The sequence below is a fragment of the Falco biarmicus genome, chromosome Z (genome assembly GCF_023638135.1).
Source record: "Falco biarmicus isolate bFalBia1 chromosome Z, bFalBia1.pri, whole genome shotgun sequence".
Lineage (NCBI taxonomy): Eukaryota > Metazoa > Chordata > Aves > Falconiformes > Falconidae > Falco > Falco biarmicus.
Window position 1 is genome coordinate 9,735,769 of NC_079311.1, and position 72,089 is coordinate 9,807,857.

The following is a 72,089-nucleotide window of genomic DNA, read 5'->3' on the forward strand; positions in this document are numbered from 1 at the left end:
TGGAGGGTTCAATTGGTTGTCTGTAGCTGTCCCATGTTTGTCATCAGACACTCAGTTTTCTGGCTACTTGTACTACAATGATCTGTCAAATAACATTATCATTCAGTGTACAAGGAGAAGGAACTGATGGTCAAAACCAAAGATCAGTGTTCTCAGTAGCAACTGAACCATGTCTTTATTTGAATATCTGAGATGCTACTGGGATTTATTAATTTTGAAAATTCATTGTAATTGGCTTTACCAGCCCAGACAGGGGCCACAAATGGCGTTTTTGTTGGGTTGTTGATATTCTGGGTTGGTGTCTGTTCAGCTTTGAATAGACAAGTTGGGAAGTTGTTCTCTGTTCTTCACAGCAAAGTAGCTTCAACTTCATGGGCAGAATCTCAGCCAAAGTTTTAGCCCTTTACTGGTGACTTCAGTCAAAATGTGCAAGAATGGCCCTCAACAGCACAAAGAGGATGAGTTTAAACAGAGTGGCAAAGATCTCATTTAATTGGGTGTGTGAGTGTGGGTGTGTGTGAATGAGAATACACAAAAGTGTTGTTGGTTCCTATTGTACAATCACATATTGAATTGTGTGTCCAGTTCTAGTCTTCCATCTCAGAAAAGGTACAGAAAACCTGTAAAATTTATGAAAAATCATAGCAAAGAATGTCAAGTGATGATTTCTGTTAAAGGAAACAGTAGATTAATCTCTTCAGCCTGGAGGAGGATCAGCTGATATGGGATATGTGAGGAGCTATCATGGAGAAGGTGAATGAGAAGGGTTGTTTACTACAATAATAAGAAGAAGAACAAAAACAACACAGGAGACTCAAAACAAACCAAAGGACATATATAATCACTGTATAAGTAGCTAATTGGTAAATGTGGTTTGAGTCAAGGAGGTTTCTCATCAGCATGCAGATCCATTTTCTTTTTGAAATAAAACCAAAGCTGTTACACCTCTGTCTGTATTCCCTGCTTTTTTAGCCTGAACTGAACAGCAGATTTTCTTCTGATACCAATAGGGCCAGATTATAGTTTTGTATTCCTTAGATAAATTTCCAGGAATTATCTCAGTTCTGTTGATGCTAGCAGAAGTGTGCTAATTAACAGCAGCTGAGGAGTGGTGTCTCTGTTTTCTTGTTGTTAATTTTACTCTGATGTCTGGGTTGCCTTTGCTAATATGGCTGGTTGAACTCTGACATATTTCAATAAAGGTAAAAACTGAGTCTCAAACTCTCAAGTATTCATCGATATGAAATAACCTAGTCTTGATTAAAGTGTCACAAAATTGGATTTATCCAAGACACATGAGAAGTGGCAGTTGAATAATAAGCTCATCCTTTATTTTTCTTTAGATTTACTAGGACTTCTTTTTTTTTCATGATGCAATGAGCTTTTCTGCACACTGCTAGAATGAAAGATCAAGTAGGTCAATGAATTAGATACTGGTCGAGAGTATATTTGTTTCTGAGAGTAGGTAATACAAAATTTTCATTTCAAACAATCAAGCCAGAGGTCTTTCATTGACGTAACTTGACTGAAAGTGGTTTAGGACAGAAGCTGTGCTTCCATTACCAGAGCAGAAATCTGCACTCAGCATAAATGATCAAATTTGGAGAAGTGTATGATGGTATAGTTATACTGCCTCAGAAAATCTTCAATAGCTGTCCTCTCCATCTCATTACAACATTATAGCTTTGGTGTTATGGGGGCACTGATTTATATTCTTGGGGGAAGGCTGAAGCCAGAAACTCTGGCTAAATACATTTAACACAAGGCCTAAAAGGCATTATGAGAATGACCATTTCCTCCCGACTTAAAGAGAGATGTTATAACTCATGTCTTCTAGCTCACTGGTTTTTATGCAGCGATGTTCTATGTACCCTCCTTATTTCTAGGATTATCAGGTTTATTATTTCCTTATCTGGAAATACAGCATTTTTACTCCTTAGGTACTACATATATCTAATTTAATACCAATAATTCTTTCTGAAGTCTGCTATTAGTTTAGGCAGAGTAACGAGATAACCTTTGCTACTGAAAGAGTATAAACCAAGGGAAAGGGCCTTTGTAGTTGAAAAGACTCAGAAACTAACATATAGAACTAGATTTTCCAAAAACCTCAGCTGCTCTTTTTCCACATTTACTGCTTGTCAGCCTTACTGTCTCATGAATCTGGAAAGTGATGCACTCTATGTGTCTAGATAATACATTGTGCTGATAACAAAATTTTTCTTCCTTTCTCCCCTCCTTTCCCATCTTCTTCACCAGAGGGGATGAAATTCAAACGTGAATTGTGACTGACAGATTTTAGTAATATCACTTAATGTATAATAAAATACATAGGGAGAGATTAATTTACCTAATTTTATTGCCTACAAAAAAGGACAGATAGGTCTGAGCTGCTTACGCACATTCTCCTCACAGGCAGTGGAGAGCTAACTTTCAGAATCAGTTGAGGACTGGATGCAATTCATTTCATGCTGAAGTACAAGTCTGCATATGATCAGAAAATACCCTTTCCAAACTTTATGGTCCAGATCTCTATTGAGTCTGATTAGCTTGAATATAGGTACTTTGGGGCTAGATGACAACCAACTGTAGGCTCCATGGCATGGAAGGAGCATTGGAACCTGCCTGGACAGCAGTACTCAAAAAAAGAATGGCATCTCTGGAATGATCAAGAAGCTGTTTTTCCAGTATATGATTCCATGCAGGATCCTGTTTAACTGCTTTGGATCAACCACTGAAGAGGCATATCCTTTTCCATCGACTAGACAGTGACTCAAAGAAGGTGGGCTAAGATAGGTATCTGCAGGTAGACAGCTACATAAATCTTTATATGCTCATATTTCTCTCAGTGATATGTTACTCTCTTTAAAGAACAAGTGTTCACTTCAGTGTCAGTGCAAAACTGGTTTTAAAAAGGTCCCACCAAATATCCTTTATATGCTGCTTCCGGAAGACTATAATGTTGCCATAGTGCCATAATGCACCACAGCCCACAAAAAGGAATCTTGTCTGTCTCCACATATTATGTGATAGTAGTCCAAGGGCACTTGAGATGGACTCCTGCAGCATACTTTTCTAATAAAAACAGAACAGTCAATTAATGCTTGAAGTAATACAGTACCAAGTTCAGTTCTAAGCATATGTCTTCTGCTTTGTGTATGAAAAATATTTTTTCTTAGCTTTTCTTTTTCTGGAATTGTAGTGCAGAAACATATTAAAGAGGAGAGAGGCAAATTTTGAGTCTTTAGATCTAAGGTAAAGTTTTCAGCTGACAATGTCAGGCAGATCTTCAAACTAAACTTGAAGAAAACTTAGCCTGGCATCATCTTTCCAATTAGAACCACAGAGTCAACCACACACTGAAACCAACCTTATTCCTGGAGGAGAGGAAGATTCAGACATGAAATCATTTGGGGGTTTTACTTTTATGCTCTTCCCCAGGTGACAGAATAGGGAAAAGCAGACGAATTACTAATGAGGGTCCTGTTACTAATGTTCCTGTAAGATTGTGCATATAAAACTGTGCTTTGTGTGGCAAGAAGACAACATCAAAGTCATGAACAGTATTGAGTTGTCTGGGGCATGACGTATGCCTGCTGGATTAGTCTTGCAAGATAGCTGATGATATTGTGTGCTTGCTAAAACAAAAAAGCCAGCTGTGTGATCCCTACATATGTTTCTTCTCAGTATCAACATGGGATACAGAGGCCAGTGTCCACTTGAGGATCTTTCTTGAGTATCGGCCAGACTCTTAGTCTTTTAAATGGCTTCATATCCTTTTGTGTAGAAAACGATATAATGAAAACTTAAGAATGAAGGATAACTACAGCTTGTTTTAAAAGTTTTGGAACCCTGTTATACTTCACAAAAACACTGAATGAGGTGTAATTCAACAGGCTTATCACTTCTGGTATATTTTGCTCTTGGCTTTAGTAGAGGTACTCAGGGTCTTGATCAGTTTCTAGGAGGTTTTGGTCAGAACTGTGCCTACACACCTTTTACTACTTCCTGTAATGGAGCAAAACTTTTGTCTACACAACTAATTCTCTTATCTTTCATGTTCTTTCAGTTCAGCTGACATGCTCTCTGAGCATTACCAACCCTACAGCCAATTTTGCTTAGTTTTTTAAAATGGGAAAGAATTGTGGAAGAATGTGTTAGATACTGCCTACAATGAACCACATTTCCATGATACATTACCTCTAAGCTGTTTCAGGTTGCAATTACCCCTGAGAAATCTTTCAGTGTTAAAGTCTAGTTGCTGAGAGAAACTACGGACTAAAAGTTCTGGAGCATCAACATAATTGTCTATAAATATATATACGCACACACAAACACACATATATACATGTATTTGAGGGAGGTTGTGGAGTTTCCCACCTTGAAGATATTCAAAAGCCATGTGGACATGGTTGTGGATGACTGGCTCTAGGTGTTTCTGCTTGAGCAGCAAGGTTGGAGCAAATGGGCTCCAGAGGTCCCTTCTAACCTTGACCATAGACAACAACATAGACAACGGTAGATAATGTGTATAGGAATGTATGACCCATCTGTGACTAAAAACCCCTTTAGAATGCACCAGATAGGAAATTTGAATTATAATGGTTATTCCAGCTAGAAAGCAAAGCCATAATGAGCTGCATTCAACTAGTAGATTTTGGCACCAGTTCAGAGTAATTTCATCCAATTATATTTAGATGAAGTTTTCTTTTTGAAATGCAGTGCTTAATCTAAACCAAAATTAGATTACCTATTTAAAACTGGCCATTTGTCTTTTAAATAGCTAGTAAGAGCAACACAGTTCAGTGGGCTGATTTTCTAATAGGCTTTTATGGAACAGAATTAATTTCTCACTGTTAGGGAATTTGAATTGAGATATGTCTTTCAGTGTCATGATGGTGGTGATGGCAGCCTCTAAGTGAACTAGTTGAATGTTTATACAGGAATAGCAGCTATATAAATAAAGCAAAACTTCAAAATCACTTCCCATCTGAATGTTCTGTGAGCTTGTGTTAGAAAGATTATGATAATGAGATCCTGTAGCTGGAGACAAACTTTATGAAATTCAGGTATAGATCTCTTAAGAATTCTTTTTGAACAGTTTCAGGCAAGTCTGGATTTAAGGTTCAAGCTGGGATCCGTCCCATGGAAGAAATATTGAATAGGCTATTTTACTGATGGATAACTTCTGCAGAAATAATAACCAAAATGGTGTGATATTGGGGTCAAGCTTGATTTTCTAAGTTTGGATCTTTGAAGAGAGAAGTATGCTACATCATAAAAGAAAGACGCTATCTGTTGTACAAAATGCTACTAATACAGCTGCAAAAACTACCTTGTAGTAAAATGAAGCTTTCAATTGCCATGATTAGGTGAGAGGAGAAATTGGTGAAAAATATTTTCAGAGTATTGAAGGGTTAGAATTATTGATGATTGTTTTCCAGGAGATACAAGAAACTTGACACATTTTTGGATGTGACTTTACAGAATATCTTTCTTATTCTTACTGATTCTCACTGAAGCCAACATATACAACATATAGGAGCAATCAATCTTTGTGGAAGCTGTTTTTTTTCCTCCTGTAGTACATTTCAAGCCCAGGGCCTCTGACTGTTATTTATAACGTAATTCAGAAAATTATTTTGTAAAGGATTCCTAATTAATTTATTTTTAAAAATATTAAATCTGAGGCTAATATTATGTAATCAGATTTTAGAACAATACCCCCACTCAGCACTTATATAGAGTACTAGTGTCTGAAATCAGATCTTCATAGCTTAAATATAATTCTCTAGGACCCTGATTCAGTGGTTTACCCTGTCAAGCAGTGACTTAACCAGCTGAAGAGCTTCAGACATATACGTATTCACAACCTGCTGAGTCCAATGAGCATAAGCAATCACTTAGAAGTTGAATTCTCAGTTGACTGTGTGTTTTAACACGTACTTGGAACTCGTTTCAGCAAAAAAGCATGAAACGGTAGTTTAGAGTCCTAAGATAATAGGTGAAGATCACCTGGGAATACAGATTAGAATTTTCTTAATTCACTGAAGTGCAAGTTAGAAATAATTCCATATCTAGTAATTTCAATTTCAATTACACATAAATAGCCTTCAAGAATGAAAAATTCTGCCTCTGAAATAGAATGCTTCATGTTACAGCACTAGCTGTAGTTTCGCTGTGTACCATGTTTCTCTGGGTCTGTGAACACAAAGGGTTTAGCACTTTTCTTTTCCCAGATGAGGGGCAGGTTTCTGTCACTCTGATGTCTAGGTTATTCACCATTCTTTGATCCCAGTTCTCCTTTTGTCAGCTCACAAGTCTTGCTGGGTTTCTGGCCTTTGTATATCTTCTCCCCTTGGAGAGGAAGAACAAGACAGTGATGGTTTACACCTTCTGCAGTGTTTCCTATGATCTGGCAATTGGGTGTTAAAAGGCACAAATGTACATATAAGCAACCTGCCTAGCTCTCATACATAACCTGGTGTATACTCCGTATTAAATGAAATACAGGCTTTTCTGTTTAGCAAAGGAGCAGGACAGTAGCAGCATTCATTCCTCTAGCCAAAGCAAGCCCCAGTAACTGTCTGATACTCAATAATGTCACAGACTGAAATTGCATTTCATCCAGGGAAGTGCGGACAAGCTGTTGGGTCCTTAGATAGGCTTGTCATGCCACAGCAAAGCACTTGTTTGGTATGAAAGGAAAACACTGGCAGAAAGATTATGACTCAGCCGAAGGTTTATTAGGTGGATTTGCTGTTCCGGGGTGGTGGAGAGAAACCCTGTTTACTGCTCAGGCCTTTGGCTGGGTGGCCTTTGTGGACTTCCATAGACAATTTGGGGGGAAGGAGGAGTAGCAAGTAGTTTGGTATAAAACCCACTGTGTTTGCTTTGTGATTTGATGTCGTGTTCCTCCTGTTTCTAACCTGGGATATTCTTGCTTTTAATAAGGTTAGTATAACATCCATTAAAACCTTCTTGCTCTTCTTCCATTTTGCTTGTCGTCTGGCTGGAACTCCTCTAGCTGGTCATTTCCTTGAAAGAAATTTCACATCTTAAATGGATTGCCATAGAGGAAGAAATACAAGATGCCATAATAAAAACTTCTTGAAAAACTTAAAGGAAAAGAAATTATTACCATCAGGAAATAGGCTGCAGCAAAAGTCTTCTGACATCTTGTGAAAATCCAGGTATAGCCTCTGATATGGCTGCTAGTACAGTTTCTGGGCTTTTCACAGCATATTTTGATTATGTGTATGAACATGTACCTCACCGCCTAAAGCGAATCATAGAATCATAGAATCATAGACTTATAGAATGGTTTGGATTGGAAGGGACTTTTAAAGGTCTTCTACTTCTAAATCCCCTGTCATGGGCAGGGACACCTTCCACTGGACCAGGTTGCTCAAAGCCATGTCCAACCTGATCTTGAATGTTTTTAGGAGTGGGGCATCTACCACCTCTCTGGGCAACCTGTGCCAGTGTCTCACCAGCCTCACAGTAATTTCTTCCCAGTATCTAATCTAAATCTACACTCTTTTAGTTTAAAACCACTATCTCTTGTCCTATTGCTACAGGCCCTACTAAGAGTCTGTCCCCATCTTTCTTATAAGCTCCCTTTAAGTATTGAAAAGCCATTATAAGGTCTTCCTTCCAGGCTGAACACTGCCAACTCCCTCAGCCTGCCTTCATAGGAGAGGTGTTCCAGCCCTCTGATCATCCTTGTGGCCCTCCTCTGAACTCACTCCAACATATCTTTCTTATGTTGGGACCTCTAGAGCTGTACACAGTGCTTCAGGTAGGGTCATATGAGGCTGAGTAGAGGGGAAAGATCACCACCTTCAAATGCCTAAGACTGTTAACTGATGTCTTTTCTGATTCTTCCTTGCTTCTGTTGTATTTTGCTGTTTTTTTAGAAAAAAAGCTTTTGCAAAATAAGTTTCTTCTAAATGCTTGGAATGTGCTGTTGCCTATTTTTCTCCAAAACATTGATGTTCTTTTCAGTCTGAACTGAATCACACAAACAGCTTCACAGTTCTTTTTGTACTGGGATTGTTTTCAGGAAGGGATGCACATGATGGTGATGTGGCTTGAAGCAGCAAAGATCATCTTGCCTTCAGTACATACTGCATTTACAAGTGGAGAGCTCTGCCCCTGGCATTTGACTAATGGGTTTTCTTTATGTGTGAAAGAAGGTGCCAGTTTCTGTCCTCTCTTGTGCTCTGCAAGCTTAACTTTCCTTTGTGGATATCAGTGCATGAAGATGGTTGCATTCTCCTTGGCAACAGGTGGAGAGCAACCAGCATACAGATACAGCTGTACAGAGAAGATAATCAAATAAACATATTCAAATAAATTCTGTCTTAAAAAGCACTTAATGGTCTAATTCTCTGTACAAGGCTTCCTGTTAGCATTATATCTGCCATAAAAATCCTTCAGCAGGGGTTCTGTGGGCAAAACAGGAAGACGAATGTTGTGAAAGCTACATATTCAAATGTACTCTACTCTAGTTTGCATTCCAGGAACTTCATCCAGTTTCAGGTCAGTGAAAGAAGCTGTGCACCCTCTTGGCTTCTGTTTTGACTTTGATGATTTCTGGCTGGAAGGATGCTTTTGTTTATTTCGCCATTTAAAGTGTTTGTTCTCTTTGTTATTTTTTTGTGATGTTAATGCAGAAATAAACTTCTGATGTGCTCTGATTGAAGTTGTATGTGACTCAAAACCTTTTGCTGAGCATGTTCACACATCATGTTGTATATCTTTGATTTGGTTTATAATAAAAAATACTTCTACAGAAACCATTTCCAGATAGTCTGGATGACAGTGAAGTTATGTGCCCAGGAGGCCAGTCTCCCTTTTTCTCCATCTTCCCTCTTCCACCTCACCCCTCAAAACAGTAGACCCATCAAATGTCTGAAATTGAGGTGACAGACTCTTTGCTTGGATGTGTCCCATACTCAAGGCCTGAGAGGAAAGCAAATGTCTGGGATACATTAATGCTTATGCCAGACAAAACATCTTACAGCCCTGGAAAAAAGTAACCTGTCCGAGGCATTGGCTACATAAAAGTGCGTGACTGGAGCTCTGAACAATGCAACACTCTGTATTTGGAGGTACATTGCAGTGGTCAGTGTCCAGTGCTACAATTTACTCTCCTTAAGAGGAAGGGGGAAATAAGAGAGCACAACAATTGGAAGTTTACCTTTCTTTTTCCTTTTGCTGACCAAAGGAACAGTTCTGACCAGCAGGTAAAACACTGTTATTTTTCTGTTGAGATGACTCAGCAGTACCCACCAGATTTAACTGCATCTCTTTGACTTCCTGTTCAGAAAATTGTGAAGAGGAACTTGTCACTGATGCTGAAGGAGAGGACATCACTAACCTTACCCAAAGCTTTTAAAGTCTTTGTATGTTGAACTCCTTTTAACCAACTAGCCATCTAATGCTTCCAAACAAAGTGTTGACACTATTAATTAAGCGAAAGAGACAGTGAGCTGAGCTTCCTACACTGGGTAGAGATAACACCACCACTTCAACTTCATTCCTTTGATCCAGGCCACATAAACTTTTTCTCATGTTTGAAAAAATAGCAGAAATCATTGTGGTATAAAACTTGGTATAAGGTCTCTTGGGTGATACTAATTATTTTTAATGGGTTTGAACATTCCCCCGCCCCCCGCCCCCCCCCTTTTTATTCCTAATGACAACAGGAATAGTCTTGCCTTTTCCCTTTCCCTTTCCTTTCCCTACCCTTCACTTGCCTTGTCTCCACCTCCCCTTCCCCTTCCCCTTCCCCTTCCCCTTCCCCTTCCCCTTCCCCTTCCCCTTCCCCTTCCCCTTCCCCTTCCCCTTCCCCTTCCCCTTCCCTTCCCCTTCCCCTTCCCCTTCCCCTCTCTTCCTTCTCTTTTTCTTTTCTTTTACTTTTTTAACTGTGGGAATAAAGGGCAAAAATTTTATTTGTACAGATTAACTATACCACTGTAACCTAAGGTGAACTTCTTCACAACAAAAGCCCATCACAGATTCTAGAGTCTTGAAGCTTTAGGAGGTTTGATATGTACATTTTTAATTATGTTGTAGAATAGTTTTACTTCTTAGAGACTTACATGTTGAGAAAAAAATAACATAAAATGAAGCATTGTTGAAAAAAAGGAGGAGGAAAGGAGAGACAAGCTGTCAATATTTTGAAAAACAAGCTGTTATAAATAGCAAGTCTGTCTGTAGTGATAGCAGTGTACTTATATCTTGCAGATGGGTATTTAATGCAGAAAGCTCTGTGCCTCCTTCCTCCTCCATGTTTTACTGCCCCCCACCCCCTTGTAGGAGCTAAAAAGCATTGAATGAAGGGACAGAAAATATTACTTTTGCCATGAACGTAAGGTTAAGGAATGGTAGTAGGAGAAAGCAGAGCATGCTGCAGCTTTTGGTTCCCCTTGTGGCCTGTGACTCCCTCTTACAGAAAGGCATTTTAATAGCACGGTAACATTTCAAGGACTGAAAATATAGATGTGATGATGATAATAAAAAACCCTTAGTGGCCAACTCTACCTGTAAGGAAGTTAAATTCCTTCTAGCACGTGTATGTAGCGAGTTATCATTAGTGCTTAAATTACAAAAATAAACAACATCCACCAGGAGACAAGAAGTTATTCCCAGTTTTGAGATGAAGGGAACTAGTCAAAGAAATAACATAACATTAATATTCATACTTAGGACTATGTGCCACCTTGTAGTCCACATTGCCTCTTGGATGCTTCTTTTGATGATTTACATGTTAAAGTCAAGAAATAGGACGCAGTGGACGATTCACAGGGGCTTTAGAAACATGGAACTGTTTTTGTGCATTTAACAGAATGTCCATGCAGCTCACTGTCTGCTCAGTGTTTTATACACTGATGATTGCTAAGCCTGTTTAGCAATAGAAGACAAAAAAACCCCAACCACTCCCCGCCCAACAAAACAACAACAAAAAGCCCCACCCACCCCCATAAACAACCAACCAAACAAAAACAACCAACCAAACCTAAAAATCTTTTACTATTACTGAGAAGCTTCTGGCATGGGTTAGCAGTCCCATCGTTGTCCTCACCATCTCCTCCTCTACTATTTATTGTTTCAAAGAGCATGAATATAGGAAAGCAAAGTTACAGAGATTATTTTAATTGTGTTTTTATGGAAATGAACCAGCAGTCTATCTACCAGACCTTCAGACAGACGCTGCTGTGGGAATCCATGAGACAGTGCACTAGGAAGAGAGAATGGGCTGGAAAAGCCAAGATATTGCAAGGGAAACCATCAGTTTGCTGCAAAGATTTTAAGTACACAACCAATATTTCACGTTGAAAAATCTCTTGGCTGATTATTTTGAATTGTGAAGCAGAGGTGGCGTTACAGTAAGTGTATACAATGGGTCACTGTTACAGGATTACATCCACTTTGCATCCTCATAACAGGACTTCTGTTTTCAATTGCTCTAACTGTATTAGTCAGGAAGTCCAAGCATAATCAGGGAACTCATTATACTGGGGGCTGACTTGATTTTTAATCTGAGTTTCAAAACTGTTCCTCAGTATGCTGATGTGTTTAATACTGACTGCTTCAAGCAGGCAGGTCTCAGGTGGGAGAGAGTAATTCCATTCGACTGTCCATGTCTGCTGGAGTTATTTCTATCTCTCTATTAAAAATGGTGATTTTCTCACTGCTGCTTTTCAAAGGGAGAAGTGTGTGACATGTGAATCAATTTGAATTAGGCCCAGGGGGTGCCTGCACAAAGGCATGGCTTTCACTTACTACAGTGTCACACAAATATAGCTTCGTTACAGCATATACTCACTTGGAGACAGAGAAGAACAAAATACGCTTGTTTGGCTCCAGGGAGTGCTAGACCACTCCTGAAACCAGCAGCATCAAAAGAATAGCATTTGCTTCTGTGGTCCTATGTATCATCTTGGCTGGTTTAGGGGAATATATGATTCAAGAGGCTTAAAGAAAAAGCCCATGATCCTGCATTTTCTGCACTTTTTTCCTCATTGCAATACTTTATTTCCCTCTACTGTAGAAGACTTGTGAGCTTCCTCACCCAGAAGACTAGAGTTTCATATGATTGTTACCTATGCAGCGTAAACAAAGTTGGTCTAGTTTTTACCTTTCCAGCTGCTGTCAGCGATCTATACTTTCAAGAAATTGCAGGTCTTCCTTTCGCTTTGCTTTCACTTAAAAGCAGATCATAGTCTGTTACCCTCTTTCCTCCACCATTTTAACCTTTTGTATCACTTCTTAATTCAAATACACAAGAGATTCTCAAGTTCACATGCTCTAGAATTTTTTTATGCAAACCTGCATCCCTTCCAGAAACACCAGCTGCCAGAGGCATACAAAGCAACTTAGCTGGAAAGAGGGAAATATTTGCTGTTATCTCATGATGTTGACTTATAAACTGTAAGATACTATATTGTCCAGCCAGCCTTTACTTACACTTTACTTTGGCTGCTTGATATCTGAACGAGGAAAGCAAAATACTGAAATAAAGCAGCTGTGTCAGATGTAGTTGTAAGTCTATGGTCCTCTGCTGCTATCCTGAATGGCTTGGCCTTTTCTAAATTAGAAGGTCCCTGAAGGAAATGAAGGATAAGAGGATGAGCAAATGGACTTTCCCCTCTGTAGAAGCTGATATGTATAAGCATCAGCAACAGTAAGGAAGAGAAATTACTTTCATAACTTCCTCTCATAATTAAATTGCTCAGCTATTTATAGATGTCCTTCCAGGGTCACCACCCTTTGGATCTGTCTGCTGCACTGATCTAGCCACCAGCAGATAGAGTTCATGCAGCCTGGTCTGTGGAGAAATTTGTGGAAAACACTACTGCTTGTCATGATTTCAGCTGATCTCCTCTGCTTAGTCCATCAGAGTAGTTCTCTGCACTCAGAGTAGCTCCAGGAGCTGAGTCTCCATGTTAGCAAAAGTCCACTCCTCAGCACTGACTTTTTTCCAGCCTCGAGTAAATTGTACCTTGTGCTTCATCCAAAGGAATAAATCCTGCTCCACCGAGTCCATGTGTTACCAGAGCTAAAGGCAAAAGAAAAACAGCTCTGATACCATACGTTTGGAGAGCCTGTGCCAGGTGTGAGTGTCACCCCAATTCGTCCCCATGTATGGGGTCCTGACTGCCCAGAACAGACCCAGGAGCAGTGCAGGATGGCAGTGAAGCACATAAGTGGTTGTTCTCTCTGCAGTCTTACCTCACAGCTTGCCCAGCACCACAGAAACATACACCATTGCAAAAGGACATGGTGAAAAGTAGTCTGTTGTTTTCCAGGACAGCTTAAAGGACAAGACTCCTTCCTCCTCAGCCTGGAGGGCCACCATGGGACATGGCATTGTCACTGCAGCTGCAGCCCTCCTGTGAAGAGAACCAAGCACCGAGCAGCTCATCACTGGCAGTTGCTGACTACTGCAGATACTGAATAAAGAAAAACACCACCAGATGTACCTATGAAACATAACAGTTAAAGCGTCTGGAGGTTTTGCACTCTTCCTCTCTTTTCCCCTTTTCTCCCCTTCATTCAGCTGGTTTAATCAGACTCTATATTAGGAAGATATATTCCAGCCCACAGGACACAACTTTCATTGAGGGTTTTCATCTCACTCACTCTGTAAAACTATTCCTGCATTTTCAAGTAAATAAGAAACCCAGTGTCCCTGTCTCTGTTTCTATGTGCTCAGCATGCTTTTATTTTTTTACTCTTAAACTTTTTGTGCATTAGTTGAAGCCATAATGATGTCTCTTATGAAGGTGTCTGTAAGAATGAAAATGCTACAATGCTACAAGGGAAATGCATCCTTATTTTAATAATACCAGATGATGGAAGATTATAAATCACAGAAGGGATTTCTGACTCCACAGACTAGGAAAACAGTCTGCAGGATCAATGTGCACTATGAATGCAGCTGTGACCTCTAAAAGTAATTGCTGAATCCTGAAGAGCTGCTGCTGTGACAAGGTTTCTCTGTAAGGAGGCACAAGTTGGTGAAGCTCCTTCTGGGTTTTTAACCCTCACTTATAAATAACTCAGGAATAGCACCTAAAATGCTGGATTGAGCCTGGGAACTTCCTTCTTTTCAAGACAAATTTTTAAGTGTGAAAACACATCACTGAAAGTAATTAGCAGGTTTGGGTTGGTTTTTTTTGGTTTTGGTTTGTTTGGGTTTTTTTGTTGTTTTTTTTTCTGAAAGATGCTGCGTTCCTTAACTGCTATGTGACAAATGCATGTCTCTTCATCTGTGTGTGAGACACTATACCTCACAAACTAGAGTGAAGGTTTGTGTCTGTATCTTTCTAGATCAAGGTCTTGAGTGTAACTTCTTGCAGACTGATTGCTTTGTGTCCTGAGTTAAAAAAGACAGCTGGTATTATCTCTTGTGTGTTTGAACTCTGAATTCTCAACGTAAAAACTATTTTTTGTGTCTTTGTAATGTATTTTGGCTTGCTTGGGTTTTCTGTGTGCTGATGTATCATAAATGGTAATAACTGGAGAACAAGGAGGAAAGTTTTTTGAGATGAAGTCCAGTTTACTTATTTCAACCTATGAGGCGTCTTCTTCATTGGAGCTCTTCAATCCTTGTAGACCAGAAGTAAATGGTAACTTCAGCTCACACAGGTGTTGTTTTTTGGAAGCAGCTGACTTGAGAACAGGAATATTTTTATAAAAGGACTTGTGCCTTAGGCTAGATGTGCTGATAACAGTGAGGGAATCCACAATGGACTGTCTGAATCCATTGTGCTGCAGTGAAGGTTCATCACTGATTTGTCAACTGCAACAGAGACTGTGTCCAGATAGACGGGATAATTCACAGTTGTTGTCTGATGTAATAACTCCTGTGCTGTATTCAGGTCACCTCAGATGCTCTTTTGAGGCTGAGACATTAGCAAAAGTAACAAAAGGTGTGAATGATGTCACCTGTATTAATAAAAAGCCTGTGTAAAATAGCTGGGAAGTTCTGGAGGAGTAACCAAACTGCAGCTTCATGAGTGTCTGTATTAATAGCAATAGTGTGTTATGTTTTTTATTGATCAACAGCAAAACTTTTTCTAAAAACTTGTAATTTGCTATGAAGGGTATGAGACAAGTGGGAAGTCTGTTTTCCTAACTATGGGATGTATTGACAAAATGAGCACTGGTTTGGGATTTCTGTCTACATTTCCACTCCCCCCACCTATTTTTTATCCAGAACTTTGTGTATTATAGTTAAGTTTGAGGCCTGGTATTCTGACCTAATGATGAGGAAACTTGGCTGACTGATGTTCAGCCCTAAAATCTGGCTGTGAGGGGGCAGTAGTGTGAAGAGAAGTGCACTTATATGGGAATTGCCTTGAGTCAGACAAATTAGGATCCTGGAATCAGTGTGAAAACTAGAAACACAAAAAAAATCTGCTATAAAAAGTGTAATTATGTTCTATTGAAAAAGCAGTACATTTTTATTGCATTGTTTATAAATAGAAGAGGCAAAGTAATCTAGCTAAAACCACCAGTGTTAAAGACATACTACGTTTTATACTGCATTCCCGTTCTCCCACCTTCCCATACACACACACACACACAGAGAACTTGCGAGCAAGATGAAATTATCTGAATTTCCAAATAAACTTAAAGTCTCAGCTGGATATGCAGAAATCCTAGAGGATATGTAGTATGTGCTCCGCCTTGATCTAGAGGCTGATTCTTGCAAAAAGATTTGAAACTACTGGGCTAAACTCTACTGTCAAATATGGGTACCTAGTTATAAAGCATTTCATAGAAATATTCTGTTGTGCATGAAATAGTGGATCTTAATACAGTCTCCTGGAAGACGGTATTAGCTTCATGAGCTAAAGGGGTAGGTTTCACTTGCAACATTTAATCGTAATATAACTAGTAACCAATGGACTTGTAGTAATTTGTTTACCATATTCTCTTCATGTGGCTTAGAACAAAATAATTTGTCTGATACATATATTTCTACAAGAAGAGATCTGATTTTAAATGTTGGTGCTTAGGATGGATCTTGGGGATTTTCTATGTGAATATTATAAATATGCTTTTAAAATGCATCCAGATTTGAACTATGTACTTACTTTTTTTTAATCAGTACCACAGTTTATATCCCTCCACCTTCCCTTGCTCACTGTCCAAGAAAAAACTTACTGACACTTTCTTGCAGTTCTATAAGTGAATATACGCCCCCATTTCATATTAGCACTCATAGCAAATACTTGGCTAAGTAACATAAAATGGCTGGTTTATTTCTTTTTCATAGGTGGCTAAATGGCCTTCTCACTGGATATCTGGATGGCTTTCACATGTGTGATGTTAATCTACTGCAAATTATGTCTAAAAGACAAACTCTTCATCTGCAAAATATTCTGAGAACACTCCCTAGCTCTGCAACACTATCTGCTAAAACCCTTGTTAATGCCGTTTCTTCCAGTACCAGAAAAGTGATAATATTTTACAACCTAATTACTAGGGGTATGAACATTATATGAAATAATTGTATTCCATTGTATCCCTTATTGTATTCCATCCTTCCACCCTAGTGTTTTGATGTATTCATCATGAGGTGGTGCTCAAGTCCCAGATAATTCTCATTTGGTTCTCATGAATTTTTGGCTTGCTGCCTTGCAAGTTGGATCTGATTTGATGAGTATTGTAATCCCAGTTTTGTAGCACCTTTGTGCCTTAAAACCAGCCTTATTGATTGATGTATGGAGCAAAGAGGGTTCAAAGTGCTAAGTTCACTGGGCCGCCCATGGCTTCTACAGAAAATCTGGGCAGAATATGAAGCATACAACGCATTTTGGGTGCTGCTGAAAAGTATTAGCTGTTGTACCACATTGTCTACAGGCTGTATTTCCTAACAGTGTTGATAATGTGAGGAGCAAAGAAACTTTACAATTTTATTTCTTTTTCCAAGATAGGGGCTTGTCTTTTTTTGAGAATTAGAGTTGTTTGGGTTTTTTTGGGGGGAAGCGGAAATGGTGGTTGTTTGCTTGTTTATTGGATTGTTTCAGTAAGGACAACATGTATCTTTAGACATAAACCCAAACTAACCAAAATAATCTTTCTTCATAACAGCAAAAGCCCACTGTGGGTATGGACTCTACCTAGTAAATAATTGTGGCACTCTAAGTTATCACATATAATTAACAAAGAATTACTTTTCTGCTGCTTCCATGCAATGCATGGAGGTTCTCCTCAAATAACCCACTGGTTATCCTTGGCATCCTGCTAGGAAGTGGAGCTTCAGGATTGCAACTCCAACCACCATTATCACATAGATTCTGCGTCCTGCAAAGTACTCTTTATGTTGCATATTACACTTTAGTAGATGTTTAATGTGCAGATAGTGAGAGCAGTCTATTTTTAGTTTGGTTGTCAGCAAAAGCTTGCCTCAGCTGTCTACTTTGCCAAAACATTCTTCAGGCATACATGTGAATGTAGTACTAAATTATCTTCCTGTCCTGAACAGCTTGGAACTAGGTCCTGAACTATAGCTTTAGTATACCTCACATAAAATAAGAATTGTTTGGGATTTAGAGCTGCAGTGTATTTTTCTATTGTTAAGCCAACTACAAAAAATATTTTTAAATTCTTTGCCTAAAAAGTGTAACAGCACTGCAGAAGTATGGACAGTAGTTGCATAGAGTGCAGAAGTTTTATGCTACAAAAAGTAAAGCTCTTGACCATACTTGTACTTAAAGCATGGAGCAGTAGCTATAAAAAATTAGTGGTTTCTGGCCTGCAGTTCTGTGTGATAAAACAGGGATAATTGAGTCTTACAAGGCAAAGGCACATGGGATATCACAAAAGCACTTGGGACAGGGAGTCTGTGCACACAGGAGGCTCTTGATCCGTTGTTCCTGCTGAAGCAGTCAAAATCATAACACAGAGGCAGAAGCAATGGTCCTACATCTTGAATGATGTGTCAGCCCAGCATTGTGAGGGGAGATGTTTGTAGAGGTTTGTTACGAACAAAGGAAATCCACTTACCCTTTCCTTTTCCTTTTGTTTTAATCTGTGTTGTCAGGATCAAGGTGACACAGTGGGCTTCAGTGCTACTGGTTTTTATCTTCTGCATGATATACATCAAGCTGGGTACAAGCACGGGTATAGGTCTTACTTCAGATGGATCTCTTTACTTTTATGTTGCTGTCGGTGGGATAAGGTTCAAGCATGCTTTTGCCTTGACAGAATTATTTCAAGGCCCAGCAATTAGTGCCTCGTAACTGCATGGAATACCTTACCCATTCCAGAAAACACATGGGAAGAAGGGAAAATCGTGTAGCTGAAATTAAAGTACTGCTGTTCTTCAGGCCAAAGTGACTGCATTATGTGACAATGATTGATAGCTTCAGTAACATTTTTACAGCCTTATCATACAAAATGTGCTTTCTTCCCATTTTGCTTCCTTGGACTGGTGTAATAATTTTTCATTGAGAGGCCAGAGGAAAAGTACACAGAATATTTGTCAAATTCACCAGAACACTTCTTTCCAAATGAGCCTGTTCACAGTTTATCTGGGCTTTGCATCCCCTCTAAAAGTGATCCACTTAGAAAGGCCTTGAGAAGGATTTGAATTCATCTTTCTTTCACCTCAGCTTAAGCCTAGGCTTTTTAATTCCATTATATACCTTTGCCTGACAACAATGATAACTTTTGGGAACATAAAGTAGAGGTAGTAAACTTTTATGGATCTAATCAACATTTTCCTTTCCTTCCCCCACCCCCACCCCCCCCAACCCCATCTCTTATGGGAGCCTGCAGGAGATTTAACAAATTTCAGAAGTGCAGGGAGTAAAGCTGATGTAAAAACATTTACTGCAGAAACAAGGTATGATCCATTAATTACCTGATGAATTATTGTAAGAAGCAGTTATTGGTTCATGGAAATAAATGCTACCCAACCAAAATGGGGAATAACTGACACCTTTCCCTGCATGGTTACAAATAATTTACTAAAGTGAAGGATAGAAAACAGAAAAGAAATTATATTTATTGACTGTAATGCTTAAATGAGACTCTGTGAAGGATGTTTCCTTCAGATTTCCTGCATAAATCATCATCACTGTAAGAGTTAGTGATTTTTAACAGTCTTCTCCCGAAAGCAGAAAAAGAAGACAGGGAGAAACTCTGGCAATAAAATACTTTTAGAACCAGAAGTAGTCATCTGATTAGCAAGGTCGTGGGGATGCTCTGTTAAGACTTCATTTGTACTGAAGGTAGTAATAAGTGTATGGGTTTTTCTGGCTTAGTTACAATGAAACTTCCCCACCACCTTAAAAGAGCAATTCGGTATAATATCAGTTGTATTTTGCTAGAAGGGCATGATTTCTAACATCTAGAATGCTAGCTGATGTTAAGAATGTTGAGGATGACTACCCACAAGGTGTTGGAGAAATGGCCACTGTGCCAATTACACCATTCTATTCTTATTATACAGCTCAGTTATGCCTGACACCAATTTGCTCCTTCCAAAACTAGCAGAAAGGAGTGTTTAGTAATGACAATCATTTGTCCATAGCAAAAGCAGGTGAGCACAGATCATATTGCTGCTTATAGAAATACATGCACATGTAGAAGATGCTTGTCTGATACTCGTCAAAGAATCATTAGTGTGAGGGATGGGGAATAACAACAAGGGTGCACTTCATTTTGCAGGTTCTAAGGACACCATCTATCACTGTTAGCACAGATAAAGTAGCATAGGAATGGCAGATTTAATCAGTAACATTCCTTTAATGGTCATAAAAATTATTTATTATATTTTACATAATTATAATGGATGTGTAACTTTAAAAATAACGGAAACCACAAACATAATTCATGTTCGAAGTAAGTAGGAGTCTTGGATGTGCCACTTCTCTGTGAAATCCTGCATTTAATTAAAATGTGGAATTTCAGACTCTGCAGGTGTTGGATTATTGTAAAGATAACGTTTCTCTTTATACACAATTAATGGTGATGAAATGACCAACGTTTGAACTTCTTTTAGCTCCTGTTAATGTTTGGAGTAGCATGTATGCACCAAATGAAGATGATGACTTTAAGTGTTTGTTCTCCAAGGATATCTCTAGGGAAATGTCTACTTCTGTAGCTGCTGTTAGTCTTTAAAAAATGACAGAATTAATTTGAGCGACAAGCACTACTGTTTCAGAATTTCTAAAAATGCATTTACATTGCAGGAATTGTTTCTAACACCGTCTGAAAGACAATAGATGTTAACTTTAAGTATTTCTCCAAGGACTTTCCCCCTACACCTATTCTTCTGACATATTGTAGGTCATTGTTTGCAACAGTATGCTGAATGTCAATTTATGACTTTTGTCATAACCCAATGACATCTAACAGCTACACACAGAAAGCCTCACCCTGGATGAGACACAGATTGAACTGCCCTCTACTCTGACTTGAAGCAGAGCTGTGTTTATGAGTTGTGTTTTTTTCTGGAAAACATTTATTTTCAAATGCTTGTGCTGCTCAGTACACTCCTGTTCTGACTGGCAGAAGGCATGTAAAATAAATACTAGAAAAATTATACTAGATTTATCTAGTTAAGAAAGCACTGCAATATCAATGAAATCACTTCAAGCAACATTCTTCAAGACTGTATGTCTTAATGCAGAATGGTCAAGGTCTACAAGAAACATCATGGCCAGCATGCTGGATTCCTATTACGATGTCACTACACAGCACAGGAAAGATTTAGAAATGTCTTAAATACGTTTGCCCCATGTTTCATCTCAAACAATATCTCACAGCCAAAAGATTTTTCATGTATCTTGTACAGAATCCCTTTCATAAGCAGTAGTTGTTCCATTTACATTGTGATGAAGTACTTTGAAGCAGCTTGTGTATTAATTTGGGTTCTGCTTCCATAGGTCAACTTATACTTACTGATATAAATAACACTAACAGAAGGAGATGGAGGCTACACAATAGATTTAACTTCTTTTATGAGACTGGAGATTGCCTAAATTCTACTTGTCTTTTTTACAACCACATTTTCAAACCCTGTAAGAAGCTGACTGCCCAAACACTCATATTTAGACTGGAATAAAATCACACAGAAATTTGATGTCCTTGTAGGGAAAGGCAGTTCTTTCGCTGAAATTTTTCAGTTAATTAACTGTAATAAGCAGTTGTCTGGAGTCATTCATCACAGTCAGTTAGAAATGTAGTCTTACAACACCTACGTAATGTAAATTTTTTAATTTTCCCTCTACTTTTGACTTGATCACCATTTGCTTGAATCTGAGCAGTGTTTGTTGATGGGATTTAAACAAGTCCCAGGAAACATTCTGCAGTGTTTCGTTAGCTGATGGCAACAAGAGTAGTGTAAATATGTCCACAGTAAACTTAGTTTCTTTTCTCTTTTTTTTTTGTTTTTAATTTTTATTTTGTTTTTTTAACTGGAAAGAATGAGCAGCACCCCATTTTTTCAAAAGTTACTCCAACATGGTTCTCAAATATTATTCCAGCCAAGGAAGGCACTAAGGAAAGTTCAGAATCACTAAGAACACTTAGAAATGCCTACTAAATCGAATCATTAGGTTATTTCCATAAACTGTAAATTCAAATATCTGAATTACAATAAAACAAGCTGGTTATTGTTCAGATTTTGAATGTTTGCTTTCCCATACGCTTAGCTTAAAGTTCAAAATTAAATACAGTCCTAAAACTAAAAGCTTTTTTTTTTTTTTTTAGTGGCAATACATTTCCAATAACAACAGATCCTTAAAAAAAAACAGAAAGAAAAAAACTACCTACAGTTGTCCTATCTGTGGCTTCTTTTCCTTTTTCCTTTTTTCTTTTTTTAAAATTCTTTTCTTTTTTTCCCCCCCTTTTTTCTATGCACATTAGATCTTTTAATATCCTACAGGTAAAGAACATACCCAGGGTAATCTGAATTTTTAAAGCTGTCACAAGAAAATTTAAATAAAAGGAAATGTTAATTTACTTGGAAAGAAGATGTATCATAATGCTATTTTTTTGATAATGTCAAAAACCTGCTGCAGGCTGGAGACTCTTATTTTGGCATTGAATGAATCCACATTATCAACATATGGCATTTGAACACATGGCAGTAATGTGACATAATTGTGAGTAAGTGGGAAGTTCAGGTTGCTTTAAGATGCATATTCACCTTCTTTAATGACACAACTGTTTTCAAGCCCCATTTTAGGAAATAGTGAACAACATTAAACACCATGGAATACTGTAGAAATCTAAAATATAATGGTTTCGCATTAGTAAGATGTTTCTACTGACAGTACAATCTAGGTACTGTTAACAAGATTGACAGGACAGCTGCAGAGTAGGACTGTGAGCATCACCTTAGAAGTCAAGTGATATAAGATATTGTCTTGCTTGTTCTAGTAAAGTGAAGATTCAGAGGTGATTTTGGTGCTTATTTGAGTTCTATCAGCATAGTAAATGTTAAAAGGGGAAAATTTGCTAAGTAAAGTTGGCCCAAAAGCTCATATATAAAAGTTGTCTATCAGTAAACAAACACTGGAGATTAGGCAAACATCCGTAAGTTGCCGTAGGGCAACCAGGTTCTGCAAAAGTATTCCCTTCAAAGCAAGAGCATGAAAATATTTCCACTATAAAACTCCACCTTAAGAAGGGACTTGTAAGGTAAATTACCATGGAGGAGACCGAACTTGATAACTAAATCAGTGTCTTCCACTGCTCCTGTAACTTATGGAAAGACCTCTATGAGCAAACTTAGGTTGAATCCTTGGGCTCATTCTTTGGTAATTTACACTAAGAAAACTTCTGAATCGTACAAATGGTTGAGCTCTGAGATGTGAATTTGATACTGAAATGTAGGCACTTAGATATGTTTTCAGAAATACTGATGAATTTTTGGTGGCTGTTTACTGATCACTGCAATCATACATGCAATAATTAGGTCATTAGATACATAGGTAATGAAACTTAAATTAGATAATTAAACTTAACTGCCTATAATTCCATTCCAACACACATTATCATTCAGAAATAAATAAGCATTAAAGTGATGGATTAATTACAAAGATTTCATACCACAGGTGTTTAGCAGATTCACGTAAGATTTAAAGGAAAACATAAACTTCAATCTAGCATAATGTTAAAGTACTTTTGAAACAGACTGATCAGTTTTAAAACAATTACTCCCTTTTTAGAGTTAAATGTGTATGTGCTCCACTAAACCTCAGAAGAAGCAGGGACTTGTGGACCCACAATGTCAATTGAAACTATCTTGGAACTAGCCGCTGTGCCTATTCTATGCTTTTATTTCTTAACCTGCAACAGAAACAATTTCAGAACCCTGACTAACAGCAGTCTGAGTCAGAAACAAAATTAAATCTTGTAGTATAATGGAATGCTGATTAGAATTTCCTCTTCTTATGTTATTCTTATGTTTACTGTCTTGTAAAAGATAGTATATTCCTATTAATTTGCACTGAGAATTACTCAGTCTGTTAAGTTCAGAGTTTTACATTTGTGCTGTGAAAGTTTACCACAAAATCTCAAGTAATGACAACAGAACAATTATTTAAAAAGGAGAAAAAAAATCAAAAATATCAAACCACTTCTGCCTTCATTAACAGTTTTTCTTCAGTTTTGGTTGTGGTTTTGTTTTTCTTTTTAAATTGGAAATTGTTTATGAGGCATCTGCTGATAACACTTGAGTACAAACTCTCTGCTATAATGTTACCTGTTTAAACCCCTGTCCATTAATTATTGATAAATAACAGAGACTTTCACTTATTTACACAAATCTGATACAAACAAGGTATTTAATCACTTTCCATAAGAAATAATGACTGTATAAATTGCCTATGTATTTGAGCTTAGATGGTGGTTGATAGATAGACCAATCAATCTTACATTCCCTATGGATTGCAGCAAGCTGTGTACAGGAGACTTTTTTCTTTATCTGTGGCCCTGACTGCAAACAATGAATTATATTATGTGCAAATGAATGGTAGAGTTGCACTTGATTGATGGAACAACGGGCTAATTTTAGTAGCAGTGGATTTGTGCCTTCTAAGTTCATGATACAGCACCTGCCGTTAAGGGGTGCTTTGTTTTTCATTCCCCTTGGAGAAGATCTAGATGTGGAATAGCAAACTGTTCATCAGATGTTCCTTTGTGGTCCAAAATCTGTGTAAAATTTTGAATATTTTGTAGACTCCTCCTGGGTATATGCTTTGAATGGACATCACTAAAAAAGCCCTTCTTTTTTTTTTCTCCCATTAATCATCATTGGTATGCAAAGATGCTGTAATATCTTAGCATCATATGATATCATACATCCTCTGTAATAAGCAAGGCTGCAATAGAATAGCTGTTGAGTAGTGAAGGTGGGACTAGTCAAGGTAGTCATCAGGGACCATACTTGCAACAACTGTGCAAAGACATTCAAATCAGTGGCTGTACAGTAATATATCCCGTAGAAGCCTGGTACTGGTTAAGATCCATTGCTACAGAAGGTCACCGTAGCTTTATGAAAACAAGCTAAAATGAATAGCAAGACATTTCATAAAGGAAAATAAGTGTCAGTACAGAAGTGCTAAGTACATTCTGTACAAGGAAAATCTGATCCAAGGAAGTTTTCGCATTATATTCTTGTTCCATGCTAAGTGAGAGCTTGTCATCTCAGAGCTAGACACTGGTGTTTCTTAGAAAGCTACCTCATTCTCAGTTTCACTATGAATTCCTTCTCATCTGCTTACTTTATGTCTTTATTCTTAACAACTTATTTCTCTAGCTCTGTATCGCTACTTGTACGTCAACAGAGCGCGTTAGTCCTCAGCCCTATAATTTTCTATGTGCCTGTACCAATAACAATGTAAAGCTAGAGGCCTGTTTTGATGCTGATTATCCAGAGAAAGTGTGTAAGAATTTCAGAATGAAAATGTATCATGACTTGAAACAATGTGGTGCAAACTACTTGGTTTTCAAGCACGGTCATTAGCTGTGTAGGGCACTGAATGAAGCAGCATGTTTTGTTTCTTTGCAGATGTTTTCTTTAAAATGAGGTAGCTTATCTTTTGCACCAGAAATTCATCGTATTTTAAATTCCAGTTCTGAATCGTCACTGTTCACTGTTGAAAGAACAGCTAATTAATGTCTTGCATTATAAGGTGTTGTTCCACCTCCTTTATCTCCATTTCCATCTCCTGTAATGTCAGTGTCAAGTTATGCATACTTCTCTTTTGCTATATTTGATGTATGAAGATGGTTTTGTGTTTAATCAGCAAATGCTTAAAATACCAAGATAACTCATCTGAATTACAAGTGCTGCAAATATTTGCAGGGTTTTTTTGTAATATTATTGTTCATGAGAAGATGCTTTGGTTTCTAACCCTAAACTGTATTATTACAAGAAAAGTAGCCCACTTAGAAAGATCAATATTTTCTGTGTTTTCTGACATGTTTTCCCACTAGGACAAAATGTACTCCAAAAGCTACAGCTAGTAAAAAAAAATGACAGCCCATCAGCTTAATGAAGCTAGTCTTTATTAACACAGTTTTTACACAACTTTATTCTTTTTCCCCCCTAGTACCTAATTTACATCACCTAAATCAAGAATAGTGCTGGGAACTACTCATAGTACTGCCTATATTTACCTTTATTTACTTACTATGAAGCTCAGATCACAGTCACAGAACCACAAAATCACAGAACGGTTGAGGTTGAAAGGAACCTCTGGCACTTATCTGATCCACCCCCACTGCTCAAGCAAAGTCACCTACAGTAGGCTGTCTAGGATGATGACCAGACAGCTTTTGAACATCTCCAAGGATGGAGACTCTACATCCTTTCTGGGCAACCTGTGCCGTGTTCAGTAAAAAAGTGTTTCCTGATATTGAAATGGATCCTTCTGTATTTCAGTTTGTGCCCAGCTCTTTCATTCACATGTTTCATACAATCTTCCATCAGAACAGGGAACAATCATTTGAAAAACAACAAAAACTTGGGTTTGAACACTGCAGTAAAACAGAGTAAAAGGAGAAATACTGACGTTACTGCTGATTTGGCTATTTTCTGCTGTGGTCCTCATCCTTATATATGCACATCCAAATCCAAAACAGGTCCTGGCTTACACTCCCTATTTCTGGAATCTGCAAACTCATCCAACTCTTTCCAAGTAGGCTAGAGCCTAGGAAAGTGAGAAATCCTTTTGTTCAGAGAACCTGAGAAACATAAATACCATGGGAATAGGAAATATGAGTGCACGACGAATTTATACTCTTTCTGTCTTCCCCCATGCCCACAAGTGTGCTGTTCGAATAACAGTAGACAATAGTTAAATTGCTTGGCTTTTCTTTTTTTTTTGCTCTTCAGTATTTAGGACTACAAAACAGATGTGTTTTGGGGCAAGTTCAGAGACTGTGCCATATGTTTTCTGAGAACGTCCATTTTTAAATATCTAAGAATTAGAAGTCCTGAAGTTGTACTTTGAAATGCCTTAAGGAAAAGCTGAGGTTTTACTTCAGCTGCTTTCTCTGTCTCCAGTCTGAGAAAAGTGAAAACAAAAACAACAAAAAAACCCCCGAAAAAAACCAAGAAGGACTGGTTACATGAAAGGGACTAGCAGAAGTTTTTCTTCTTTCTCAAAGGTGAACACAAATAATTGGCTCTGTTTCATTCTAATCATTAAACCCTGACCTCTGGACAGCCCAGCAGATCATGACAGACATTTTCTTGTTTTGCTTTGAAATGTTCTTATTTCTCAGTCAGACACTTGAGAAAATTATTCTGTTGTGCTTGTAAAAGCAGCAGTGTAACTGGACAGTCTTTTCCAGTCCATTTATCAAACTGCTTTTTGCTCTCCTTTTGAGGCTAGCTTCAAGCAATATTTAGTTCTGTGAATATGAGTAATACTCATGGGAATGAAGATCTTTGCATGAACAAAGCTGTGTGCTTGTTCTTATTTTAGTTCTTGTATGTGCTGTTCTGAACAGTAAGCCTTTTCTTCCAGAGGTCACCAAGATGAAGAAAGCTGAAATAAATAGCCATATGCATTGGAACAGCCTTTCACCCTAAGGTGCTAGAGTGATCAGAGGAGTGGAGCTGAATGCTAAGTATAGCTGTGGTTTCCTCACTAAGAGGAAAGGTTGTGATGAAAAAAAACCCCACCTTAAAAGTGCAGAAAATACAGCTATTAAGCCTACTGATGCCAGTCATATAACTTTGTAAGGCCTGTTTCTGAGGTGCTACTATTACAACTGCAGTACAAAAAAAAGGTAGGATTAGATACACATCTTTGACTTGGTCAGGTTGCAGCACAGTCCTGAGCCTTAAAATTGCTTCTAAGGCTGCAATGATTCACACCACAAAAACAGAGAGCTACCCTTGGGGAACTGCAAGCTTTTTAAAACCGCACTATTGCTTTTACTTGTACAACACTTCATATATCATGGTTGAAACCTTTGAGGTAGCCAAGGGTCTTTCATGGCAGTAGAAGTCTAAATTTGAAGGGATTGGTGAACCGTTTCCTTTCTTAAGTTGCTTTCCCTCCCCCAAAGTCTGACTGTTCACATCAAAGTAGTTGGAATGGTTTCTACTATGAAAGCACTTAGACTTTCTTGTTAATGCTGCAGCTTATGCTCCATTCAGGGCTTTAGTATAAGCTTGAAGAAGACGTTATTTTCCTGACTTACAGTATGTTCATCTTGGGTTCTTGTTTACAGTAACTATGTATAGAAATGGATTAATAATCTGCAGCCCATCTAGCTTTCTCTTTTCACTTCTAGTATCATTAGCATGCAGTTTACATATACAAAGTCTGACTGATAGTTCGGAGTATGTAGGTTTGAAAGTTATCTGACAGTTGAGAGAGGAGGGGCACCTCACTCTCTTCTGTAAGTGATTCTTAACTGACAGTAAACTTGTGCAATGTTGATGTTTACAATTTCTGTGCTGCAGAGGGAAAGATCAGTTCACCAGCTTCATTCTTCCAGTACATATGGCTATACAGTGGGATGAAGAAAGGTATGATTGTATGTGACTGATGAGCAAAAGCTAGAGAAATTGTTAGCTGACATTTAAGAAAGCCAAAAATTCCCTAAGTCCTCATTGTAAGTGTACATCCTGCAGACAAGTGGAGGGTTAACTTTACTTTCACCAACACAAGTTTTATGAAGTGAGACAAAGGCAGTTGCGTGACCTTCATGCCTTCAGATGACTTTTTCATTCTTTTTCTGTGGATGCCAAATACTTTTCAAATTCTGGCAAATATTTTTGCCAGAATTAGTATATTTTCCTCCTTAAAAATCTTTCCCTGAAAAAAACACCTCATCCAACCTTTTTGTCTCCTCATGGGTCAATGGACCAACAGGAACTAATTTTTAAAAAGTAAAGGAGGCAGAATTCTGTTCCTGTTTCAGCTGACTTTCCACTTCTTCCTTTTATATGCATAACAGTTTGTAACAGATGTGAGTCATTGTTTCTTTGATGAACTTGGCTGATAGTACAAGCCAGAGAAGGTCTAGGTCTGCTATAGCTTAGGCAGGATCTGCAACATCATTGCAAGAGAGTGAACTTTGTTGAACTGACGGTCCTTTTGCCAAGAAGTGGGTTATATGGACCTTATCTTTTCTGGTACACTAGAATCCAGTTTAATTTTTCCCTGTTGAGTGGTGCTTTCCAGTACACTGTAGTAAGCTACAGTAACCAGACAGAGAGAAGCCAGTGCCGTTTTCTCAGCTCTCGTTCTTTTTCTTTCTATCTGTAGCTGGACAGCCTTAAACATCTTTGATTTTAAGAATTATCTAAGAAGAAGAATCTGTAGTCTGTAGAGTCAGAAAGAGCTGGGAGAGTATTTTTATCTCTTACAGATTGTATTTCGCTTCATCTGTGCATCATTGTTAAGGATAAACCACCTTTGGCTACCAAACTGTAACTACCCAAGTGCTTTGAATCAGTGAGCAAGTGCTGTGGTGGGGTAGGGTATTAAAGGAAATTTTGCAGTAGCATAGACTTCCAGCTATGCTTCTGTCTCTGAATATCTGTGCTGGTTCATGTTATAGGAAATGGGGTGAACCAGATCTCGTTTCAGTCAACTGTTTAAAATATGCTATGCTGGAACTCTGATTCTATGAAAAAGAAAGGTTTTCTAAAGGTTTGAGCAGAAACCTCATGAAAAGAGGGTAAAAAGCTGCCATCTGTCAGTTTTCTTCATTCTCGCTCTTTTTTCACTTTCCTGCAAATGGTGATGTATGGGTATTGCAGCTAATTAAGAACACCCAGCTTCTTAAACAGAAAGCATCTTGTTATCAGTTGAACCAGTGTTGCCTATCTCCTTTTTCATAATGTAGCTGGTATTAGAACTTCCAAGCAACTTATTCAAGGCAAAAAGACTAATTGAGAAAGACACAAATATTCTTAAGCCAGCTTGATACCAACGACTATTAACTAAAATAAATAGACCTTTCATTATCTAAAACCTAACTGTGTGAGCTTGAGTGCCAGCTTTGAAAAGATTTCTGCCATTGTACGGAAATATTTCATAATAATTTCTTTTCTTTGCTTGCTTCTCTCTCCATCTCTTTGCTTTTACTCATTCAGTGGATTATCAAAGTCCTAATGAAGCAGTAATAATTCTAAGATTTTTGTAATGAACCGCATGAGGAAAGCAATTAAAATGTTTTAACTTCTGCTGATTTTAATTCATCCAATGCCTGACATGAAATCTGAAGTTGGAGTCCGCTCAAGATCATGAGGAAAATGATTGCTCTTAAGGTACTATTGTACAAAATCAGTGAGCGTTTAGTAGAACAAAGTCATTTCTTAGAAGAAAACTGAATATTTTGAATAGAGAATTTGTGAAATGTTCTGTAAGTCTGATAAATAGTGTCTTCAGAGGCTGTTTTCTAACATTGAGAATTAGGTAACTCAGAAGATAAAGTCTGATTTGTTTTGTATTTGTTTTATCTGTGGATGAGCCCAGAAGAATGTTTTGTATTTTGTATTTCTATTTTTAATTTGTTTTGTATTTGTAATTTGCTTTTACAGTATCAAATATCTTTTTGCCAACTGTTCAGCACAAACGATTTGACCTTCTCCCATACTCATATACATGAAAACCTTCTGTCAACTGTGTTTTCTGTATTTTGGCTGAGGTCTCAAGGTGTCAGTCTTTGGCATAACTGGTTGACCTGTACCTTGTGCATAGAGGAGTTGCGTGTCTGAGTGTAAATTGACCACAAAGGATAGTCATTTCCTGGGTGGATGGTTTCAGACACCTTTAATAATTACTGAACAGGGTTGGGGAATAAGCAGCAAGTTTCTTTCTTTCTTTCCTTTGTTTTCCTATCCCCAAATTTCATATCAACTCTTCCAGCCAGTGATAACTCAGAACTACAAAATCATAGAAAGGTTGAGGTTAGAAGAAATATCTGGAGGTCATCAGCTCCATCCCTCCCTTTTGCTCAAGCAAGGAAGCCTAGTCTGTTGCCCAGCACCACGTCCAGCTAACTTTTGAAACTTCCAAGGAGGAAGAATTTAAATCCTCTCTAGGCAATCTGTTGCAGGGCTTAATCACCCTCAAAGTAAAAAAGGGTTTCCTGATGTTCAGATAGAACGTCCTGTTTTTCAGTTTGTGCCCATTGCTTATTGTCCTGTCATAGGCACCACTGAAGAGTTCTGTCTTCCTTGCACCCTTCTTTCAGGCATTTGTATACATTGATCAGATATTGCCTTAGCCTTCTCTTCTCTAGGCCAAACAGCTGTAATGCAGCCCAGGACACTGTTAACCTTCTTTGCAGCAGGGGCACCTTCCTGGGTCATGTTCAGCTTGGTGTCTGTCAGCATCCCCAGGTCCTTTTCTGCAAAGCTGCTTTCCAGCCAAGTGACCCTAACATTTATTGGTGCCTGAGGTTGCTCCTCCCCTGGTACAAGACTTTGCAGCTTCACCTTGTCGAACTACCTCAGGGCTGACTTTTCATGAAGAAGTTTGGAAACAGTCATGATGTTGAAGTCTGATTGTAATAGAAGTTTCTTGTCTCTTACTCAGAATTAAGTTTTGAAGTGCCATGTTTTTGTGCTGCTTCATTGTCTAAAATTCAACTCTTTTTCCAACAGAGCTTGCTAGAGAAATCTAGCCCTGAGGAACAGCCATTAGAAATAGTTGTCTGCAGAAATTTTATGCTATTTTTTTTTTTTTATGCTAGATTTTTCTTTGTGTGGAAAGCCAACATAATTTCTCTACTTTAAACCTAAAAATAATGAAATTGCTTTCTTTCCTTCTAACGAGTTAAAAGCCTGATGCAGCTGTAAAGATGAAGTGTTGCCTGCCAGCCAAACATTAACAAGAATGATGCTTTATAAAAAGTGGAAGCTCTAATAACAGTCTTTTATGCAAGTAAGTGATTGCGTCTCATGGTTGCCTGAAGGCAAAGCAGAAGAGAGGAAAATGTTAGCACAGAATTCTAAAAAAAATAGAGGAAAAAAATATTTTTACCTTTGTGAGGGACATTTACCAATAAACTGGAAGACAGTGTGATATTTATAGTGCTGACATATCGGGGCAGAAGATGTGATTCTGGTGAACTTTTTGTAAGGTGCTCTGTATGCTGTGTAGTCATGTTTGTTCCATCCAGGAAGATGTGTACATCTGATTTTCTAAAAACTAAGTACATCTTTTACTTAGATTGTACCACCTTTGCACTGTGTTTAGGGAATTATTTGCATTCATCAGGTCTCAAAACAATGTTCTCATGTTCATGCTCATACAGCTGTCAGTGGTTTCCATGGATTTCCTTTGTTTGGAGGAGGTATTCTCCTATAAAGAAATGCAAAGGTAATGGATAATAAAAACTGTTACTGTCTCTGACTCTGCAGCTTGGCTGTATCTCATGGCAGATACTAAGAACTGAGATTTGTGCCCAATCTCTGTTAATCAAAACAATCATGGATGATCTTGCAATATTTTGCAGACAGTGGCCATAAAGACTATCTGCAATGAGCTGAACAAAGTAGTTGCAGGAAAAACTTGTCAGATAAAATACAGTGTAGACAAAAGTAAAGCAATGTAACTGTGAGAAGAACAATCCTGATGTCACCTCCAGAGGGATGGGTTATTACGGTTGTTGAAGAATGAGGTCTTGGAGGTATGACAGCTGCTGGCACAAAATGACTGTGCTCAGTAACCATTAAGAAGTGTATTGATTAGAAGTTAAAAGGAGAGAGAGAATGAAATCATGCTGCTATTTAAATCTCCCATATGCCCAGATCTTGAATACTTCAAGACACTGCACCTCAAAAAGGATATATTATAAACAGAAAAAGACTAAGAGATTGGCAACAATCATAATCAAAAGTATAGAGCAATTGAGTAGTTAGGACTATACACGCTGTAGAAGGTAGCAGAAAATGGATGTCTGTTATAGACAGTAGTCTACAGACAACAGGGCCTGTGCCCCTCTCACTGGAGAGAGGCGTCTGCATGGAAATAGTGAAACTGAGCTCAGAAGAAGGGTAAGGAGAAGTGGTTTAGTGTTTGTCTTTGTTCCTCACTACACAAATCTGTTTTATATGGCAGTAAATTAAATTTATGCTCCCCTAGCTAAGTCTGCTTTGCCCACAACAGTAACTGGTAAGCAATGTCCCTGGTTTTACGTTGATGCATGAGCTGTATAACACCTTTTTATCCCTATATTCTCTCCCTATCCTGCTGAGCATGGGGAGTCTGTGACTGGGTGGCTGGAAGTCTGGCCATCATCTGGTCAACCCACCACAGGTAGATATGCCATTTTATTTGTTGTATCAGCACCATTTAAGAAATCATGGTGTTATGTATGAAAAGGGAAGATATGTCTCTATTATACATCTGCTGCTGACCAATGTCAGGGATAAGAGTATCTCTGTCGGATCTTGTCCTCTTAAAATCAATTATCTTAATACAAAATATTTTTGTAACTGCATATCCTGAAATCCTGTGGGAAAAAATTGTTTGTAAGCAAGGGTCTTGTTTTCATCCATAAACAGCTTTCAAAACTTATTTAAACTTCCTGCATGCTAGACAAAAAGCAAAAAATACTGCAAATAAAAAACAGATCCTTTATTTTTCAATACTTAAAATGCTTTTTTATGCTCCATCTAGCTTTTCCAGTAGTTTACACACTTTGCTAAACAATGTGCTCAAAGCAGATTTTCAAGAGGGCTATTTAAAAAAATTCTCATGCATAATCTTAGTCTTGTGAAAATATGATTATCGTTCGGTATTGTTAATGAGTAAAGAATTCAGGCCTCCCTTCAGAACAGAAGAATTATACATTATACATTCACCATCATATAAATGAAGCAATGTAACACAGCTGAGTTGGTTTTGTGAAATAGCTGATCTAAAAGGCCTTAAGCAAATCAATATTTATATTTTTATCCTTTAATTATAAAGAATAAACCACAAAAAGCAATGCATAAATAATATTATAAACTTTAATTTGGAATCATTTGTGAATGAGCTGATAGTCTGGGCTAATGGCTAATAAAACCAATGGGACCCATCCTGTATATTGCTATTTGTATCTACTTGAAAACATGGAATTATTTTTCTTTTCTTAATGGATCCCTCTTCTGGGAAGAACTGCATAGAAAATTCCTAAAAAACCTGAAGTTTTCTTCATTTTCAGGTAATATGACTGAAAACAGAAATGTATTTTTCATTCTACCATTAAAATTACATATAAGAAAAATAGGAGGCAATTGTGGAAGGCCAGGTAATACATGTAAGGTTATCTACCAGGCCAGTGGAGGAGTTCAGAACAGAAAGTGTTCCTCTGGCATCCCAGTCCAGTGGTCCATCCATTTCTATATGATATCTACTTTTACTTCAGTGCAATTCCATTGACTGGTCCACTTAAGTTAAGCTATTCAAGGAACACACAAAATCTTTTGCTGCTTCAAGTGTCTCATCATAGCTTTTTATGCATTTCAGAGCCTTCCAGAATTGTACAGCAGTTGCAGTGGGTTCAGGTTGGGGAAGAACCCTACCACTGAGGTAATCTGGTTTGGAAGAGGTCTTTTACAGTTAAAATTATCCACAAAATAAAGATCATACCCTAACTGCCATGGTACTTTGAGTAAAGCTTTGTACATGGACATGCTTATAAAGAAAGCTGCAAACAACTGACATCACTTTCCAGTGGAAACTCTAATGGAACTACTTCAAAGGAATATACTAGTTTCATTGCATTTGTTGGAGGAAATGGAATGCTGTGTTAGTATTGTTGTTTTATACTAGCTCTTTCCACATGTTATATACAAAGATAGTATGTATTCCAGCTGGTGTCTGAAACTTAAGTGAAAAGAAAAGCCCAGGAGAAGAGCTCTCTGTTAGCATCTCATGAAAAGACAATTAAAGAGATTCATAAATTAAACATAATTAATGTCTGCATCAGCCATATTTGTGTGCATCCCTTTCACACATCTTTAACATGTGAAAATGATTCCCCAGTTTCACACAGGACAAGAGTGACCTCATTCTAATCAGTAGCTTGCAATAACGGGTGCATTGATTTCCAACAAGATAAAAAAGTTTCTACATAGGTTCTGGATGTTGTATGTGTTCTTCTTAATGAGCAGACATAACTTTGGAAATAAAATTCCCTGCAGTAGACACTTGACTGGGGCACTTGAACAGTGTGCCTAGGAAGGTGGGAAGTGGAGCTCAGTGAGACTAGCCAACAGGAGGAGATGGTGGGCAAGCTGACCCATCTTCAGCTTAGATGAGAGCTTTCCACTTGCAGGATGTATAGCACACCCTTTGGACACAGTAAATCATAACTGTGAATGACATCTTGTTACAGAAGTAGGAAGCTACCCACAACCTCCTTGCATTGCCCTCAGAAGTCTGACTGAAACTTGAAAAAGCTCTATTTCAGACTTGAGAGAGCAGTAATTCGTTACTGTACATGTTTATTCTCTTGTAGTTTTTGCTTTTCCTTATTGTTGTAGTGCAAGGGTGTTTACCTATTTGATTAGTTGTTTGAAGTTGCAAGGATTAACTGATAGTGTACCAGATGAGTTGGTGTTGTGATTTAACCCTGGCCGGCAACCAAGGACCACACAGCTGCTTCCTCACTCCCCCTTACCCAGAAAAATGGGGAGGAGAATTGGAAAGGAATGTAAAACTCAAGGGTTGAGATAAGAACAATCTAATAATTTAAACAGAATAAAGAGGTAAGAACAACAATAATAACAATAACAATTATAATAATAACAAAATGGAAAGGTGGGGAAAGAAGGGTAAAGCAAAAGCTGTGTGTGCAAGCAAAGCAAGGAATCCGTTCACCACTGCCCATGGGCAGGCAGGTGTTCGGCCATCCCCAGGGAAGCAGGGCTCTGTCACATAACGGTTACTTGGGAAGACAAATGCCATAATGCCAAATGTCCCCCCCTTCCTTCTTCTTCCCCCAGTTTATACACACAGCATGACATCATATGGTATGGAATATCCCTTTGGCTAGCTTGGGTCACCTGTCCTGGCTGTGTCCCCTCCCAATTTCCGGTGCCCCCCCAGACCTCTTGCTGGCAGGGCCCAAGGAACCGAAAAGTCCTTGACTTAGTATAAGCATCACCCAGCAACAACTAAAACCATCAGTGTGCTGTCAGCATTGTTCACACATCAGAGCCAAAACACAGCACTGCACCAACTACTAAGAAGAAAGTTAACTCCACCCAAGCTGAAAACAGGACAGTTGGTTTAGTTCAGTTTTCCTCTGCTTCTTGCCAGGATGCTGCTGCCTGTGGTTGTCTTCACAGTCACCATCTTGCTCCCATCACTGCCTCACTGCCAAAAAAACTCCCTCCAGAAAGAAGAGTATATAAATAAACACACACATTTAAATACAGGTAAGTCTCCTATCCTTGAATATGTATTGATACTTAGTGTATGCAGAGCTAAAGTCAAAATGTCTTGAATATAAAAAGATTAATTTAAAAAGTTTCTACAACTTCTGCTCTTTTAACTTTTGCAATAGCTGAAATAACTGAGTTTCCCATAAGGTCAAAGTTCTGTACAAGACTACTTTTTAGAGGGTGCAGTAATGGGCATATGTCAGATAACATGAATTTAAATGGAGTATCATGAGGAAAAAAATACTCCAAATCCAACCTAAGATACTCTCCTGAGGCTTTCCTATAACTATTCCTCTAGTTAGTTGGCATAACTTTTTGCACACACTGCTGTTTAGTTATTAATTTTTGAGGCTTCTCTGTTTTTCTGGATAATTAATATGAGTGGAAAACTTCTTAAGGTGTACCTAATAAACATTAAACAGTTGTGAGGAGCTGCAGCCATAAATGACACAGGAGTAACATACTTGTATGAGACTCACGTATCCTAAGATACCTCCTCTCTGGGAGATGGATAACAGTGGAAACTCACATGAGCTTGGAGTTTTCTCCTGGATCCTTGACAAGTACAAAACAGCACTGCTCTAAACTACTGTCAGATTATTTGGCTCAAAGAAACTCAAGTAACCACCTAATCACAAGGTCTAACAGAGTGGATTAGGTCTCTAAGCTTTGTAAACAATACGTCAGGAAAAATGAAGCATCTCAGAGCAATCCCAGAAAATGTTTCAGGCCCCCATCAGGCAAAGCCCTGAACTGACCCTACGGCTGACCCTGCTTTGAACAAGAGGCTTTGACCAATCTCAGTGATGCTGTGGTAAGACCATGATTATTGCTAGGTCATACTGCTTTTATGTGGAGAAAAACTTTATGGATTATTTGAAATGTTTTGAAGTTAGGACTCTGCACCACTAGGGGGATTTGAACACTTACGTGCTTTGACAATACTAAAAGTTTTTTTCTTAACACTAAAAATTGGATCCTAAGTGAAAGTAACTGCATTTGAAAATGTTACACGTCTTGTATTAGGCATTCATCATCAAAGAAAAGTTGAAAACCTGTCTCATTTTCAAAGTCCGCTCAGGACATCTTAAAAGCTAAGAAGCTTCCAGAACTTGACTACTTTAATGAAGTTACAGATATAGCAGTATTTATTTACCTTTAATATTCTAGTACATGAATCAGTTGCAGTTCTTAATGTATGTCACCTGACATGTCCCCTGCAGGTAGTAAGCTGCATTTTCACAAATGACAAACAGGTCCAGCAGTTTAGCTGGGGTCATTGTGGGCCAGGATCTGAATTCAGGTTTGAGGTCCTAAGTTATTTCCCTGGTCACTTAATAATCCTCTATCCTGAGACAGTAAGTAATTTAGCTTAGTTAAGTCATTAGCAAATGTATTAACCTACTAAATCAACTGTATGAGCTAGACATCAGGAGAGACTTTATTACAATCCCAGTAAAATAAGATATAACTCAAATATAATGCATTATTTGGAAGAGGTTGTTTATATACTGAACAAGTATGACAAACTCTATTCAGTTTGTTTTTTTTTTAGTCTGCACCTATCAACATAATTTGATGCATGTTTCCCAAAGGAATTTAAAATGTCAGAGTACAAGAAGAGAGATTATTTTAAGTGTAATAAGGCTGGAGGCTGCAACAAGCACCATCCATCACTGTCGTATAGAGAAGGTAGTATGATGTGAAGATCTGCAGTTATCTGAAGCTGACTTCCCAGCCACTTGTGTTCACTCTGCTTGGTTTTATGTGCTTTCAGAAGAGGTTATCTGATTTTGGCAGATCTTCCTCTCTGTTCTTTTAACCTACATCTGACCAGTGAAATTTTAGCATAGCAGGAGGTCCTCTGCAAGAGTATGCATGAAATGAGTAAGCATTCTTACAGCAGTAGTTTGGAGAATCTTTAATGTTGTTTTCTGCACATTAATTTATGAAAAGAAAAGCAGCAGGAGCAGCAAACAGGTACCTTCAAAAAACAGCCACTGTGCTATGTTGGTAACCAGCCTCCCTTTCAGTTGGAAGTGTACCTAGATAAATTTGGCCATTTAGAAGGCAGCAGAATGAAAATTCAGTTTACTTACATTTTAATGTGACCATGACTAGCATTTCCCAAAAGTTAGTGACAGGATTGGAGGAGTTTGTGTTCCTTTGCCAGCGGCAGCTTTTAAAAGTTATATGCAGGCATATCCTCTGTTTCACCTAGAGATTAAGATTTTTTATTAATCTTAACAAATAACTTAGAAAACACAGCCAAATATGTGCTAAGTGGTGACCTTACTACAGACTAATTCCTGCCCCTATATAAAAGGAAGGAGACCCTTCTTTAATTGATAGTAAAGCAGAACTAAGTCCTATTCTGTAGCATAAGCTGCTCAAGTGGGCAGGATGTAATACCAATGTATTATTTAGAGCTTAAAACAGATGCCACATAAACTTGACATTTAAAGAAGCTAACTTTCACTTATACTTTAGTTTTCCTCTCCCCATAGTGCTGTGTAGAGGACTTTTGCTTTGTAGAGCAGTTAGATACTGTAGTAGTGAGGCTGAACTATGCTTCAGTGGCATCTACAGACTGTACACTGTTTTTAAATTCTTGCTCTGCTTGCTTGTTGGCTACATGTATCTTAGTTGCTACTGCTGACATGCATAAACAGAAAGCTCCTTCCTGTGAATTCGAGAAGGCCATCGCCTTCCCTCTCACGCAGCCCCATACTCTTGTTCCTGTTAGACCAGCTGGGGGCTTTTCTCTAAAACTGTTTTTTCTGTTGTGCCAAGGGGAAAGAAAATTCCATGTCTTTCCAATTTAGAGTCAAGCCTTTGCTTTCCAGCTGCTGCACCTGTCGTATATTTCTGCTTCTGGTGCTCAGCTATTTAAAACTAACCTGTCTATAGATTTCAGTTGAATAGCTAATTAATTGTAATCATTATAGGATGAGATTTGAAGAATTGTCTTTTCTACCTTTCAGAGATGAAAGTTCACTACCAAAGTAACAGGGTATTACCAGTCTTCTGTGCTGCAGTGCAGGAACATAACGATGAGGAAGGAATATATTATGAATATGTTTATCTTTTAACAGTATTGTGCTAAAAACCTCATATGAGTGGAAGTAAAACTGTTTTAAGGAGAAAATTCTCCCACCTTATTCTCTCTTTTTTTTTTCCCTCTTTGTAAACAGAGGTCAAAAATCACTTCAGTTAATTTTGCATCCTAAAAAGAAGAAAAAATACAGAGTTGAAATCAGGATGTGGAGTATAGGTTTTTATCAAGTTAAAAAAAAAAAGAAAAAAGAAAGGATATTTTCTTTTCTCATGCGACATAAATATATCACAGGGCAGAATGCTTACCCTTCCTTATACAGTTCCACTAAGTTATGGAAGAGATTTCTTCCCTCAGTAGCTCTTTCATTGTTCCACAGTCTCCCACACTGAGGCTGGCAACCACTGATGATCCCTTTCCACTCTTGCTTTGTCTTCCCAGCTCAGGAGAATTACTAGGCTGATCCCCATGTTCGATGTCTATTCTTGATTGTTGGTGAAGGGAAAAAAGTGGATGTCAGGAGCGCAAGAGAAAGTTTGAAAGGTAAGGAAACAAAGGGACAAGTGACTCTGTAACATTATACTTGTAACCAGTGTGGGTACAGACTACCACACGAAGTTGAAGCATATGGTTTTGTTGTATTCCTTACGACTGACATGGAAAGCCGCTTACAAGTACAGAAACGTATTTCACTACCTATTTGGCACACTATGCATCAAGGCTGTTTGCTTTTTTTTTTTTTTTTTTTTTTTTTTTAATTCAGTGTTTAGAAAAAGGAAATCTATCTTCCAATTGTTTTGCTTCCCTAGATACTAGATTTGGATACAGTTTCCCTCACAACTTTTAAAAATCTTTTTTTACATTTCAGAATGTAAATACCTCTAATGTTGAAAAAAAAAAAGGTTGTGTTGCTGAAGTCTCGGCTGAATAGCAGACTCTAAAGAACACTGGCTCTTCATTTGCTGGTGTAAGGACTCCCAGACTGCTGTAGCCTGGCTAATAATTATATTAATGGGAGCTCAAATGACCATCAGGGTTTTTTGAAAACTCCCATTAATTTCCTGCTCAGGAAAGAGCTTTCTTGGATGAAACTTCATTTATCACTGCTATTGACTTATTACCTTCAGTGGCATAATAAGCTCCCTCTTATATGAGACCAGGGGGAAGGAATAAATTTGCTGGAGGTTGCAACACAGGCCAATAGCTTACTTGAGTCAGGGGCCTGTTAACTGCAGGCTGCATTTGCCCCTTGAAATAGTCTGGGGTGGTTTCCCCTGCTCTTCTGAAGAAGTAGATTGTGATGTGCCTCTTGGATTCATGCACAGTGCCCTTTGCCCTGCCTTGGTCATGTTTCCAAAGTGTGGCAGTGGTCTGTGTGCGGAGGGAAGTGGAGCATACCATGCCTCATTTGCTCAGAAGAGGCAGGAAAGCGGGGAGAGGCTGTTCGTCCTCCACCTTTTTTCTTTTTTTTTCCTCCTTTTTAAATGGCTCCTTTTAATGTGGCATAAGTGGTTAGAATAAAAAGAGATTTATTCTAATTACATTGAAAACATATGTATGTAGCACTATTATCCTTTCCCTGATGGCATGAGAGCACTAGAGCCTTCAGATACAGATAAAACTTGTGCTCAGAATCTGATAGAAGTCCTCCCTGTGCTGCGAGTGCATCATAAGCAAAGCTGTTAACTAATTGCCACCACCAATATGTTCCTTCTTCCATAAGGCACCACAGCAGCTGTGCCTTAGGACTACAAAGCACTTTATATGATGAGGCTTTTGGTATCTTAAATTTTCTGCTTAGCAACCTCCTTCAGTTTAAACTACCCCAGACAAGAGTCGTCTCTAGGAGGTGATATGAGTTGTCATGGCTGAGAGGACTGTTTTGTTCAGTACGGTGGTACTGAACACCTTTAACTGGTGTGGGGTAAGTGGGTTTGTGTGAGTGGGTGTTTGTTGCTGTTGTTATTTCAAAGAAAAAGAAATGCAAACCAACTTATTTTCCTTCATATCTTGAAAGCAGACAAAATTTGCCTTTTGGATTCTTCCTTCAAAAATACAGTCTCTGAGGGCACAAGTAATTCAGACTAGCATACTGTCCTGGTTTCAGCTGGGATGGAGCTATCTTCTTAGGAGCTAGTACAGTGCTGTGTTTTGGTTTTTGATGAGAGAACAATTTTGATAAAGCACTGGGTTTAGTTGCTGCTAAGTAATGTTTATACTAAGTCAAGGACTTTTCAGTTTCTCAGGCCCTGTTAGTGAAAAGGCTGGAAGGGCATGAGGAATTGGGAGGGGACAAAGCCAGGTCAGCTGACCTGAACTAGCCAAAGGGGTAATCCATACCATAGGACATCATGTCTAGTATATACACCCGGTGGGTTGGCCAGGGAGGGTGGATTATTGCTTGGGGACTGGCTGGGCATCAGGTGGTGAGCAGTTGCATCATGCATCACATGGTCCTTTCTTCCTTTCCCTCTGGATTTTATTCTTTCCCTCCCCTTTTTCATCATAACTGTTATTGTCATCATTGTTATTATTGTTCTTTCATTTTTATTCTATTTCAGTTTATTAAATCGTTCTTATCTCAACCCTTGAGTTTTACATTCCTTTCCAGCTCTCTTCCCCATCCCTCTGGGTGAGGGGGGAGTAAGCAAGTAGCTGCATGGTGTTTGGTTGCCCTGGGAATAAACCACTACACATAACTACTAGTATTCTGAACCCAAAGAGTAAGGTGTATATATACATTACTTAAGTTTGTACTAAGGAGTTCTGTTTCTGTTAAGTGGTATTAATCTTTTCTTGCTGACAGGACTAGGGCTGTAGATCTCAGTCATATCACCTGCAGAATAAAGAGAGTAAGAAGAAATCATAATAATAATAATACAGCTCATGCTAGGTCTGGCTGGTGGGGGAAGAGAGGAAAAAAAATACAGATCAGAGGAAGAATTATGCCTGTTTGAAACCATGTGCTAATACATGAATGGCAGCAGGACAGAAATGCCCATAATAGTGCTTCCCCTGAAATCATTGTGGAGGACTTCTGATTCAGGCATCATGGCAGCCTGCCTCCACATTTTGGGAAGCCTCCTCTGCCAGCTGTGGTGGTGAGAAAACTATCTAATTGTGGGGTAGATGTTTCCTCAGGTGCGTTCATGTTTGTGAGTAGCTCTTCTGGGAGCTCCCAGTAGGTTGCTTTCTCTGGGAAACTGCTTCAGCCCAGACACAGAAACAGTTTATGGACAATCTTCCATTCTGTGGGTTCTGTGAGAAAAGTATTTTGAGGTTTTTATTGTTTGTAGGTTTGGGGGTTTTTTGTTTGTTTTTGACAAATGGTTTAAAGGAATGCTAGTTGGTGAGTTGGAGCCTGAAAAAGAAATTTAGAGCAAGTAATTTCTTTTATCTCCTGCCTTTAATCCAAGTGCCTTCCACCCTATCAAAATAAAATGGGAAATACAGAGCTCTGTTTTCTATTTACAGCAGGCTCAATGTAACTGACTTCCTCTCTAAAAAATAAAAACTTTGACCTTATTTTCATATAAATCATAAAAATGCATGCTTTTCACTCCTAAAATTGAGCAAAGGGTCATGTCTACTCTATGTGTGCAAAGTATAAGCTAGACCCACTCTCTGACAAAAACTAACCACATATTCGGTTCCCCACCCTGAAGTCTCCAAAGGGCTGACAAATGCATAGGCTGGGAAAGGTGGCTGTCAAAAGCCTCACAGTCTGACAATAACAGTAATAAACCTCATTCCTTATCTGGAAACAGATAGTAACATATCTGTCAATCCAGAATACAGCAAGGGGCTCGGACAAGGGAAGAAAGATGATTTCCAGTGGGAAGGAAAACCCAGAGCAGAGTAATGCAGAGAGACTAGAAGGAAAGAAACTCAAGTTTATCATATGATAATATGATTACTGATTGTTATGCTATTTTATTGAGGTGGCACAAATGTTGAATACATAGTTAAGACTGGTCTGTTTTACAGATATGTCAGATTTAATCTGTCTAAATGCTTTTATTTGTGGAAAGCACAGCAAGTCTCCCCCAAAACTGGTGTCTGAACACTGAATAACCTTTTAGTAAAATGTGTGGTTTATTTTACTTGTCTAAGTTGTAGGCTAGGAAATACTAGGGGTTCACATTTCAGGCTTTTTCATTCAGTAATCCTTGGTGACCTTTAGTTCCTGAATAATATTTAAAATCTTTAAGAAAAGTAAAAATTCTGAAGACATATCATGAAAGTGGAATTCACTCTAAGTATTTAAACTGATCTAAAATATAAAATACATAAAATGTTAAAGTAATTATTTTGATTGTCAACCATTATTAATGGATCCTAATGATCCAGAAAACTTTCAGAACATTTGTAGAGTTGGTACCAGAGACAAAGTGAGAAATGTCTTGAATTTAAGTTTCATTTTTACTTTAAATTTCCTCCATGTTTAATTTGTGAAATTTCAGAATGTTATTTGGCTGAACTTCCCAAGCTCATTATCCAGTACTGAAAAAACCCTAACCCCAAAACCTGACAGTATGACAGAATACGTTCATATTCTTAGTGTGACCAGAATATAGGGTGATGAAATTGCTAGGAGGTCCTACATATGGAGTCATTAAATTTAATCCTTAAAATCTGTGGCATTATACCCTACAATGAAGAGCTGTTTATTACAACAATGTTGCCATTTTTGATTAAGGATAGACATTCTGCATTTGAAAATCTCTTTTCCTTGCCATCAATACCAATTAATTATATACTGACTTATGTTGCATGAACTTTAACATACTCCATCTAGGATTACTTGAATGTGCCTAACAAAATAGTGGATTTTAATGTATTAAGTGATACATACTTGGATTATTTTTTTTTAAAGGGAGCCTAGGAGTTAATTTATTTTGGAAAAAAAATAGTATTTTTATTTTCTTCAGAGGAAAATTTTTAAATAGATTTTGTCTCAAATAATTACTAAGGAATAAAAAAAATCTGTCATAATGATTTTTTTGCATTGTGAGTCTTTTAAGAGGTAAAGTTTCTGTTGCTGCTTTTGTTGAATGCTCTGTTCTTGGTAGTCTGGAAATTAGAAATCAATCTGTAGAAGAGAAAATCAGATTTGTACTATGACTCTTCCTTTGTCTGTGTTACAGACAGGGGCTGTATCTCATTTCTATTCACTAACCTCAGTCAGGGGTTGACAGAAACTATAGCACAGATACTGATGGTACTAGCTTTATGTGTACCCACAGAAAGCTTTATTTCATCACTTCTCCAGTCTTCTTGTGACTAGACTTGCATGTTTGAATTATTTATGTTCTGTTTCCTGGTCAGTTTGACTTTCCAGCTCCTGAGGAACAAATAATTGGATTTGTTGGAGTGTTGGAAGGCAAAAAAGGGAGTTTTGGAAAGGCGTTGGGAAATGTATCTGTTATCTTTTAGTAGTTAAGAAGCATGTATCTTTTCTCCCCACAGCATAAAGGTTAAAGTATGAGTGCAGGAGGAATCACTGAGCACTCTGAAAAGAGAGGTCTTAAATAGCTCCCTTTAAGGGGTGATAGCAGAATGGACCTGCAGCTGAGAGGAATTAGCAGTGGCTGTTAATTGCAGGGATAGGAGGTCAAAAGATAATGCAAAGAGGCAGCTTTGTAGCAAAAGGGAATTGTAACCATTAAGGGAGAAGTGAATTGAAAGGGAATAAACGATAAGGACTGCCTGATGAATGGAATAGAGATGAAAAAATGTTTTAGTCATTGACATAAAAAGGCGGGGGGGGGCGTAGTCAATGACTGTTCAGTGCTGTTTCTTTCAGGTGGCCATCTGTGACCTCTGTTTTCTCAATGTTCAAATCAGAGCAGCAGCAGGTTTTAATCAGCATATCCGGTGGCTTTCATAGTTTGAAAGAAATAGTTATTTACCTGGTAAACTGAACTCTTCAATTTGTGAAAAAGATTACAAGAGCCCTGAGAAAAAGCCTAACTTTTTGTCCTGCCTCTTTGCTTACTTAAAAGAAAAAGGAATTTTGTTTACTCAAAATACAAGATGGGATCTCTTGGTTTTTTTGGGACCTTTGTTTGTTTGGGGACTACTGTATTTGTTCTGCTTTTATTCTAAATGCTCAGGATACTTAACAGAGAAAACTCCAGTAGTATAGACCTTCCTTCCTCTCTTCTCTTTTTTCCTCATTGAAGTTCCTAGCATCTTATCCTGATTCACTTTACTTAGCAAGGAGCTAAGATTTTCAGAAGAGACTAACAGTTTAGAATACCTTGATGTTTACATTCCCAGACCAAAAAGCTTTTATAGGGCTTGGTTTTCAGAACACTATCAACAGAAACTAATGTACATTTAACACTTGCAAAAATTTCAGGCATTCGAGTGTGTACATCCAGTAGTCCCAATAGGACCAAATAATTTCAGCTACCCATGCTCTGCAAATAACCGAACTATAGGACTGATTCCACCATCTTTGTATTAGAACAAAAGAACAATACTTGGAAGCACTTCTGAAAATCCCATTGATATTTGAACTGTATAGAAACCAGAATGGTCTGTTATGAAGTAAATTACTGCATGACTAAGGTTACAAAAGAGCTGGCTAAAAAATGAGCATCATTTTGGAGAACTGAAAGCTGGTAAATCTCCTCTGAACTGATAAATATTTGGAGTACTATCGCATTAATAAGGCATGCCATATTATCCCACGACTCTAGGCAGGATGGTCCGAATCAGATACAGCTCTTCCACAGAACTGTATCCCTTTAACTGGCCTCTCCTCCTCTTTACATTAGATACAACATTCCTAGATGAAAAAATTGAACCCAAATGTGGACTTTTTATCCAGAGCTAGGACAAGCCGTAGATCTATTGCTGCATTTGCAGAGGTACGATCAGATTCCAGGTGACTCATTTTGCTGGAGAAAGTCCAGAGGATGTCCTACCCAAACCTCTGCTTCTACAAGTTGTGCACTGCCTGCGTCCAGTGCTGTCCAAACAGGAGGCTGAGCATCCCTGCTGAAAGCAGTGCTGCCATGCAGTCCTCCATGCCATTTGGGCACACAACAACTTTAAGAAGTACACAATATAAGCCATTTGTCATGCTTGAAGAAAGGTCAAACTATTCCCACATGTCTGAATCACCACCAGGCAGTGAGATTCTCCGTTGAGAAGCCATTAGGAGGTCTAGCGATACACCAGTACTCGCACCAATGGACAATATGCTCTGGGCAAGTGCAGGGACATGTAACAATGCTGTTCAGGAGAGGTCTCATATCTCAGGAGTGTTGGTGAAAGAGGTCCAAGCTGAAGGCTTATACAGGATTATTGCAACAGTCTTTTTTCACCCACACCCCAGTCACTGTTTTAAAACAATCCTTTGTTGTGAGTCTGAGCTCAGGCTTCCATGTGACTGTTGTACTTCTGTTTAATCATATACAGCATATCATGCTGTGCAGTATTGACTTGTTGTGATCTAGGAAGGCTGGCATTTGCAGAACTTTTGGAGCCTCATTTACTGTGTTATATCAATCATATTTTGCATGAGTTAATAAGATTTACCAGATCTCCATCCAATATTAAATATATGTGGATAGCAAGCTACTTATGCAGTTCTATCTTCCTGCAAGGAGGATACCCATCTTGTATTTCGTTCTTTCTCAGCATGGAATGAAGCAAACAGTGAAGTTGCTGATGAAGAATAAACGCTCAGTTCTAATGAAGAAGTTTGGCATGATTATAATTACCTTGCAGCTTAAATTAAGGCACTGATATGATTTTTAATTACAAGTCTTCTGATGGTGAATTTGTCATGCAAGAGAATTTACAGAATTGTTTTATATGAATACATGCTCAGATGTATGCAGTAACTACTCACCTTGGAGTGTGTAATTGAATCAGTCACAAAAGAGCAAAAAGCAAGTTGCCTTCATCGGGATTACAGGAAAGACAGTAAGAAAAAGGATGGAAAGAGAGAAAATAAAAAGATATGTATTTGGGATACACTGAACACTTTTTTTAATTCCCCTCCACCCCCTCACCCCCCCCAGTCTGCTGAAAAAGCATTTTTCAAAGAAAACAGGTATAGGGGACAAGAGAAAGGAAGCTCAAATTTTCAGGGGCTCTAATCCTACTTCTGGGTGTTAGAATCTGTCTTGAGAAGCTGCTCATGTGTTCTAGGATGTATTTTATATATGTGCTCTAATATCACTGTGAAATTAATAATTCTGAGTGACAAAGTCACAGAAGACCATTATTTGCCATAATTATTTATCTCACAGACAAAACTTAAACATTTCTGTCCGCTCTTCTATGGCACTGGAAGAGAAAATGAATACGGATATAACATCATACCGTTGAGAAAGTGGTTTTTCTTTATACGTACCAGAGAGAAAGGGAAGTCAACATGCAGGTTCTTCTCACAGACTCATCTCCTCATGGAATAACTGAACATGATCTAATGAAGTTATGGGAACACAAGTTAATTGCAGCAAGAATCATTTATACTGAAAGTTTTAATATGCAGTGAGAAAATTACCACAATCATCTCAGGAAAATCTAAGAAGTTCAGAACCTATTGCAAAAGAACTCAATAATCTGACAGGATATATTTTTAAGATATTAAAAACTGTGGAATATCTAGAAATATATCCACTATTTCCTTACCCAAAGGATTACTGTTTTGATACTGAGGAGCTAAGAACAGGGAAACAGAGTCTTTACAAAAACATAGGTCTTCAGTCAGCAACTTAGGGACTACCATTGTAAATGTTATAGCCCAATGCCATTTTCTGACTCAGGAGATTGCACTCTGTGATGTGGACAGTCTGAAATACTCATTACAGTGAAAAGCAGAAAAAATTCAAGTCACTATGTACTTTATCAGGACGAATGTTTATAAACTAAATGAAAAACCTCCAAAATTTTCAAGTTCATTTGTTTGTTCTGCTAGTACTGAAATGCACTGAAAAAACTGAAATGTTCTGGTAACTTTTAATCAGTTTTTTGTTGGACCTGTTCTATCTGTGTCACATCTGTATTAATGTCATATGATTTATTCTTGGTGAGAGTTGTTATGAAGCCTGTTCTATGAATTAATAATTATCCATTTATTTCCAAATGCCAACATCAAATCCATAAAGTTTTAATATATTTAAAAGATTAGAAGGTTTTATTGCTTGTGTAAATCCTAGGTAAAGGGTAGATTGACCAGGTTCATTTTTCCTTCCTGCTCACCAAAGCATGTATTTTTATAAGGTAACAATTACACTATTAGTAAATGCTTTATTACAACTAAATACTTATTTGTGACAGTTCATTTGAAGTGTAAATACTTTGTGTGCCAGGCAGTCTGTTAGTTTCACAGAACTTTTCAACTGAAGTCTTCACCATGCAGCTTTATAGACTTACAGTCACAAGGACAATGCCATGAATAATTACAAATTAAGTACTAGAATGAAAATATGGCACTGAAATAGAAAACCTGGTGATTACTTGTTTAATGAGAGCTGTCAACGAGTTCAGAATGGAAATTTAGTTTCTATGTTCTTAATATCTTCTTGTGAATATATAGGAGACGGTTTCATATGCCTCTGTGAAACATTGGTTCAGCCTGGCTCCAGTTCAAAAGCCTTGCCCTTCTTCTGCATGTGTATATGTTCATCCCTTTCAATTTATGAATACTGGAAAGAATTTTGGTTTTACCAGAATTTCACAACTGTATATTGAAAATGCATTGGAACCATTTAAGACCGATGTTCCTGTCCGCTAAGTGGTATGATTAAAGCCCTCTCTGAATGCAGCTATTTATGTTACTGACATTTGTTTGTTTTTAAAATGTTTTTTATTAATTTTATCAATCATGAAATATTTAACTGAGTAAATTCTTCTTTAAAAGAAAACACTGTAAAAGAAAGCTGGTCAGAATTTTTTTGCTTGCTTTATTAGCAACATTGAGAATGCAACACCCTGGCACACTGCTTGCCTTTGAAACTCTGTGCTTCTTAATTTATTTTTTTTTAATGTTGGAAGCATCCACATTTGCAGTTTCAGTGCTGCTGCTTCTCATGACTGTATTGCGAGCCTGATAATATTTTCTGAAAGCCACAGCTTCTGGGATTATTAATACTTGATTTTTAAACAAAAATGTGATGTTTCTATGTTCTTAATATTTCAGGTTGAAAAAAGTTAAGCAAGTGCATCCAAGATATGCACGAAGCAACTCAGGCTGCTTTTCAAGTTTCCTTAAATTTTGAGTTCATGAGCTTTAAACAGGGATTTGCAGAATTGAATTCAGAGTTGAATGATAGATATTTGCTATCATGTAGAGCTGCAATTAACTGGAAAGTTTTTTTAACTTTTTTAGCTAAACTAAATCCAGATTAAAAAAATGAAAACGTATTTCAGCTGATAGAAGGACAGATGAAAAATATCAGGTCACTACAACTCTGCTAAGTGGTTTAACCCCACCCTGAGGAGAAGAGTTTCTGAATTACGACTTTTCCAGATCCTTGTAGACTGGAATATACTTTGCTGGTGAAAAGATTGTTTTGCTTCTACTACAGAAATCTAGAGGAATTGAGTGTCTTTTCTATTGTAAATTTAACTTGTGATGAGCTATGACAAACTTGGTTACTTTAATCAAATATATATATATGAAAGTACATTTTCTCCATCTGTTTCATTTGCTGGGCAACAAAACCAGAATAAATTTCAGCTAATTAGGAAACAATTGTTGAAATTTTTGCACACCATGTTTCTAATAATAAAAATAGGCTGTGAGGAGGAATTGCCATGAGGAATCCCCAAAAAATCATTCACCTTATTTCTGCAAGAGTTACAGAACCAGCCTTTGGAGCATGGTTCCTCTGGACAAGGACACTGAGTTCACCCTCCATAACTTTGCAGATGATGCCAGGTTGGGGGGCAGTGTTGGTCTGCTTGATAGTAGGAAGGCTTTGCAGAGTGATCTGGACAGAGGCCAGTTGTATGAGGTTCAGCAGGGCTCAGTGCCGGGTCCTGCCCTTGGGTCACACCAGCCCCACGCAGCGCTACAGGCTGGGGCAGAGCGGCTGGAAAGGGCCTGGTGGGAAAGGGCCTGGGGGTGCTGGGTGACGGCCGGCTGGGCAGGAGCCAGCAGTGTGCCCAGGGGGCCCAGGCGGCCAGCAGCACCCTGGCTGGTGTCCCCAGCAGTGTGGCCAGCAGGACCAGGGCAGTGACCGTCCCCCTGCACTGGGCACTGGTAAGGCTGCACCTGGAATCCTGTGTTCAGGCTTGGGCCCTTCTCTGCAAGAGGGATGTAGAGGGGCTGCAGCGTGTCCAGAGATAGGCAGCAGGGCAGGGGAAGTCTTATGAGGAGCAGCTGAGGGAACTGGGATTGTTTAGCCTTGAGAAAAGGAGGCTCAGGGGGGACCTTATTGCTCTCTGCAGCTGCCTGACAGGAGGCAGTAGGCAGGTGGGGGCTGGTCTCTTCTCCTAAGTAAGAAGCAATAGGACAAGAGGAAACAGCTTCAAGTTGCACCGGGGGAGGTTTAGTTTGGATATTAGAAAAAAAATCTTCACTGAAAGTGTTACCAAGCACTGGAACAGGCTGCCCATGGGTGTGGTGGAATCCCCATCCCTGGAACTGTTTTAAAAACATGTAGATGCAGTGCTTAGGGATGTGGTTTCGTGGTGAACTTGGCAGTCTTAGGTTTACATTTGGACTCAATGGTCTTAAAGGTCTTCTCCAATCTAAATGATTCTATGATCTACTTTGCCTATCCCACTTGGAATTAAATAACAGCCTGGCAAAAACCTGCTCATAACTCCTCCCAAAATTCAGATATCATGGGCATATAAAAGTGGAACTCAAGTAGTTTTGGATTAAAAAGTAAGATACCTATAGATCTGTAAATATCATCAGGAACAGAGCAAGTTTCCCTTATAACAGTATATGACTTGCATGCTAATATGCACCATCTTTAGGCAGTGAGTAATGTACTATTCAGATGAAAAGATATAGTTTTGAATTCATTAAGAAAAGGTAAATTGATTATTATATCCCTTTTTGGTATTAGCTCTGTATCTCTTCCTTACAATGCTTTTAGCTGTGCAACATTTTGCTTTGAACATTGTCAAGTTGCACATTTCACTTCTTTGAACACTGGGGATGAAATTATTTCTTTTTCCAGAAGACATGCAGCTATTCTGAAAAGCACCCTGTTGTAATCAGGAGGAAAAATAATGCAGGAAGGAAAGAAAGGTCATAATTTTGTCATTTTCTTTTTCTTTTATTTTTTCCCCTTTTTTTTTTATTGTTTGTGTTCACCAATTTACAAAGGAAAAGCAACTCAGACTGAAAACACTTCCCTTGTGATTTCAGAAAGAATGTCACAAAAATGGCAAACTAAGACCCAGTTACTAAAAGCACTAACTAGCCTTCACTGAATTATTTCTGACAATGATTTTAAGTCCGTGCACAAATGCTTGCAGTAACTGTGGACTCCTAGTTTACCAAAATCTCCTAAGTGTAAATACGTAGCCATAATGCACATTATGCTTCTGCCAGCTGTTAAATTATATTGCTTTTGTTATTGCATTCCCTCCTCTATGTGTTTTTCTGGTTTGGGAAAATGCATGCTTTTGGAAAATCCTAGTCTTTTAATTCAAGATCATTTGTAGTCACAGTATGACTTCTTTGTCTTCACAAACTACTTCATAAATATGCGCCAACAAAAGCAATAAAGCTACTTCAAAATGATATACGGACTTGTTTTTAATTGAGGTATTCTCATAAACAAAGCTTCACTTACACAAATCTTCTGAACCAAGAACTTCAATGTTAATTGTAACATTGCATGCAAGAATAGTAGACAGATGAAAAGAGACAAATTAAACCAGAAGTTCAATATGACAAACTATTCCATTAAGTCCTGTCATGAATCGTGACCTTAACCTTTTTGAAAAATTTAATGGCAACATGGGACTGCAGATAAATATTTTACAACGCTGTGAATCTGAACTTCAAAATGAATTAGTTTTCCAGAATTCTTGAAGTATTTTCTTTTAATTCAGAAGTAGCAGCAAACTTTGGATGAATATCTGGAAAAAGAAGAACTGTTTTGTATCCAGGAGAAACATAAAAGCACTGGGTTGCCTTTAAGTGTGTATATCTTCTGGCATCCTTCTTTAGCAAAAAGAGAAATGTCAACCCTGATCCCTTCAGGGCATGGTTTAAAAATTTAGGCCCAAAACTCAGGAAATAGTTCACCAGAAACTTTACTTTGTGCACTACAAGCTACAGCTGTTATATCCGGTTCAGCTTGCTTCTTTGAATCTATGGGCAAAGATGAATTTTGGAAGTAGGAGTGCCATATGGAAAAGTTGCAGTACTCCTTCAGATGTTTGTAACTGTGAAAAACCATTGTTTTTTCAGATCAATACATTCAATGGCTTATAAGTGTACTTTCCAACCCATCTAAGTAAAAATTATTACTGTTTGGAAAACGAAACCATTTGAATTGTTCAAGCCAAGCAGGTACATCTAACCAAATACATTCTCAGGAATATGGGTACAAACATTTCAGCCAGTACACCTGAGAGGACAGTAACTTTCAGCCAGAATGGACATTTGGGAACATAATCTCTTCACTAAAAGAGGATGTCTGACTCAATCTTAAACATAACTTAAGTGGAAGATGAAGCAGAAATTCTTCTGTCAGACTACCTCCAAACTGATGCTCCTGCTAAGCCTACAGTAGAAAACCCTTAGTTTGGCTGAACCACCTCTCCCTCCTCAATTCTTCTTTCACCCAGACCTCAAGGGGGACAAAAAAAGCCCAGAATTCAAGTTCATAAGTAAGGGAAACAACAGAGTAATGTAGAATTTTTTCTTCACCTACTATTAAAAGGCATTTATCAATGAGACTGGAGATTATTCTGATATAAAAGAATGTAATCTGTGTACAAATAGGAAGGTAAATAAATTCTGTTGATTTCCATATGAGAGTAGCAAGTAGGATAGATGTTTTAGTTTACTGACAGCAGGTAACCTGATATAAGCAGGAGACTGCAGGAAATGTCACTACTAAATATTCCTGTGCTTAAGTGGAAAATCTTCAGCTAAAGTGGAGTCTTACAATAATCTGAAGCAAAAATTTGTTCCCATAGTTATTATTTTCCAGTGAATGAAAGAAAATTAGAGGGGGCTGGGGATGAAGGGGTCAGGGGTAGGGGGTGGGGGCTGGCTGGGACATGCATTTCTCAAATAAATTATAACCTGCATTGTACTTACTAGTTTGAAATATCTGCAACATAACATGCTTAGCAAAATCATGGTCACATAAAAGGCAAAAGATTTGCAGAAAACACCTTATTATTTACAGGTGCTTAGTGTCATTTTTTCAGGAATTGGGTAGCCATTTTCTAACAATCTTTACCTAAAAAATGTACTCTTGATGGTTAGGAGAAGTGATGTGATTTCTGCATAAGACCAAACTCTATGTTGTTTTAAGACAGTAAGGTCAGAATCTGACTTTAGGTGTTTATATTGCATTTATTGTCAACGAGGAGAAAAAGGTATTCCCTTTGGAAGTCTACATTTCAGTGCAATTAATTCAGCTTTTTTTTTTAAGGCTTGGCATTGGTGGAGTAGACTTGATGATGTTCTCGATGAGTGCATGTAATCCTTTTTATTGATTCATTTAATTACTCTCTCCCCACCCACCATCCCCTGCTAGCACTTACTTTATTGTTCAGAGTGTATCATCTAGTTGTGTTTTTGTTCTATTTAAGGATTTATGGAAGACAGGAAATAATAATATCTCCGAACTGCAACTAACAAAGACTAGTTACCTTCTATTAAAGTTGTATGTTCCCAGGCAATTTCTGGCACTTAGTAGAACTCATCCTTATGGAAATGTGGTGGAAATGAACAAAGCTCACTTGAAAAAGCCTTCAGCCTTTCTTTGGAGTAAAAGATTTATGCCAAACTAGCTTGATCTCACAAGAAGTTTTTCTCTCCCCTTCCTTACCCAGAGCAGCATTTAGAGCACACTTCAGATTTTTCTTAAAGTCAGTTCTGGACCACACATTTGAATGCTAGTGTTTTATATGTTGCTGAGGGCTCCAAATTTTCAGGTCTTGGATGTGACTGCAAAAGAGAAAAACTGACTGATGATAACTACGCATCACTAATTTGAAAAGACTGACTTAGCTGCTTTATGCATATGTCTCCAGGACAACAAACATAGCTGTCATTTTCCTCAAAAAAGATATACCTTTATCCATATTAAGCAGTTAAGCCCTTAGTGGCATGGACCTGAAGACCAAATACATTTAGGAGGAACAGTGTTCCACTCCTGTATTTAATAAGACCATTCAAAGTCACTCTTCTCTCTTTATGCATTTTAGATATCCTTTCCTGAGGACAGTTGACGCTCAGTGCTGTAGTCTCTCATTTTAAATCCCCTTTGTGATCTAACTGGATTTTTAGTGCATGGACACTTTGCTCCGGTGAAAAACATTAGAAGCTAGTTCTCATTTTCAGCTAGTAATTTTCAATACCAGCTACCCGATTAAGATTTTGAAAATTCTACTTGACATCTTACTGCATGTTTGGAAAGCTAATTTACTTAAAAATTTGACTATTTGCCCCAAAATTTTTGATGTTTAGTCATGGAAGAGAAATAGCTACAAAGTTCAGTAAAGATCAGATAAAGTCAAAGCTTCTTTCTTATACTTCCCTGTGTTACATACTTACCCAGTTTGGTACCTCATATTGCTTTTGTTTCATCATACCTTTTTTATTTCAGTGCTTCAGTATTATTCAAGAAATCCAGTAAAAATGAGATAAATTATATTCTGTTCCTTTCTGTGTTATTTGGACCTCATACCCCACTAATAGAATCATAGAATCATTTAGATTGGAGAAGACCTTTAAGACCATTGAGTCCAAATGTAAACCTAAGACTGCCAAGTTCACCACGAAACCACATCCCTAAGCACTGCATCTACATGTTTTTAAAACAGTTCCAGGGATGGGGATTCCACCACACCCATGGGCAGCCTGTTCCAGTGCTTGGTAACACTTTCAGTGAAGAATTTTTTCCTAATGTCAGTCCTCTCGTTCAGAGAGGATGTCAGATCATGGATAAAGATATTAAACACAACTGGCCCCAGTATTGAGCCCTGGGGAACACCACTTCTTGCCAAGCTGGATGTAACTCCATTTTACTGCCACTCTTTGGCCTTGGCCATCCATCCAGCTTTTAACCCAGCGTAGAGCACACCTGTCCAGGCCCTGAGCAGCCAGTTACTCCAGGAGATGCTGTGGGAGACGGTGTCAAAGGCTTTACTAAGGCCCCGTTAGATGACATCCACAGCCTTTCCCTCATCCACTAGGCAGGTCATCTTGTCATAGAAATCAATCAGGTTTGTCAAGCAGGACCTGCCTTTCATAGCCCCATGCTGGCTGGGCCTGATCCCCTGGTTGTCCTCCACATGCTGTGTGAGGGCACTCAGGATGATGGTGCTCCATAACCTTCCCCAGCATCGAGGTCAGGCTGACATGCCTGTAGATACCAGTCTACATAACATCTTCTAGATTCTCAGGTTTATAAATTGATTAATTGATTACTTATTCTGTACATTTTTCTAGCTTGTTTCATATGAATGTTTAATACTGCCATTTTGCTTCTGCATCACACATAAATTTGAGAAGTGGCACTTTCCATCTTTGTATATTCAGTATCACTAAAATGGTCCCACACTTTTAACTGTAACATGATCTATTTGCTTGCCATGCCATCCATTTTATGTAATGTTAATGACATTTCAGGAACATGTTCAAATTAGCAAGTGGGACTTTGATTCTGATATCTAAGTCTCCAGGCAGCACATTCAACGGAGTGAGCAGTAAGTAATTAACCTGACTGAGTATATGATTTGTCTTTTTCCTACAGTCTCTTTCCTGCAAAGAACTTTTGTATGGTTCTTGAGCACTTTGTGAAAAATCCTAGGATGTTGTTCAGACCAAAGAATGACTATATGTATGCTGCCAGGATACTAATACTGCTAGGACAAAATGTTCACTACAAAATGTTCCAGTAGAAGTGATTTATCAACTATGCTGTTCCATTTCTTAGTAAAATGTCCCCATCCAGGAGCTGATATGTCTTGAAAAATGTTGAATCATCTGCTTGTTTTGTTCCTGCCTCCCCGCCCCCCCCCCCCCCCCCCCAACATGTAATAGTATTAAGAAAGCATGTGTCCATGTGTTTATCTGCCATGTGTGTGGGCACATTGTGGAGGAAGAAATTCTTATACAAACTGAATGCACATGCTAATAGCTGTTACTACAGCTGCTTGCTTTGTGTTCTTACTGGATAGAAGAATATTAAGAAGTTAATGATAATCAGTAATGGTAATACCTTTATTTCATTTTCTGTTTTGACTCCTCTCATAATTCTGAATTTAACATAATAGAGATGCATAACTAATCATGCAGTTTTTTACTTACATTTCTAAAATGGTTCTGAAACTGAGCTTTCTCTAAAGAGGCTTTCTCTCAAATGGCATTTAAAAATTCTTTACTGAGATTTTGTCTAAGGAATGAGTAGAGAAAATAATATTACTATCATGCTCAATTTTGCATCTGTCTCAGGAACTGAACTAACTTCTGTTCCAACTTCTGATAGACTGTATGTGTAGCATTGGTGTTACTTATTTATTCTTTTGGTTGTTGAGTGTTTATATCAAATATGAACTCAAGCATATTTGATTTCATTAAACAGTGCCAAGGGGCCTCAGCAGAGACTGGGAAAATCATTTTTAGTACAATGTGAAAGCTGGCTTTTGCCTGAAGACCTTGAAAAAATGCCAGCAGGTACTTCCAAACAAACTGATTGCACTAAGGATGCCTGCAGCTCAATGTTGGCAGATTTGGGACTAGGATTACAAATCTCCTTGTTCTTGTTGTGTAACTACTGCCTATAATTTAACTTTTTAGGTAAGAAAGAATGTTTATTTGAGCTATTTTGGAAAAGAAAAAAAAAAAAAAAGAAGAAAAGGTCTTCAGTACTTATCTGCACTGCACAAGGTGGTGCAGACTAATTTTACTCTGTTTGAGGAGACCTTTACCACCACTGTTTTAAATTAAATTGTTCCAATTTTGTCTTTTTTTTTTTTTTTTTTTTACTAGCCTAACATGGCTTCTGCATGTATTTTCCAATAATCTTCCTATATGATTTCTGATTATTTTATTAAGAACTCCATATATCAGCCTGAGATGCTGATGCTTCAAGTGGCCTTTAATACTTATCTTGCAAGACATTCCCCAGGCTTCTGAGTGAGCTGGTTTCTCTCTGCATGAAAATTGTTCCTTTTAATATGTTCTTAATCTTACAAAGTATCAGGAAATAATTGCAGTAAAATGCTGTTTGCAACTGTTTTTTATCTATCAGCACAACTGAAATAAAGTGGCAATGCATAGCTCCTGTTTTTCGATGATCTGTCTAAGGCAGTTGGATTGCTATGAAAACATGTTAAGTTTCTCTGCTGTGCAGCAGTATTTAAAGGCCTAGGATACATCTCCAACAGACAAATCCTGTTCAGATTCTTCATCTGAATAGGGCTGACTTCTGTATGATAGATAGTACATGTACTTCCTTCAGTTTATTGCCTTGTCTTTAATTTATTGTCCTAAGACTTCTTCTTTGTGATCTTTTAATTCTGCCTTTATTTGCTGTCTTTTGATATGATAGCACTGACTTGCAATCCAGGTGCTCCTGGAGGGAAGTGTAATCTAGGAACAGTTTAGTCTAACACTTGTATGCACTGAAAATAGTGCCTGCAATAAACTGTTTGTTGTTCCCACTGAAGTTTTGAGACAGGATCTCTTCATCCCTCTCATGGTAACAAGAAGAAAAGTTTGCCTCTGAAATCAGCCTACCCCTTCTCTTGTTCTAAAAGCTTGCCCTGTTCTTGGGCTTTCACCCCATGTTAACAAAACAGGATTTGCCTTCACAGTTGAGAAAACTTGCACTGACAATGTTTTGTGGTATGCTTGGAACATTTTCCATACACCTTGTAAGGAATCTTAATACTGACTCTGTTTGCTTAGGGTTTTCCCCTTTTAGTTTATTAGATTTTGACTGATAATTTTTAGTTATAATCCATGTTTCTGATGTTTGAAACCTTTTTCAGAAAAGCTGAATAGTCAAAACTCCTAAAGAATTTTAGTGTAACCATTAATATGAAAGTATCTCACAACATAAAGAATAAATCAGTTTAATGCTAAAGAAATACAATAGTTGGACAGATTTAGCTCATAAGACTGACTTCAGCAAGGCTTCAGAAAAGTCTGTGTTGAAAAGGTTGTTTCTTTGTCTGTAACTGTATTCCAAGTATGTATATTACTATGGTTTCCTTTCATGATGTTTCTACCAGTGTACACTAATATGTACTAACAGGCAAGACTGTTAAAACCAGGCAGAAAAAAACTGTATTACTTTCTGTTAATCCAGGATGCTCAGGACAGTTTACTTCTTGCTTCTACAATTCCAGAAGCTGACATTTAGGCTGTGAAGTGCTCAACTTCACAAGCAGTTTTAATCTTATAAATCATTTCATAGGCAAAAATATCATTGACCCTTTGCAACATGGTCTCTTTCCATTGAAAAAGAACATAATACAAGAAGCTGTTGTTCAATTAGGCATTCAAAATGAAGCCTCATGTCTTTTATTCAAATAGTCCTGATTGCCATATTGTGAAGAAAAAAAAAAATCCCCTATATCTTTTATCTTTCTTTCTTTCTTTTACTCATAATAGCAAGCAAATGTTGAAAAGACTTGATGGATCATACATGAAATACTAGAACTCCACTGCATTTGCTTTGCACATGATGCAAAGAATAGTCCAGATAAGCCACTAGGTGCCTCTCTTTCCTTCTTGGTTCCTCCTGTCGACTTCGGCAGGCGCATACCAGAAAGCTCTTCTGACAAAGGTGAGCACCTTGCACACTGCAGGGTTGTCTGCCATTTCATCGATTGTTAAGGCAACCCTATGTCCATATACCTCTGGCAGTACCAATACTGAAATGTTCTCTATCTTAAAAAGAGGGAGCAATTTAGAAACTAATCTTCAGAACAGGCAGTTGAAGACTAGTGTACATAGAATAGAGTTTTGTGCTAGGATTCCTGCTAAATAATGAACATTTTTCTGAGGTTTGATGCTTTTGCTGGTATTGCTAAGCACGAATTCATATCTTCATTTACAAACTCCTGGCAAAATCCTTTCCCTATCGCATGTGAATGCACAGAAAGTAGGAGAAGGTATTCCTTGCTGCATGATGACTTGATAATTAAGACTTTGCTGTAGAAAAAGGAAGGCTGGGTTGTAGCATTCTTTCTGACAAGATGCTCCCTGTAAGGTCAACTTTCCTCACACTTCATTTTCAAAATGAAGTTACTCCTCGCTGATACTGCAGAGGTGATGTGGAGGATAAGTTGCTAGATGGCAATGGCTTTGACTTACTAGAGGAATGGATAGGAAGTACTATGATGGGAAGGGTGGTTGAGTTCAATCAACAATGTGTTGGCTGACCACCTCTGTAAAGCTAATTCATTTCTATATGAGAGGGCTGTACAACTGAGGATTGTATTTTAACGTGTGGGGGGGGGTGGGGGGTGGGGGGGGGGGGGTGGGGTGTGTGTGGGTGTGTGTGTGGGTGTGGGTGGGTGTGGGTGTGGGTGTGGGTGTGGGTGTGGGTGTGTGGGTGGGTGTGTGTGTGTGGGGGGGGGGCTTATATTGTGTACATATACTTCTCATAAATAAGGATGAGGACAGAATGAGTATCAGTAAACCCATCTGCATCTGGGTTTACAATGTTAGAATATCTTGCAGGAATGGGGAAGTATCTCAGTTCTAGGCTGATGATCCATAGGTGATCAGGACATGTTTTCCTCTGAGTCCAGAAAACCTAGGTTATGTCTATTCTTTATGAATTTACATGCAGTTGAGCTTAGGCTGCCAGGTGGGAGACTGATCTCAGGGGAATTTATGCTCTGGCTAGTGATGTTCTTGCATCCAGGGAGCCACTTTACTTATCACTTCTAGGTAGCAGTTCAGTAACTTTCTGCCAGTGAGAAATCTGGTACTGCTATTTTTGCTTGATATCTTTAAAAATAATATTCTACATTCTGCCTTGTAGGAATTCAGCTTTCTAATAGCCATGGGCAGATTTCTCAGATGTTCCTGGCCTTTATTAGCTTTATTTTGATCTCCTTTAGTGCTTTCTGATCTTGCACGTTCATTGCTCATGTGATTGTCTGTCACACAAATCTCCCCACACACTCTGTGATCCTGTCACACAACCTACCTCCAGGCTGTGGTCTAACAGTGGCAGTTCAGCTGCAATGAAAGGCCAGGGATATCCAAGTTACCAGCCTGTTTCTGTGTGCAGGAAAGGAAAGTGGACAGAAAATGAAAGGAGAGCTCTGTCTTCAGGCAGTCTGTTTTCTTCCCAAGCAGAGACACAGCTCTCTGCCAGAATCACTGAAATCAGCCCGGAGTGGCAGGACAGCCCCTTGCTCTGACCTGGAGGAGATCATGTCTCCTTCAGAGCAGGCTAAGGGTGGTGGTAGGATCATATCAGGAGGCAGGGTGGCAGGGAAACATCAAGAGATTGGGCATGGGGAGCACCATTTCAGTGCACCTGCAGTGGAAATGGGGAACAAGGGTGGAGAAGCTGTGTTTATTTAGCATGTGCTGACATACTAAGCTAGATCTGTGTTTAGAGGATCAGCAGCAGCACTCAAGATCCCAATCTGGACTGCAGGTGTGTGTCTATATGTAACATACCAACTTCAAGCTCCCTGGGCTTAGTTTGTGCAAGGATTTCACTACTTATCTAGGGTTCTTATGGGTAATCTGAATTATGCATAGACAAGAGACTCTACTGTCTCTAGATATTGTATCAGGTAATACTGAGCAGAAATTCTGATTGCTTTAAGAAGTGAAACATATAAATACTCCTACACTAAAGAGCATTGCATAATTTAGATAGTGTCCCGTTTTCTTTCAACCCCTTGGGCTATAACTAAAAGAGAGTTTACACATTACTTACTGTGTGTTACTATAGTATTTGCCTACAGCATAGGCTTGTTTGAATAGATTTAGGGTATATGAGTTTTTTTGCAAAGTCTTTCTGCAAAAGTGAGACTTCCCATAGGTCGGGTTATTCAGAAATTAAAATGGAATAGCAAAATAGCAGCTAGGGTTTTATAATAGCCTTACTATAGAATTTCAGCTGTGATTTTCTGTGATTCACTGCAAGTGGTCCTAGTCATGGCTTAAAAATTTGCATGCCAAAAGAACCCGGAGTTTGGGTCTTTACATAGTTTCTGAATCCGTCTTTGGATTTGAAGGATGTTAGGAGAGTATCAGAGTGAATTCTGCATTCTTTTGAGTGCTTTTGTTTTGACATAGCTCCTTCTTATCCTTTTACTTCCCTTTAGCTTGGGATGAGACAGCCACTCTGCCTAGAAGATCCAAATAGTTAATTCCTAGTAATTAAAGAAATAGAACATCCATGCTTACTTTTGGAAGGTATCTATAGAGTGAATTTTAACAGTTTGGTTTGCTGTTTCAGACTTGGATAACCACTACCCATGATACTATAACTGACATTGAAATGTGAGATTTTAGAAAAAATGTGAGTGGAGAGAGAGAGTGAATTGCTTAACTGCACAGTTTTACTGAAGAACATTTTAAATAATAGATACAGATACTAACAGTAGATACAGCTTCTCTATAAAAAGTGTTTTGGAAGTTCTTACTTTTAATTTCACTTTTTCTCTCTTAAATTGGTCTGACATTATTGTGGCAAGGGGTCTTGGAGGCATCTATATGACAGCTTTTTTCAGTGTCATGCTGTCATCTCTTGCAGCTTGTGCCTGCAGCAGCACAACACAGCCTTTGCCCATGACAGCTGTAGGGCTTGAACAATTATTAAATAGAAGTATAACCTTTGTTTGCATGTACTCCTGAAAAAAAACATGTGAATGACAATGCTTTAACCACCCAGAGACTCCAGAAGCTCAAAGAGGGAAAACCGCTATTCAACGAATATTAAATGTCCCACGCTATCCATTACAACTCAGATGTTGTGTGTCAGTTTGTTTTGGTTTGGTTTTGGTGTTCAGTTTGGTTTTTTTAATGTTTGTTTTAACATTACATGCTCTGGAAACAAAGAATTCTCCAATGTACCTAATATTATTTCTTAAAGTTACCAAACTATGTGGACTACACATTAAGATTTTTCTCAGGTGTTATGATGCAGCTAGCTATTGCTCTGCTGTACTGGTAGCACTAATATATGCACCTACCTAAAAATCTTTCTCTCGTTACCAGCTGATAACTGAGGCTTATCAGGAATTTTCTAGCGGAACAAAATTTAGTCAAAAAATGGTGGTTTGCAGCATATTCAGTCCCAACACTGGGTTCTGGAAGTTTCCTATGGCTGCTTGGTGAAACTGATGTCTTGTTTGACAGTCACTGCTGGTACTAATTATGGAGAAAAGGGTATCATTTTGTCTGAACATCTTTGCTTTAAGCAGTTTTGATGGAAATGGAAAAAATAATTAAAGAAACCAAACCAAACCTATCTTGTGCTAGTATTTTGGCCAATTCTGTTACTAATGTGACATAGTTAATAGTTTCCAAAGAAGCTCAGAGTGCATGAAATTGTTGTTGGTTCTGTGCCATCAGAATAATGTGTCACTTGGGTGGAAAATTGAGGTTCTTAGACTCGGTTCAGACTAACCTCATTGTTTACAGAAATCTGACCGAATAAAGCACAGGCTGAACCGTGCAGTCATGAGGTTATTTTGATCACTTTGTTTCTGACTAGCCTTCAAGGCTTGTCACTTTAAAACCTATGCTAACAGTGAAAGGATGTCTGATTTCATACAAACAGATAAAATTACACTTGAACCATTCAGGGCACTGCCCCTTCCACTCCACTTTTTGTTTTTCTTCTGCTTCACCCAAGTGATTTCAGAAATAGTACCCCTATGACAGCATTTCTTCAGATTGGGAGGAGTTTCAGGGACAAAACTTTCATTTGGAAAAACATACATGTTTGAGGCTGTTACTAAATTTGTGAATGATTTCTACTTTGCGTGAGTTTTATGCTGTTTTGAGAAAGCTGATTTTTAAAGGAGCAAAATGAAGTGGTTTATGTAATGGAAACAATTTTAAAAGTATTTTCACTTTCAAAATAATGTATAAGTTTTCTTTTCCAGAAGCTTGTATTTAAATAGGTCTGATTATTATTTTTTCTTTATGTCTGTTCCATCATATTAAGAAGCAAATAATATAATAACAGAAACCAATATATCTGTTTATTCCAGAGGCTATATTAAAAAAGACAATCATTTATAACAGGCATCTAAGGAGGAAGATGGTGGGGAAGCCTAAAATTAATTAAATTGAAATACAACATTACATGCGGTCTAAATAATGACTTCAGCATGACGTGTCACTAGACATAGGCAGATTCTTTGACAGAGTTCAAAGTGAAATTGAGGAGATGCATCTTGCAGGGAAAGCACCATCCAACCCTCCAACCCAGATCTAATAAATATTTCAGCAGATGAGTGCTGTGGGAAAATGGAAATTAGGGCTACGTAACTTTCGCTGGCAGGATTGGCTTAAAGAGAAGCTGTTCTGGTCCCGGAAGACCTGAGCTGGTCTTTGTTATACCCAGAGTGAGATTAAGACACAAATGAGGACAAATGCCACTAACCCAGCAAAATTATTGTGTGCTTTTATAAAAAAAAGCATTCACATGTTGTCATAAGAAAATAATGATAGGAAAGAGAGGGAAAGATAGGAAAGAAGAAAATCGAGCAAGCAGTCGGGATACAGTTGCAAGGGATAGACACCACCATGGATTCAGTGATGCCCCGTTGGTCCATAGTCTCTGTTCATGTCAGTCTTGGGGTTCTTTGGATCTCCACTTATTGTCTGGTGTCAGTCTTTTATAAGGTGCTCAGGGAGGTTGTTTCCCAGACAGCGGCATGTACTGCATTCCTCCGTGGGGCACATGCCTTCACTGCATAGGCAGGTGTGATCATCCATGTCTAGGCACATCCCTCACAGCAGCATGACCTTTCCTTGACCTGGCCAAAAAGTAGTATCAGGCAGCTATTGTCTCCTTATCAGTTCACAACTATTAAGTCTTGCAGGAGGCCAGCTAATAAGCTTTTAGACAGTCAGTTTGGGATATGATCTTTCACAGAAGCACTTTTTAAATTTTAAAGTATCAAATTAATATCTAACCATCTGGCAATGATAAGTCTTTCATTAACTGGCATGTTAACCCAGGCTTTCAGAAAAAACAGCACTGCAACTAATGGCTTATCCATATGCACATACGGATATCCCCAGGTTTTCCAGTTCTAAAAAATCAAAACATCAGAAATGTTTCTGCAAGAGATACTATACATACAAAGATATGTGTGTATGTGGTTCTATCTATGAGTAATTATTGAATTAAGGAAATGAAACACTGAGAGAAAGAAAATTGAGTAAACTGAAACATTTGAGTTCTTCTTTGAATACTTAGTACATTCTTTCAAGAGATAGTTTTGGAAAGCAATTTTCAAGCTGAACAATGCTGTTTTGTTTTTTAATTTTAGAAGTGAAATGCATAATCTGCAAATTGTTTTTTTTTTTCCAAATATATGTGCTTTCCAGAAAAGTGGTGTGCTCCTAGGACATTGCTCTCTAGCTGCACTTGAACCTTTGTCTTGTGGAGTCTTATCCCTTTTAAGGCTGGTCTCATTGGAAGCAAAAGACCACAGATGGCTCCAGACACAACTGAAATAGGCAGTCCAATGTTCTTAGGGTAGGTAACAAGACAGCCATCGTTCTCTAACTGTGTTCCTTATGTCAAAGCCTTGCAAAGTCAAGCTTCCTCCTGGCTGCCAGTGAGGAGAATGGAGTCTGCTGAGCAGAAACTGCCAATGATGCAATGATACACCTGGCAACTGCGATGCTGCCCTGGCCCCTCCAAAGAGCCTGTGGCAGCTTTGGCACCAGGAGCAAGACCTACTCTCCAGACGCATACTGCCTCCTCTGCTTTCTTCTCTCAGGTAGGTTCATCCTCAGGACAAATGTATTTTTTTCCTAAACCTGTAGGAAGCCTTGAACCCTAATGTCATACTTTCCTTTTTTAAACAATAGGTGTAGTATGAAGACTGGTCTGTCTGAATAAAAGTGGGCCACCAATTTTCGCAACTTTTTTAGATTTAAATGGACTATGTTTAATTAATACAGATCATTTTCTAAGAACATACTGAAAAATTCAAGCTGATTTAATTATGCAGATAAAAACTCCACTCTTTTTCCTAAAAGCACCTTTAAATTGGTTTTTATTTTCTTGTTTCTCAAACTTTCTACTCAAAATCTGTATGCCATTTCCACCTGAAACCCAAACAGAAGTTTGTAGGTTTCTTTTAAGATGCTTGAAAAGTTCACTTCTTGCTTGCAGTTTGTCACATCTCTATCAAAAGCAAAGTGTGGGTAAGAGGGAAAAGGCAGAGGATTCCTGTCACATAATGTGATAATATGTGAGCCATGCTACTGAGACCACTCCTAAACTTGGAATTAATAATTGCTTGGTATTTTCATAACCCTTGTTTCTTTTTTTCCTCTATTAAATTATTGGTTTTACTTATTTATTTGTTGTAGAAAATGCCAAGCTTAACTAAGTAAGGGGGAAAAAAAAAGTTATTTTTCTGTTCCCTGTGGACTGTAGGAGCTTGATTCTAGGGAAAAAAAGATGCTTCTGGAAAAAGAAGGTCAAACACAAAAAAGAGATATCAGAGACAGGAAGTGTGGAAGTGGTCTGGATTGCAATGTCTCCTTACTGTGCTAGACAGTCTTTTGTCTGGACTGTGACATATTTAAAACTGGTTGTTTTGAATGCTAGAAACTCTGGCAATGCCTAAAGCTTTCATAAAAATATTCTGCAAAAGAAGAATTTATCTTCTAAAGATAACTTTTGTAAAGCTGTATATGGATTTTGGCTCAAAATTCCAGCTTAGTTTAAATTTTGAAACAACCCATCCAAACATATTTGTGTGTTCCTCATAGAAATCTGAAATCCCTCAGCATCAGCTTTGCTTTGCTCCTCCTGCACTTCAGGATGACAATCCAGTTGGCACCAGAGTGTCAGCAGAACTTGGCTTCTACCCAGGGCTTTCTGAACAACGTTCCTTTGCGCCTGCAGTGTGGGACTGTTGTTGGAATAGATGGGAGTTACTGGTAGGCTGTTCATGTGGCAAACCATGAGGTGGTGGAACAATGTTATGAAAACACATCAAGATCTCCTCTCTTGTCAACTGCAGAGCCTCAATAGTGTACGACTGCAATAATAAAGTTAAAAATTTTACTGTCAGGTTCTTCCCCCCATTACTTCACTGAGGACCAAACCTGGCTCTTAACTCATTAGTATTCATATAAAATTTTCAAATGCAGTGCCTGCTGTTACTAAAATCTGATGTTATTAAAATCTGATGTCCAGGTTGTTGTTCATGAATTCTTGGAACTGCAGTGTTTGGTGTCTTCATTTTTTAAGACTATTTATGGAGCATCACAATGTTGTCAACGTATTAATTGGCTCATGCAAGAATAAGCTCCAAAGATGAATAACTTCATGGTAAATGTTGCTCTGGGAGAAGAGTTATTGCAATATTCAAACTCTAATTACCAAAGTTAATTATAGTTTTAGCTTCCCAAGCAGTATAGGAAACGATATAAAATACAGTTTCCAGCATAAGTCAGTTCTGAGAAAACTCAGCTGAGGAAAAAATTTGCTTTAGGGGCTGTAATACTCTAAAAGCAGTTACAATGAAAATACAGGAACTAGGATGTGGGGTTATAAAACAGCAATAGCACAACAAAAAGCTAGGATAAAACAGTATGATTTTCTAGCTTTCAGACTTTGGGTAAAATACTCAGCTGCAGTCCTTCCTGCTTAGAGGTTATCGTTGCCCACTTTATGATGCTGATGAATTGACTCTTCTTTCTCAGAGGTGGTTGTATGGCAGTGGCTGCTTTGCATGTTCCTTTTATTGATCCTGCTGTCATAGTTAAGCCCAAGTCTATGCAAGAACATTCCTCCATAATTATCTGTACTATTCACATCCTTGAGATATATTTAATAGTTTCTGGTGCTTTCACACAGCTATTTAACACCATCCTTTCCACAGCCATATGCTGCTCTCTGTCTTCTTGATCTCTTTCACTGTTACCTTCTCTCCTCCATTAGCTGAGAAATCCCCTGTCAGGAGAGATCCTAAAGGCCCTAGGGAAAACTGAATCCTGAGACTTCATTTTCATACAATTTTTAGAGTTAATTTGATTCTTTTAATGGCCTAAATCCAAACCCAGTTTTCACTTTTTTTTGGTTTATACCAATGGTTAAAGTTTGCTAGCTCTTGAAGCATTTTGAGCAAGGAGAGGTCAGGGTGAGAGAGAATACATTGGAGTCTGAGATACAACTTCTAGACTTCCCACATATATTCTGCAATGTGCCCTAAGACAGCTACAAGCATACAGTATCTTGAGTAGAAGCTGGCTGCTTATTTCAAGCGGTTTGGTTGCATTGCACATACAAAACAAAACAAAAAGAAACAAAATAAAACCCCTTTATTTTCCACAACCTATGTCCTATGATCCTCCTCTCAAGCTGGGTTTTCCTGGTTGACCTATTCATTATCAACACAGACTGTGTCATCTATGCTTGCAGTGCCAGCACAGCTGGCATCTGCCAAGTTGAACACTTCACCAGCTGAATTCCTCTGCCCTCATGAAAGTGTTAGATGGTTTCTCTCCTCCTTCTTGCAGAACAGCTGCTCATCTTACTGATCCTTGTGGAATACCTAATTTTTCCCCAAAATTTTATTAATATCAGCCAACAGCTTGACAAGTTATTGTAGAAGAGGCAGATGAGCTTGAGAGTAGAATGCTTAAGCTTTCAAGGCAGAAACCTGAAAGAAGTAGAGGAGATGTACTTCTTCAGCCTGGCTCTGCCAGAGTGCTGCAGGGGATGGGGCTGCATGGGGGCCAGGACTACAGGGATCCGCCCAGGGGCTGGCAGGGCAGCTGCTTCATCAGCCAAGAGGGAGCAGGGCTGGCCAGGGAGCAATAGTGAGCAGCCCCCAGTCCCTGTCACAAGGGAGGGATAGTGATGCCCCAGAAGAGGCTGGTCAGGCTTGTTGCAACTTACTAGTCCCCTCAGGGCTATAATTTGTAATTAAACAAATTGCTCCAGGACATGATCATACATGGCTCACATAAGCCAGTCCTAAAGAAGCAGTGTTTTTCCCTAGTTATTCCATTCTTTTAGCAAAATACTGGTTCCATAGACTGATCTGCACCATTACAATGCAGTCACAGTTTTGCTTCTCAAAGGGAGAAATGCTTCTGAGCATGTTTCCTTTGGAAAAAGTCTTCAGCTTTTAGATACTTCAATATTTTGTGAGGGCTGTGTGTTTTCCCCATATTCACAATTGTAAAATGAGTGGAATCATCTGATGCTCTTGCAGTCCACATCTGCAAGGAAATCCTTGTTTTATCAGGATTTGCATATATAAATGACACCTTTCTTTTCCCGACTGTGCTTTCCTCTGGAGACAAAAGAGAGATTGCTTTTTGGTAGAGTCAGATTTTTAATTTTCTTTCAGAAGATTGTTCTTTTTACAGCCATACACCTCAGTTTAAATCATGCTTGATATTCTTGCCAAGCCCTTTCTACTACAATCTCGTCCATTTTAGAGAGGTAATTGCTACAACAAGTTGTCATGCAATTGTTTGTCCCCTTGTGCGTTAATGTGCTTAAGCTGTGATTTAATTTTCCACCAGCATACTTGCAAATTGAGATTGAGATGATCACTGTGTTTGCAATAGTATCTATAGTCCCAGTGAATGGGGAAGAAATAAATGGAAGCTCTTCCATCCCCTTTGGGATGTTCAGCATGGAGGCACCATCAATCTGCCCGACATCAGGAAACTGTCTTAAAACCTGTCTGACACTGATTTGCAAAGTATACAGTAAAGACAAGGCTGCATTTAAAATGGTTTATTGGAAATACACAACATAACATTGCTTATCAGTTTTATAAAGGAGCAGACATAAGCTAATAGTTACCTGTCTACTGGATAAGTCTGAAAGGACATATCAACGTAGAAGTGATCCATAGTATAGACCTAAAGAAAAATCCATTTGGTTTCCTTTTTATTGACTTTCAATATAAATTATGTTAGTGTTAGTATGCTCCTTATCTAATGTGTTAAACTTGATTAAGTTTAGGGAGGCTTTAAAGGCTTGCAGGGATCTGGCTGCTTGCTTTTTTCTGACACCTTTCCATTGGGCTGAAAAGCCTTTGTGATCAGAAAATTGACTGTCTTTTGTATTAATCCAAAGATTGTATCTCCATTTACAAAGATTTAGTAAGATTTGGATGACTTTGTCTTATGATCATATGGGGTAACATACATATAAATGAAAAAGGATGGAGAGGACTTGACAAAATCCCTAGGATGTAGAAACAGATCCGTTGTGTAAAGATCTTCAGTGTACTGACAGCAATATGTGCTACTTATGATATCTTAAATATTTATCACCATGAATTCATGAAAGCATTCTGTGGAGGTACTTCCTATAGGAAGTGACCTTTTGACTACATCGGTAGCTGAATACAGGCTAATTATCTGTAAGGTTTAAAAAAAAAAAATCTTAAAATCTTAAATAGGCTTAAATATGTCTACAGATCTACTGTAGCAGTAAAGGGTTACAAGTTCCATGGGTAGAAGTTGAAACAGCAAATTCAGGCAGGAAATGTAGCATATTCTTCCAATTTTGCTCTCAAAAGGAGTTAAACCATTGAAGTAATATGTGCAGGGCTGTGTTGGCTTCCCCATTATTGGTAAGTCCCAAATGGACACCGGACATACTTTTTTATGAGAGGTTTCTGCATTCCAGTGAAGTTATTGGACTTTGAACAGTAGAATCTGGTTATATATCACCACAGAAAACATCACAAAATGGAATATTCTTTTTAAGAAAAACAGTAAAAAGTGCAAGAAAAAAAGAGGACTTCATTAAGTTTTTGCAAAAGGAAGGAAAAGGGGAGAAAGGGATCTGTCCTCAGTAAGGCTGAAACTCTGGGACAATTCAGACATGGCTGTTAAACTATTAGGATGTTTTTTCAGTGGTCAACCTGAGGTCTCTAGCAGTTCTTCCAGAAGGTTGTGAGGAGAACAGGTCTTTGTCTCAATAAGTGTAGAGGAATTGGACTGTTCTTAGCTAGGGTTCTGTCCTGATATGTCAAGGGTTCTTTCTGAATTTTCATATACACTGACATTAAACAGTAAACTGTTTCTACCATAGATATGCATAGAAAAATCAATAGTCATAGCATTTCCAGTCCAGTGCCCATCCAATGTTGTAAAAATATACACCTTTCTGCAAGGAAGGAGAATTTTTTTGCTTTCATGGAAGAGAATGTCATTATGAGAAAAACTACAGCAAATTAGAAATTAGAAAAAGCGTAAGAGCTCTGAGACCAGGGAATTCAGGGAAGGCAGATAATTTTAAATGCTTGTTAAAATTTGGGATGATTTATTAATCTGTCAACAGAAAGAACAAAATGCCTTTATAGCTTTAAAGCCTGACATCTGTAGTCTCAATCTTGTAAATATCACTGCACAGCAGACTAATATGATGAGATCGTGCTCCATTTAGGCATAAATGAGCTGGCTTTTCATTATGATCTGTTTAGTTGGGATATTGATACCAGTTTGTAGTATCAATACTATATTGACACTCTGACAGGGTCAATTAATTGCCTATGTTTGGAGGCAAACTCTGTGTGCTTGGACAATATATAGATTCAGGTACTACTAAAACCAGCACATTTTTTGATCCAGATAAACAGCGATGGTGTCTTCAAACTAGCATGGACACTTCCTTGGTACCTAAGTGGGTCTTACTTTGGTTGGAAGGAAACTGGAGAACAACAGCCCTAAGCTGAGAGCTCTGTTTTTACTGCAGCTGGAAAAGCTAAACAGATCGCTTTAGTAATGGGGCTGATACAAAGCCTTCAGAGAAATAAAAACCATTTGTTCTGTTCAATAACTGTGAGTTCAGAATAAGGCCAGAGGTACTGAATTTCCTTTTCGGTGCTCGTAATAACAGTTAGGATTATGAATTCTTCTCTTCTAAACATATTATAAGGGTGAAATTTACAAGATGCCAAGAAATGAAATGTGTAGTTCTGTGAGATCCATTAATTTTCACTGGTATTGCTTTTGCTGCGGTTTCTTACCTAAATAAAGGGAAAACTTTTGCTTTGCCTCCTGAGAAAACTAAGTTGTGATAAGAGACATCTGAAGTGCAGGATATAGATGTTACCAGCACTTGGGAATAAGCCTGGGAAAGGGCTTTGAATCCAGCAATGCCTTCTCACGCATTTAACAAGCCCTTCTGTAGAGACCAAGGGTAACCATAAGCTTATAACTAAAACTGCTTACATCTTGAAGAAGCTGGAAGTACAAATATTCAAACATCCTAACGGAGAGGAGGTCTCTGTGGTCCTAATCCACTTATCTGTGGAAAAGGCTTAGAGGACAAAATTCACATTGTTGTTCCCTCTCTCATTTTTTAGTGTTTGGATGCAACCATGGATTGTAGAAATAAATAGAGCTGCTAAAGAGGTACACAAAGCAAGAAATAAGTCACACAAACGTGTTTTCCAGTTTGAGTGGCTGCTGTGTATTGTTTTGATTTTTCCATCCTTCCTTCCTTCCTTCCCTCTCTTTTTTTCCTTTGTCCTTTTCTCTGTTTTCTTCCCTTTTGTCTTCTGTCTACTTGGCAATAACTGGAAATTAAGTCATTTTCATAGAGTGAAAACATGGTCAAGACTGGCAGGCACTACCCACATGCTCAAACACTGTTAGCTAGAGAGTGTGGCCTCGTGTCCAGTCAGGTTTTGGCCTCGTGTCCAGCCTCCATGGACAGAGACTCCACAGTCTCTCTGGGCTTTCTGTTCCAATATTCAATGAAATCTCAGTGAAAAAAAAAAAAAAAATCTTATGCT